At 39.8% G+C, this 61202-nt stretch overlaps 6 non-coding genes across 6 annotated transcripts; 1 reads left to right on the top strand and 5 right to left on the bottom strand.

Annotated features, from left to right (window-relative positions):
- Nucleotides 1-3132: 3132 nt before the first annotated feature.
- Nucleotides 3133-3214, bottom strand: trnas-gcu (transfer RNA serine (anticodon GCU)). The gene has a single exon. It is a non-coding gene; the product is annotated as a tRNA-Ser (tRNA).
- A 10166-nt stretch (nucleotides 3215-13380) lies between these two features.
- On the bottom strand, nucleotides 13381-13462 carry trnal-uaa (transfer RNA leucine (anticodon UAA)). Its single transcript has one exon. It is a non-coding gene; the product is annotated as a tRNA-Leu (tRNA).
- Nucleotides 13463-29217: 15755 nt separating this feature from the next.
- Nucleotides 29218-29291, top strand: trnat-agu (transfer RNA threonine (anticodon AGU)). Its single transcript has one exon. It is a non-coding gene; the product is annotated as a tRNA-Thr (tRNA).
- Nucleotides 29292-32936: 3645 nt separating this feature from the next.
- trnal-caa (transfer RNA leucine (anticodon CAA)) lies at nucleotides 32937-33047 on the bottom strand. The gene is made up of 2 exons: nucleotides 33010-33047; nucleotides 32937-32982 (listed from the first exon to the last, which is right to left on the bottom strand). It is a non-coding gene; the product is annotated as a tRNA-Leu (tRNA).
- Nucleotides 33048-49493: 16446 nt separating this feature from the next.
- trnaa-cgc (transfer RNA alanine (anticodon CGC)) lies at nucleotides 49494-49565 on the bottom strand. Its single transcript has one exon. It is a non-coding gene; the product is annotated as a tRNA-Ala (tRNA).
- Nucleotides 49566-59072: 9507 nt separating this feature from the next.
- Nucleotides 59073-59165, bottom strand: trnar-ucu (transfer RNA arginine (anticodon UCU)). Its single transcript has 2 exons — nucleotides 59129-59165; nucleotides 59073-59108 (listed from the first exon to the last, which is right to left on the bottom strand). It is a non-coding gene; the product is annotated as a tRNA-Arg (tRNA).
- Nucleotides 59166-61202: the final 2037 nt, after the last annotated feature.

Raw genomic sequence — 61202 nt, 5'->3', positions numbered from 1 at the left:
GAGCTGGAACTGCCTTAGGTTTCCCAAGGCGCTTCCCAGTTGTAGAAACCGGATCACACCCGCGCCGATGAGTGTGGGAATCGCTGGTCGGCTCCGGCAGGGAGGGTATCTTCTCTCTGGGGTATCTGCTGGCCAGGAGTAGCAGCCAGTTGCCCCAATTCTACCGGCAGAACCACTACTAAGTAGCCCTGGTACTGTGGGCTGTGGCCACCTGTCGCACCCAGGAGTTGCTCAGGCTCCTTATGTGCGTTGCCGGTGGGTTCTGTCTCTTTTAGAGTCAGCCAGCGCTTGACAGAATCGGTTAATGTCTGCCACGGTTTGTCCATCCTGCCCGCTTCTGACACCAATGTAGCATTTACAGGTTCTTCTCAGGACAAAGGACCAATGGAGATGAGATAAATGAACCAAACGATAGCTTTATTCTTTAGCAACCACACAAAACCAAACACAGAATATACACACACATGAGGAGACTGACTGAGCATGTAAACATCTTTAGGGTGGTAATTACTTAACAACAAGCTATACACTTATAAGACTACACAGGACACTAGAACTACTATGACATTATTTACACAGGTAGGGTCAGCTGCTGGTCATCGTGCTGACCCTCAGACTCTCCCCGGCTACAACTCCCAGCCTGCCCAGCGGTACTATGAGCGCCTAGGGGCGCTTCCTCTTCACAACCGGGAGAGGGCGTTACAATACGTATATTTGACGAATCACTGCCCACTGGCGTTGCTTTCCAGACACCACAACTATTCACGATGAATCTTATGAAAACACATCTTTATGAATAATAGTATTATTTATTAATAGTTAACTTTAATGTATATCTTTATTAGTAGCTGTATTAGAGGTAATGCATGTACAGCCTTTATTATGTGATAGTGAATTTGCAGGTATACTGGGGAGGGAAGAGAACTGAAATTAAGGAAATACATATTTAAAGGGGGTGTAAGTCTTACATCCGTTCTGTCACATCTGGTTGTTAACTGAATAGATTTGTGGTATTATTTATTGTGTTTGAACTCTATACTTGTGTTTCTCAGGAGACAGCAGAAATATTGGCGATCTGTGGCTACAGAAAATAGTGTGAACTTTATAGGCAAATGTAAGGTTACGTTAAAGAAAAAAAACTTATTGTCACCTTTATCAACGTGATTATTTAAGACAGTTGTTCGGAACAGTATCTCTTCTCATATCTGTGGCTGTTGTCCTACAACAACGGTGGTGAAACAGGCAGAATGTGTGGAAAGAACTGGAGATGGAACAGGAGACTCATCCAGTCAATAGTAAGGTTGTGTAGGACCGCACACACTAGGGGACAGTGTTGAGTAGCGTGGTTTAAAAGCTTCAGGAGCCAGACAGGAATCGACCCTGCAATCTTCTGATCCGAAGTCAGACGCGTTATCCATTGCGCCACTAACCCTACTGTCGCTTTAGTCAACTGCACTACAGTGAGCTCAGAGCCGCTACTAGTAATGCATTGCCCCGTCCACATTTTCTCAATTAGATTCACGTGTTTTTTACGTGTGTCTAATTACTACGTCTTTCGTTTTGTCTGGTTTTAAAAAAAATGTCTCTTTAAAACAGACAAAGGGTTTATGTGTCTCCCTGAAATTCACACACGAGGGAAGTCACACGAGGAAGGAAAGATATCGCGTTTAAAAAGAATCGGGAGTGGAGACGCCAGCGATTGAAAACGAAGCTTCATAGAGTACGTGCGCGCTACCACTGAACTAAACTCCCGATACCGAGTTTTTTCCGCAGGTCCTTAATTGTGTTAGGAAGAGTGAACCGTCAACAGTGCACATTTTAAAGGTCAAAGCAAGACAATCAGACGTGAGGATAGATCAGAACAGGAGCCTCTGCTTCTCTGTTTGCTGAGCGTTTGGTGAACGTAAAAGTGAAAGACAAATTCGCTGTTTTCACTTTTTAATTAAGGAGCAAGAAAACACCATCCTTCGAGCCGGATTCAAAACAGCGACATAATCGCCCGCTGCTTTTTTTAAACAGTTTTACGCTCTAGCAACTGAGCTATGGAAAGGTCAACTTAAAACGCCCACGTTTTGTCATACGCGTAGCCCAATGTAGTGTACTGTTTCTGTTTATTTAAATCCCAGTTCGACATCAAAATACTCAGTCCCATAGTCTCTTTTAGTAGAAGAAATAGACCAGGATTCTACTGTATATTCTACCAGAGATCTTACAATTCGTTTGAAGGGATATCAGTGCAGGCAGAAATTGACTCTTTTTCTAGTGGAATCAGGATCATACAAAACCTTTCTTTTGAAATGAGAAGAGGATCATGTTGACACTCAAAACATCCCTGCCTTTGTTTCTTTCGAGGACTAATGGATTATTGAGGTGCAAACATCGGTTCAAATCAAAACTCCGCTACTGCAGTTGCTTCTTGGAGAGTTTCTTCAAATCTTTCAACTGAACGTCGATATCTTGGGATATTAACGATGATATACAGAGTGGTTTTCTTTTGATCGAAAATTTTATTAAAATATGAGCCTCTTTTACCTTTGTCTTGGATGTTTCGCAAGGTATAATACTTTCCCTTGCATCCTCAGATAAACATTCTAAATACCACAAAGTTACAATATATGGAATAGCATTTACTTTTACATATATTTTAAAATTTACTCTTATTTAAAGCTACATTTAGTGCTAGGTAAAGATAACGTTGCTAATACTGATGTAGTAGAAATGTAAGATGAATTGATAGCTTTATCTGAGGTAAAAAAAAGTCCTAAAAAGCCTCCTGTAACAGGTAAGGACTCATATCTAGATTCAACTCCAAACGTTGCTATTGCATTGCATATTATTTAAACACGACCTGTTTCAGCTTCTGGGGAGAGCAGTTTTTCCTAATTGAAATTAACAAGAACATTTTTCAAGATGCACCATGTCCCAAAACCGTTCATCAGGACTACTATTAATATCAGGTGAAAGCAGTACAAAACATAAGTGTAACCTAAATATTAAGAGACTATTGTCTGTCAGCTACTGTTGTAAGCCATGTTCAGCCAACGCTAGAAATATTACTGCTCTACTACAGTAGCGAAAGTGCACAAACCCGACTTAGAAATGGATCACAAGTTTGTCATTTCAAACTCAAGACGACGAGGAGGGGATTCGAACCCACGCGTGCAAAGCACAATGGATTAGCAGTCCATCGCCTTAACCACTCGGCCACCTCGTCGAGAAAGTCAGCCCCTTCGGACATGAGTTGGCGCGCTCAAGATCATCTTTCTTCATTCTTGATGGTCATTTTCCTCTTCCACCTGCCATTTCACTATTTTGCTTGAGTGATGTCAATCCACCAGGCGTGTCCTGTGCTTCAGTGGCGAGTATAGAGGACACCCTGTTGTACACGGAAAGCACATTGATCTCCTTGGATATGAAAAGTGCCAGATAAAAGCCATTTCTCATCCTGTCTCTTAGTATCAAGGCTGCTAGTGCATGAAAAGGAGGCAACTTGCTCGGCGAGCAGGCTCAGCGCACACCGAACGCAGATGTCTCAGAGCGGTATGTCCACGTGGCTGTAAGCATAGTGCTCTGCCGGCGCCGTGGTTTAGCTGGTTAAAGCACCTGTTTAATAAAGAAGAAATTCTGTGTTCAAATTCTAGCGTAACCTTTCTTCCTGTCTTGTTTTACAGAACAGATCATTTGGGACACTCACAGAGGGCTTGATTTGGTTTAATGCATGTATTCATTTCCTTTGTGGAACTTTTTTAAATCATATATCTTATGAAAGATGAAATGTGAGCGAATTTTGTGTTCACCAAAAGTATGTAAATGCCAAAAAGCGGCGGGTAAGCGTTTCTGTGGTGCATTTGGTTGGCGTGTTCGGCTCTTAACCCAACGTTGGGTGTTTTAAGCCCACCCAGGGACGCACTTCCTCCCATAGTAAACATCATCACCACAGATATTTAATTTGTCCGCAAAACCTTAACTATTTTGATATTTGCAGTAGTAAACAATTGAGGGTTGGTCAGAGGTAAAGACTGCGATAGAGTCAACATTACCGGGAATTTCCAATAATTACCGACAAGGGCAACTTCCAAGCAGATAGTATTCACCCATGGAAATTTATGTTCCAATGTGTGGCGGGAGAATTCACTTATACTCCTGTTGCATCCTCAGCTAAAATAATTAAAAATACAGTGCAAAATTATCTGAGAACTTGACAAGCAAAAACGACAGATCGCCGGAGTTATATTTTAATATTTTCGTATATTTACCTTAATTTGAATTCTAAATGTTAACCTAGTGCTGTTCAATATAATGTAATTTTGTTGTACTTTTAAAATATTTTAGCTGAGGATGCGAGGGAGGATATTACACCTTGCCAAACATCTAAAATAACTGTAAAAGAGGCTGGCATTTTAATAAAACAGGCGATCAAAAGAAAGCTACAAATAGTATGGTATTATGCTCAATATCCCTCGATATTAAAAGTCAGATGAGGAATTTGAAGAAACTATCAAAGAAGCAACGGCAATAGCAGAGGATGTTGATTTTGAACCAATGTTTGCACGTCAATAATCCAGCAGTCTTCGCTTGCCAGACTTCCTCAAGATATTCGGTGTTCTATACAGAAAATCGAAAATAAAGCGCAAATGTGGCAAGAGGGGTGGTCCGAAGCAAAGACTGCGGTAGTGGAGGAAAAAACTCCGCACGATGACTCGTGTCTAATATTCGGCCCCTGAAAGGCATCATATTCGTTGAATTGCTTGTCAGCGTGTGATTTCGCAATGCCTGTGTACGGGCTTATAATTCCGGAATATCAATGGTCAGACGCTTACGATGAGTGATTGTGTTTTGTATTATTTAGATAATTGAAAATAAAACATTTTCAAATTTACAGCTCGAATGAAATAAAAAAGTTCATTTATCTCTTTTTTTAACAACATTGCCATAACTATTCAGATACATCAGAATAGTAACTGAACGTGACAGGACTTTATTGGATTTTAGGAAATTTATTTTTGCGCATCTTCGCCTACGATCAGGAATACCTTCCTGTTTTCAGCGTGTTTATTGTTTCTGCCTGTGATCTCGGAAAGAAAGACCCAGTAAATGTTCACCGAGTTTGCTGTGGTTTGAGAGGAGTGTATGAAGGTAATAAAGGAGGGAGGACGCGCGCATTCCGCATGGGGAGCGCAGAGTAATGAGCCGCACCTGCAGCTCGCTGAGTCTTTTCTCATATAACCGCTCAGCCTGGACACACAGCGCCTCCAGCCTGTGTTGGAGATTTGCAGTTCAGAAAACAGCTGTGTCGAGCAGAAACTGATCTTCCTGCTTTAGTTAAGGTTATTGGACGGTTACTGTGGGGGTATAGCGCTTGTATCTCTCTTCTCTGGCTAAACACTATCTACTGTAAAGTATAGAAATAGACAGAAGCTGAAATACAGCTACAAATACTTCAGTAAGGCCAGGCACATAGGAAAGTTTAATACACATGTTCTATGAATCACTTTGCCTAGATTTTCGAACTCTGTTCGAGCTCTGATATACTGTAATCGTCTCGGCTCCTGCCGCTGTCACTGGGAGAGTGACTGCATTCCGTAGGGCTACAGGTTGATTTCACAATGCCACATTTAGTGAAATACAGGAGAAACCGCAAGGAAAACAATGTTTTAATAAATCTTCTTCTGTTTTTTTTTTATTGCGGTCTTTCACATTTGAATGCATACCTTGCAGTAAATCTTTCCAGATTACAGGCAGCCCAAACAGTTCTTAAGGCAGAATTCGAAGCCTATTTGACTTTCTGCTGATCACATTGAAGAGTTCACGAAGCATTTCCCTGCCTATCATGTGTCCGCAAACTGGTTTCTCCATTTTTCCGTGTTAGCGAGCACAACAGTCGGGAAACATGTAAGATAGTAGCTGTAAGGAGTGGGATATGAACCCACCCGTCTATTCAGAGGACCGGGACACCCAAGCAAGGAAAGACAAGAGTTCTTGAGTTTGGCGCCTGAGACCACTCGGCCATCCTGACGAGCTAGATAAAACGGTCTGTTAAAAGCACCAGTAAAGTAAATGCTTTGCAGGAGACGCGCCAAGTTCCCTGTTGGAGCCTAAACGGTTCGCGGAAATCAAATTTTCGGATCGATTCAGAGTGTGCTTTACAGCCTTTGTGTAATATTTTGATCTGCTAGGGTGCAGTCGTCTTCACAATCTGGATTATCTCATAAAGAGCGACGTCAGTGTAAAACAGCTATCATTTTTAAGAACAGACGTTGTTTTGCATTATTCTAATTGGTTTATTTTCCTGATTGCAATGTATTGTGAAGCATAAAAGCCAGCTGCATAAATCTCTAATTCGCGTCTTTGATGAAGGCGTTTCAAATAGCAGCCAGTGCAGGATTAACGCTTTTAGAGCATGTATTACATTGTAAATAGTAATACATAAGCTTAAATTCGCACACTGTTATTTAGACAGTGCCAACCAGTCTGACCTCCTACAACTTTCTGTGCCGGCTGACTAGGTCTTACAGCAGCTGCAGCCAGAGTAGCCGTAATGGCAACACAGTGCTTGGAGTTCGGCTATTCTTCTGCAGAACCAGCGGTATCGGAATATATTGATCCGCATAAGAAGCGCTTTCGGTTTCTGATCGTTTTTATTGAGCGCTGCTCTAAACTTTACATTTGCTCGTACTAGTTTTCCCTATGAACAAAACACATTTCCCTAATTACATGATTTCACTTTTTTCTTTTCAACAAGTAGAAATAAATAAAATATAATTCCATATAAAAGCCCCAGGCAGGATGGTTGGTGGTCTAAGGCGTTGCATTCAGGTTGCAGTTTCTCCTTGAGGCGTTTGTTGAAATTCCACTTCTGACAAAGAAGTTAGAGTAGAAACGATAAAATCCCTAGGTAGAAAACATCTCTCATTTCACGTGTTTAATGTTAATTGTCTCAGTGGTTGCCTCGGTGATTGATGGATCTTCTCTCTTGCAGGGTAACGGCAAACGTCTTCAGAGAGGGAGTTTCACACGCACGGCTTTTCTTCATCAAGAGCGGAGACAACAGAAACAGACTTCAAACTGAAATGAATTACTTCTTGAGCGTTTATGACCGTCTATAAAAAGCTGAGAGCAGGTGAAAACGTCTTTTGAAATGAGGAAATGTCTGCTGACAGTAAACAGAGCTCACGCTGAGCTCCGGACAAGTGCTCCTCGTTAGTACAGTGCTGAGTACCCCCGCTTGTTGCGCGGGAGACCGGGGTACGTTTCTGTGACAGGGCGCTGGTTTAATTTTTTAACAACCTGACTTCACTTAGAAAGTGTGTACTGTGTTCTAAGTTTCGGACTAGTTAGTGTGGTAGAATATGGAGATCATCCCCAGCTCTGAGCTCAAATGCAACAACATGTCATGCTGAACAAAGTCAGAGCCCAGCTGAACTCAGTGTAGTGCTCAGGACTCAGGAGCATTGTTGAGTTCTAATTAGTACGAACTGCAGGGGTTCTGAATCAGAACATTTCAATTTATCTGATCAGTAAATTAAAATGCAGGACACTGTAAAATAGGATTATTACTGTGTCTCTGTCTCGTTTGTCCCTCACAGTTTAAAATATACCAGAAAGGACACACAACTACTAATGTGATACTTATTGGAAATAGTCCCAAAACAAGCACGTCTGGCAGCTGGTAGACTCCTGTAATTTTGCAGTGACAGAACACTTAGATTTGCAATCTATTTAAATATGAATTTACTAAATTTCAGTTCTCTTCACTCCCCGGCATAACTTAACTCTCACTGTCGCATACTAAAGGCTTATATGCATTAGCTGTGATAAAGCTTCTAATAAACACATACTGAAACTTAGTTTTGTTCCTCATGATCCTCTTCTCGATCCAAATGAAATGTTTAATATGATCCCCCGAGAAAAAAAATGAGTCCATTTCTGCCTGGCTGGAATGATTGATGCCTCATCAAACATTTTGTAATATCCCCGGAAGTTTATACAGTAGAATCCTGGTTCGTCGGTTAAATTCAAGGTAAAAAAGACTAAGGAAACGAGTGGGAAACGATGTCGATCTGTGATTTAAATCATCCGGAACATTGCACAACATTGGGCAGTATGTGACAGAGAGCAGCACCTGACATCCCTTCGATAGCTCAGCTGGTAGAGTGAAGGACTGTAGTGGGAACAGCTGGGAATCCTTAAATTGCTAGTTTGACTCCGGCTCGAAGGAAGGTACTTTAATCAAATAGTTAAAATAGCGAATCTGTTTCATTCAGACATTGATCAAAAGCTCAATAAATGAAGCAGAGGCTCCTGTTCTGAATTCAGCTCACGTCTGATTGTCTTGTTTTGGCCAAGATCTGATCTTTCAATTAAGGGACTACTCTGTCTGCTTTGTAATTCAAAAATACATACAAATGTCAAGTTTTTTGTAGATATAAAGGTTTTCTCTGTTTTCAAAGGATAGCTACTTAATTGGCTTTATGATTTGGTATTGATTTTGTATCGTTGTATTATTAAGTTTGTGCTTTCTGTGTTTTTATCGTATTGTGAACTTATTTTTTAAACAAATGCTTACAAAGGCAGACAAGGCACACATCTGTTTATACCAGCGGTGAATTGTACATTTTTATTAAGTACAATCTACTGTGCACTTTTGGGAGTATAACAGGTTCGATATAAAGTGGCAAAAATATAAAAGGGAAAAATACCCCAGACTGCGTGTAAGGGCGTCGTTGTGACTGTTTTATTTTTAGATAAAGATGGCGTACTGTGCACAAAATGTTGCAGAAACACAATCTGATATTTTAATAACTATTATTTTAATAATTTGACAAGTATGAGGCCCCGGATCCAAATCTTCAGTCCTGATATTTTTAAAAATGATATCTTCCCTTCCTCTCGTGGAAGTCACACGATGTGAACAATTGTTTTTTTTTCACGTTGCGATCCAAAGAGCCTCAGACGCACAGTCAACAGTAACCAAACCAGGATGGATTCTGCTGGGAGCCGGACTGAGCTCATCCTCACTCCCTGTGTTGAAAACAGAATTATCTCTTCCCCGAACATCGTCTACAGCTGCTAGATATTGCTCTGCGTCCTACTGCTCCAGCAATTCCTTTGACCAAAGACAGATCACTTGTGCGCTTTTAACCTTCTTGCAGCTACAGGCGAGACTGAAGCTGGAGATGTGAAGGCACCCGCTGGTGCATGTTCTCCAAATTTCACAATCGCGACAGACTTCTCTTTTTTAAAAAAAAGTAGATATAGCCCTGAAAAAAGCATTAGCTTTATCAGTTTTTACATTCATCAAACATGATATTTTTATTACATTTGTTTAAACATATAGAGCGCTTTTCTGGACACTCCACTCAAAGCGCTTTAGAGGTAATGGGGACTCCCCTAGTGCGCCAGAACACTCACCACACATCAGCTATTAGTGGGGAGGAGAGCAGAGTGATGAAGCCAGTTCAGAGATGGGGATTATTAGGAGGCCATGACTGGTAAGGGTCAATGGGAAATTTGGCCAGGATGCCGGTGTTACACCCCTACTCTTTCGAGAGACGACCTGGGATTTTTAATGACCACAGAGTCAGGACCTCGGTTTTACGTCTCAGCCAAAGGACGGCGCCTGTTCACAGTCCAGTGTCCCCCTCATAATACTGGGGCATTAGAACCCACACAGACCCGCCCAGCGACAGAAACCAGACGGTACCGTGTGTCGGGCTCGGCTGCGAGCAGGACAATGACGTTACGGGGACAAAGTAGAGAAAATCAAAACGGTTCTATAAAAGACCTGTGTCAGCTGTCAGTTCACAGTCTGGACTCTAAATCCACTGATCCAATTTCAAATATCTCTAACACCTGAGATGCGGCTTCTTTCGAGTATTTATTCAGGAGAACATTATGTTAATCATATAGATGACACGTTTAATATATTCAGGTGGGTAGCTACGTCAGCATTCGAATCTGCAAAGGAACAAGTAATACTGTAGGTTTATTCCATGCTGAAAATAGAAGAGAGAAAACAAACCTGAAGAAGGTTTCACAGCTGAAACGTTATGTTTTCTCTCTTCTCTTTTCAGCATGGAATAAACCTATTCCCAGTGGGCGGTGATTCGTCGAATATACGTATATTCACAGCGAAACTACGGCTATACGTATATATACGTCGTTGCGACGTATAATCAACGTCGAATTGCAACCGTAAAATTGACGACATTAATAAACGCATATATAACGTCGAAAACACATCTAACACAGTGCCTGAGGCTTTTTACTGTATATATCGTGTGTGCCGCAACTAGGAGTATACGGCACTCTGCATAGTGTACGAAGTAAATTTATTTTATTATTTTATTAATAAATATAATAAATAAATTAATTACTGCGAAAATAATTTACTTCGTACACTGTGCAGAGTGCCATATACTCCTAGTTTTAAAACTGACAAAAATGTAGAAAACACGTTTCTCACTTAGAATTTAAGATGGGGGTGGGGTATTACTAGTAGCGGCGCAGAACTCACCATGGTGCAATTCATTTACGTGACGGGCTAGTGGTTTAATGGATAACGCGTCTGATTTCGTTTTATAAGATTGTCGATTCGACTTCTCCCGGGGTTTTGTGATTTAAATCAGGCTTTTTGTGCAGTGTGCCTTTTCTCTTGTCGTGGTCAAGATGATTCGCTGCATAAGCTCCTGACTGGGTGTTTTGTACTGCTCTGTTATTTCATTCAGATTACTTAAGTGGTGTACAGATAAAACCCAACTGCGTGGTGTAATTTCCGGGTTCGGCAAACACATGCAACACAGCACCTGCAAACACATCAGCTGATCTCGACGTGAGTTGAACACACAACTTTCTGATCTGGAGTCAGACACGCCACCGTTGCACCACTAGGTCACTCGCCACAAGTGCTTTTAACTCCCCCAAAGAGAAAAATCAGCGTCCCTGAAAAAGATTTTTTTCATTCTCTCCTGTGAGGAGCGCCGCTCTTCCAACGAGGGTCTCTTCTTCCCAGACCACAGATTATTCTTCCCGCCAGTCTCTCTCACAGAGAGCAGACACACCGTCTCCACTAATGTGTTTACTACATCTATATATCTGACCCCCTACAGCCCCGATATACAGCCCGGATATTCGATATTCCCCAATAAAGAACAAAAAATATTCCTGGATAGGATATTTACCACCAGCCTCGTGAACATCTCATCTTGACCTCTTCAAGGAGGAGCACAATTAACACAGAATCCTCTCTCCATTTAGCAAATAACACAAAACACTGTTTACATGTCAAGACAGAAAACCAGGCTGCTCCAGGTGAGGCTTAAACTCACAACCTCGGCATGACCACTAATGATGTCATTTTACATGGCTTGAACCAGGAAAGAGTTTGGAAGTTATGTCAAGAAGTTATGGTGTTGTTTTAATACTTGCCTACTCTTATAATTTTTCGGTCAAATCTTTTATTTGGGAGTACTTTCAATTGATGTTAATCCTTGTCCCGATGCACGATTCTGGGCCATGGTGCATCTTGAATAATGTTCTTATAGGCTTCAGTTTGGAAAAGTGCGCTCTTCAGAAGCTACCGAAACCGCTAATGGTTACATAACACTTAATGCAAAAGCAACGGTCGGGTTTGAAAAAGAATATTACTTGCTATGAATACAAACACTGTTACAGGAGGGGTGTTAGGGCTATTTTAGCTTAGATCATCCATTCATCTTACATTTCTTCTCCATCTATATCAACAGCGAAATCGCTACTGAGCGCTAAAGGCAGGTCCTGGCAATACAATCTTCTTAAGAAAACATTTTTCAAACTATTTCTACTACCATACGTCAAGTAAAAGATACCGATTGCACGCAACTAATAAAATCTCTTTTCCAGGGACGTTGTAGCTAGATGCAAATTACAATCGAAAATGTATCAGCTTTAAAATTTTCTTTTGGATCCACAGGATGATCAGCATGAACCATCAAAGAGCCTGTAGCTGCAAGAAGGTTAAAAGCGCACAAGTGATCTGTCTTTGGTCAAAGGAATTGCTGGAGCAGTAGGACGCAGAGCAATATCTAGCAGCTGTAGACGATGTTCGGGGAAGAGATCATTCTGTTTTCAGCACAGGGAGTGAGAATGAGCTCAGTCCGGCTCCCAGCAGAATCCATTCTGGTTTGGTTACTGTCAGACTGTGCGTCTGAGGCTCTTTGGATCGCAACATGAAAAAAAAAGAACAAAAAACATTTGCTCACATCTTGTGATTTCCACGAGAGGAAGAGAAGATATCACAAAAAAAAAAATCAGAACTGAAGATTTGGATCCGGGACCTCGTACTTGTCAAATGATTAAAATAATAATTATGAAAATATCAGGTTGTGTTTCTGCAACATATCGTGCACAGTACGCCATTTTTTTCTAAAAATACAGTAGATTGTACTTAATAAAAATGTACAATTCATCGCTGGTATAAACAGATGTGTGCTGTGTTTGCCTTTGTAAGCATTTGTTTAAAAAAGAAGTTCACAATATGATAAAAAACACAGAAAGCACAAACTTAATAATATAACGATACAAAATCAATACCAAATCATAAAGCCAATTAAGTACCTATCCTTTGAAAACAGTGACATTTGTATCTACTTTTGAATTACAAATCAGACAGAGTAGTCTCTTAATTCAAAGATCAGATCTTGGCCAAAACAAGACAATTAGATGTTAGCTGAATTCGGAACAAGAGCCTCTGCTTCATCGTTTATTGAGCTTTTGATCAACGTCTGAGTGAAAAAGATTAGCTATTTTAACTCTTTGATTAAAGTTCACAAAAGCACCTTCCTTCGAGCTGGAGTGAAAACAGCGACTTAAGGATTCCTAACTGTTTCTAATATAGTCCGCCACGCTACCAACTGAGCTATCGAAGGGATCTAAAGTACTCCTCTCTGGCACATATTGCCCAATGTAGTGAAATATTCCGGGTGATTAAATTCCAGTTCGACATCAAGTTTCCAACTCGTTTCCTTAGTCTTGTTTACCTTGAATTTAAGCCACAAACCAGGATTCTACTGTATAAACTTCCGGGGATGTTACAAAATGTTTGATGGCATCAATCATTACAGGCGGAAATTCACTCCTTTTTTTTTCTCGAGGCATCATATTAAACATTTCATTTGGATCGAGAAGAGGATCACCATGAGAGACAGAACAAACTGTTTGATTCCGTCTTTATTGGGAGCTGTATCACAGCTAATGGATGTAAAGCCTTCAGTATGCGATAGTGAGAGTTCAGTTATGCCAGGGAGTGGGAGTGAAGAGAACTGAACTGAAATTTAGTGAATTTATATTTAAATAGAGTGTAAATCATCAAAATGTTTTGTCACTTCAAACTTAGTACAACACTACCAGGAGTGGGGATCGAACCCACGTGGACTTCGTCCATTGGATCTTAAGTCTAACGCCTTAACCATTCGGCCATCCTGGTCTACAGCAATATGCTGCTCAGTTGTTTAACATTTGAATATGATTCATCTATTAAAAAAAAAGCGTCCTGTCACAGAAACGTACCCCGATCTCCCGCGGTCTCCCGCGCAACAAGCAGGGGTACTCAGCACTGTACTAACGAGGAGCGCTTGTCCGCAGCTCAGCGTGAGCTCTGTTTACTGTCAGCAGACATTTCCTCATTTCAAAAGACGTTTTCGCCTGCTCTCAGTAATTAATGTCGGTTTGAAGTCTGTTCCTGTTGTCTCCACTCTTGACGAAGAGCAGCCTTACGTAGGAGACTCCCTCTCTCAAGAATTTTGCCATCACCCTGCAAGAGAGAAGAGCCATAAACCACCAAGACACTTAACATTAAACACATGAAATGTGAGATGTTTTTTACTTAAGGATGTTACCGTTTCCACTCTAACTTCTTTGTCAGAAGTGGGATATGAACAAACATCTCTAGGGGAAACTACAACCTGAACGCAACGCCTTGGACCACCAGCCATCCTGCCTGTGGCTCTTAAATGGAATGATATGTTTTATTTCTACTTGATGATAAGGGAAAAAAAAAGTTAAATGTAATTAGGGAAATGTCTTTTTTCATGGGGAAAACAAGTCTAAGCAAATGTAAAGTTTAGAGCAGCACTCAATAAAAACTATCTGAAACCGGTAGCGCTTCTTATGCGGGTCAGTATATTCCGATACCAGTGGTTCCGCAGAAGAAATAAGAAAAGCTGAACTCCAAGCACTGTGTTGCCATTACTGCTACTCTGGCTGTAGCTGCTTTAAGATCTACTCAGCGGGCACAGAATGTTGTATGAGGTCAGACTGGTTTGCGATGTCTAAATAACAGCATGCGAATTTAAGCTTATTTAAGTAAGAGTATTTAGAATATAATACATGCTCCAAAAGCGTTAATCCTTCACTGGCTGCTATTTGAAACGCCTTCATAAATGACACGTAATAGAGATTTATGCAGCTAGATTTTATGCTTCACCATACATTGCAGTCAGGAAAATAAATCAATTTTCTTTAACACCTCTGGATAAAGTTCTTGGATAAAGTGGAGCAGGTTTCAGACCTCTGCGTACAGCGCCCTTGATGTCATTTTATTTTTACAGCAGCAAGCATCCTGAAAGTTTTTTTTATATTTTTTTATTTGAACAACAAAAATACATATAATACAAAAAAGATCACATATGACGTATCAACAACATCGTCAGGGGCACGTGCTATAATCCAATTACACTTTCTGAAAAATCTACTGTCCATGCAAATGTACATGCTGATCTACAGGGTTCTTTTCTGCACTGAGCTGCTCATTTGAAATCCAGAAGGCAACACAGACGCGCTCCTATACCAAGAGTCTTATCTGGACCACCTGGGTAAAAAACAGGAAACCTAAGCACTATTCTATACTGACAGCTTTTGAAAAGGAGCTCTGTAATATGCACAAATACAAAGTCAAGGTATAAATACTCCATAGGTTTAAAATTCAGCAATATGAATGGTCAGTTGTTTACAATTGGAGTTTTTATGTTTCGTATGATTTAGCGACTTTTTTTCAACATGTAAAAAAAAAAACAGCACACCTAAATGACAAAGCCTTAGAGCTACAGAGAAAAAACAAATTGCGTTTAAAGTAATTTTAAAGGCTCGAGAAAACATTGCACTATGAACGCAAATGTTTGTCTTCTTTGTCGCACTTACGTTTTGTTGCTTTAGCAAATTTCATGCAGTTTATTTCTGACACAAGACATAACAAGCTTGTGTATTTATGACAAAAAATCAGGGCAACAATTTTCATTGACCTTGAAACTAAAATTGTTAAAAAGTAAGTTAAATGCACATATAGTAAATATATTTTCTCATATAATGGTGTGTTTTTCTGTCTAAGAATCCTTCATGAATGGTTTAACAGACACTTTGCATGATTAAAACAAATATTTACGAATTTTAACGTTTTATACAATAAAGTTTTATTGTGAACATGAGCCCTGTTTATCGATATCACCAATACAGTTCTGGATTTTATTCTGCCTTCCTACGCACATATGAATTTTCTTTCACACAACAGCTCGCATGTGTGGTAGGGTATTAGCGCCAGGGATAAAAAGAATGATGTTGGCTTTTAAATGATAAACCATTTGCGTTTATACAAAATCACAATGCGTTGTCGCAGACATTGGGACATACTCTGTTTAAACACCTGTCGTTTTCTCTTATATTGGCTCCTGTGCTTCGGTCCATTTGAGAGAGAAGACACTGAAAAAGTCGTGTGAAAGTGGATTTTGCACCTGCGCCAGTGCTGTAGTGGTATCATACAGACGCTCATACAAATCCATCACACGCTGAAAGCTCCGGAAGGCAACATAAAATATTGCTCTGTCTGTTGGTGGATTAGGTATGCACGCTTTTTCCAATGTAAAATACAATGTAAAAAGATCAAATTTGATTCAAAATCGATTAATGTAAAAACCAATAAAGCTCATGTTTTTTATCTAGTTTTATCTTTATCTATATCTATATCTAGTTTTTCAAAGGTCTTTTAAAAAAAAAGTTTATCGCGATTGTGAAAGTTAGAGAAGGTGTACCAGCGCGTGCCTTCATATCGCCAGCTTCAGTCTCGCCTGTAGCTGCGAGAAGGTTAAAAGCGCACAAGTAATCTGTCTTTCGTCAAAATAATTGCTGGAGCAGCAGGACGCAGAGTACCATCCAGCAGCTGTAGATGGTACTCTCAGTCCGGCTCCCAGCAGAATCCATTCTGGTTTGGTTACTGTCAGACTGGGCGTCTGAGGCTCTTTGGATCACAACGTGAAAAAAAAAAGAACAAAAAACAATTGCTCACATCGTGTGATTTCCACGAGAGGAAGGGAAGATATCACTTAAAAAAAACAGAACTGAATATTTGGATCCGGGGCCTCATACTTATCAAATTATTAAAATAATGATTATTAAAATATCAGATTGTGTTTCTGCAACATTTCGTGCACAGTACGCCGTATTTAACAATAAAACAACAGTCACAACGAGGGCTTTACACGCAGTCTGGGGTATTTTCCCTTTTTATATTTTTGCCACTTTATATCGAACCTGTTATACTCCCAAAAGTGCACAGTAGCTTGTAAATAAAAATGTACAATTCACCGCTGGTATAAACAGATGTGTGCCTTGTTTGCCTTTGTACGTTAAAAACACAAAAAACACAAACTTAATAATATAACGATACAAAATCAAAACCAAATCATAAAGCCAATTGAGTACATATCCTTTCCTTTGAAAACAGAGAACACCTTTATATCTACAAAAAAAACGTGACATTTGTATATTCTTTTAAATTACAAAGCAGACAGAGTAGTCCCTTAATTCAAAGATCAGATTTTGGCCAAAACAAAACATTCAGACGGGAGTTTAATTCGGAACAAGAGCCTCTGCTTCGTGGTTTATTGAGCTTTTGATCAACGTCTGAGTGAAAAAGATTTGCTATTTTAACTGTTTGATTAAAGTTCACAAAAAGCACCTTTCTTCGAGCTGGAGTCAAACCAGCAACCTAAGGATGCTTCACGATTTCCAATACAGTCCTCCGCTCTATCAACTGAGCTATCGAAGGGAAGTGGGGAATACTGTTTACCTTGAATTTAAGCCACGAATCAGGTTTCTACAGTATGAACTTCCGGGGATATTACAAAATGTTTGATGGGGCATCAATCGTTCCAGGCGGATATTGACACCTTTTTTTCTCGAGGGATCATATTAAACATTTCATTCGTATCGAGAGGAGGATCACCATGAGACACAGAACAGTTTCATTCTGTCTTTATTAGAAAGTAGTGTTTGTGCTACATTAATAATATTTTCGTGGAAATATAGAAGTTGTAATTTTTAAAACTTATACTTGAATCGAAATGTGGTTTTGAGTTAAATATTAGCATGTTAATGTAATTAGTTTGTGTTTGTCATTACTATATATATTCCCATGTTACTATAATTTGTAGCTGAAGTTTACTAGTTGTGTTTTTATGATGATTATCATGTTTATTACAATATTGTATAAAATGCATAATTTGAACTACATATTTTTCAGGTGTGAATAATTGTATATTTTCAGAATAAATTTCTAAACCAAATAATTTGCTTGATTTACTAGTTTCTACACCTATAAGACCTATCTTTGATATATAATAGACCTTTAACTACATAGGTATAACAGTCCTCTAAATGTATCCGTATAATAGAACTCCAACCATTTATGTATAATGGACATACTGTATAATCAGAGATGTCTAATTGACGTATAATGATATACGTATATTAGAATTTCATTCTAGACCCATTACAGACCACATTTATATGTCTAAGGTATGCGTTTAATCAACGTATATTCTACAGTACATCTTTTGCCCACTGGGGAGACACTACAACAGGTAATCATGAGCATCTGTAAAAGCTCTCTACCTGCCCACTCTTAACAGAGACGTGACGAGGGTCTAAAGGGAAATTTTGAGCCGTAGAAACATTTTATCATTCTGTACTTTCCTGTGCAGTCAGGCCAATTCCACTTCAACTGCGCCCGACAACAGAGGTCGTTTTGAAAACAATGAGAGTAAAGGGACACTGCATATCTGCAGAACATCACCTCCGAGTTTCAGGACAGTAACATCAGAGATTGGAAGCTAGGGAGTTTCAGGTCTGTTTTTTTATTATAGGTTCATGAAAGTCATACCTTTGCAATAAATATTTCAGAATCCCAGTCAAATCCAGTACAATTGCTGCACAGATCTGCATTCTACAATAAGAAAACTGTCCGTTTAATCAAACACGCCGCATAAAGCATTTTTAAAACAGGAGATATCGTTTTGGAATGCATCTTTCTATAAAAATAAAATGATTTGAAGGGCGCTATAAGCAGAGGTGTGAAAGCCTGCTCTACAGAAGAACTATATCCAGAGGTGCCAAATAAGTCGAGGTTTCACCTCGTGAGAGAAAGCATCTCAGAAAACGAAGTTGCAGTCGCTTCCATGCCTCATAACACCACTAGGTCAGACAACAAGAGCTGAAGAGCCGCTGTCGAGAGTAACGCAGCCGAGCTCTCTAAGGAGCTGGATTAAAGCTCCAGTCTCTTGTCAGGCCCCCCGGGTGATTCAGGGGCACGATCCGGCACACTCGCTCCCCGGCTTGCAGGCCCGGTCCGTTCCGGTGACTGCCACCGCCACTGCCTCTTTTTCCCCCGGCTCCGGCAAGCCCGCGTCCCTCGGCCTTCGCCGGGCCTGCCCTCCACCAGGTGAAGTCGCTCTCCCTGCCACACCAACTCCTGCCAGCCCAAGTACAAATTGGCCCCTGCCTGCTGCAGCAGGTCCAGCCCCAGGATGCAGTCCTCCTGGATGGGTGCGAGGTAGCAGGGGTGGCGCACCGTCACTGTACCCAGACGGAAGGCAAGCACCTGTTTCCCCTGGACTGCAGCAAGCTGTCCCATCACGGTCTTCAGCTGCAGGCCGGAGGCCTCCCATCCTGGGGGGTTGGTGCCCTCGGTGTCGGGGAGGACGCCAGGCCGGAGTAGGGTTACCGATGAACCGGTGTCGAGCAGGGCCAGGCAGGGTTGGTCCTCGATTCGGCAGTGGAGGTACAGGCCCTGGCTACAGCTGACTCGCCCCACAGTGGCGTGCAGGGCGCCGGTCTTCACAGCGCTCTCCGGAGCTGGGGTTGAGGTGTTCCAATGGCGGCCGTCCCCGCGCTGAGCCGCCCCGTTCCCGTTTCCCGATGCCGATGTAATTGTGCGAGGCTTTGGGGCCCGGCAGTCCCGGGCTCGGTGTCCCCTCTTCCCACAGCCTTGGTAAAACCAAAACCGTTGGTCAGCCGGCAGGGCGCACTGCATCTGCTGGTGCTTCCAGCCACCCCAAATACGGCCTCAGCCCATGTAGCAAGGGCCAAGGCCTGCCCCAGCGAGGCTGGCGCGGCCAGCTGTACGTGGTGCCGCAGCTCCTCAGGTGAGAGGGCCTTGAGAAAGGCCTGGAGAGCCATCTCCCGCTGCGCCTCCTGGGGGAAAGCTGGGTATCCTTGGCGGGGAGGAACATGACATCAGCGGCGACCGAGCCCAGTCGCTCTCCTGGTCGGCGCCGCCGTAGGGCCGGACTCTCCCACATCAGGTCAGGCGCCTCCTCCACCTCCAGCCGGAGAGCTGCTGCCAGTGCTGCATATTCTCCTCTGTCCTCCTCCGGGACATCCAGGAGCAGCTGGCAGGCTGCTCCTTCCAGCGCCACAGCCAGGTGGCTGGCCATCTCTGCCCGGTTCCAGCCATTCGTTCGGGCCGCGAGCTGGAACTGCCTTAGGTTTCCCAAGGTGCTTCCCAGTCGTAGAAACCGGATCGCACCCGCGCCGATGAGTGTGGGAATCGCTGGTCGGCTCCGGCAGGGAGGATATCTTCTCTCTGGGGTATCCGCTGGCCAGGAGTAGCAGCCAGTTGCCCCAATTCTACCGGCAGAACCACTACTGAGTAGCCCTGGTAAGGGCTGTGGCCACCTGTCGCACCCAGGAGTTGCTCAGGCTCCATATGTGCGCTGCCGGTGGGTTCTGTCTCTTTTAGAGTCAGCCAGCGCTTGACAGAATCGGTTAATGTCTGCCACGGTTTGTTCATCCTGCCCGCTTCTGACACCAATGTAGCATTTACAGGTTCTTCTCAGGACAAAGGACCAATGGAGATGAGATAAATGAACCAAACGATAGCTTTATTCTTTATCAACCACACAAAACCAAACACAGAATATACACACACATGAGGAGACTGACGGAGCACGTAAACATCTTCAGGGTGGTAATTACTTAACAACAAGCTACAGATGCAGCCATTCAAAATGCACGGGCGATACCGCATTATTTTCCGGTACGCTGTACGCAGTCTACCTCAAGTTACCGGTAAATACCGCGAGTTACCGGTAAATACCGCTAGTTACCGTAAATTCTCCTATAATACGACAAGCTAAATAATAGTATCCGGAATTTCTGCAAGGTGGAGCTAATAAAGCTCAACCTCTCATGTTTGAGCTGTGGCCATCAAAGTCTTTAACGGAGATATTACTAATAGTATTAATAATGAATGACCTTGGACAAGCTGTAAGTGTAAACTCAAAGTATTGCCCTGGTCAACATTCTTTCTTTCATTGACCGTCTTTGTAAAAATAACACCACAGCATTTCACAATCACGCATTTGTTTCCAATCATGCAAAGTACAGTAATTTTTGAGAATCGATTCACCATGCCTTTCACATGCTCATAAAAGAGATTGATTTAGGAACATTAACATATTACCGTATAAAAACTGTACTGTATACTGTACAGTATGTATATGTATATTTAATGTCTTAACTGTGCCCGTTTAAGTATTGAATATTCATATCTAATTTTACCACTGAAGGGAAATCTTAGTAGCTGAGCATAAAAAGAATAGGAGCATACTGCAACGCGTGTGAAGGCCATAAACGATATTAATTTTGGAACATAAACATACAGTATATGGCTGGTCTCGGTACTTTAAAGAAAACATACACGAAACATGGTTTCATTATGACCAGAATCGGTCTTGAGATATTTTTAACTTGATTTACAGTATTTGAGAGGTATGTCTTAACACCGATACTACAGTACGTAAATACTGCTCACGTATATGTTTCTAGGTTTATATTATGCATTTCATACGGTCAAATTACTTTTGAGCAACTAATAAGAAGCGCGAAACGATATGCCCAGGGCGTTTTAGTTTCGTTTTGTGCTGGGACTCTGCTTTAACAATGTCGCCGTGGATTGATTAGAGATATCAAGTACATACAAGTCATTTTTTAAATGTTGTAGTTCGTCTTGTAAAAATGTTACGAGTACATCATCTATCAACAATTACACAGGTTCTGTTTCCATATTGCGGATTTTGGTTACATAATATTATTTTCTAAATTTCACGATGAGAATATATGATTTGGGCAAACAGAGCCGCAAAGAAGTACATTATGGGTTGTTGTTTTTTTTTTGCAGTTTTATCTAGAACAAGCGATGCTTAAACCTTTGTCTGATTCTTGTGAAACTATCCACACGACAGTTACAGTACCTAGGAGTTGACTTCAGTGATGTCACTGATGGGATGTTTCTAAAAATCCATCCTCTGTAAAACACCTTCTCTAGTTGTTCTGCATATGTATTCGCTAATGAAGCTGTGTGTTCTGAGCCTGGATCTCTACGTTTCTGTATGAACCAGCTTAGAGGGCTAAAGACAACTTGTGTTTAAATTGAGTGTAAGGTAATTTATGCTTCTAAAGTCATGGTCAGCATTTATTATTGTACTGTGCTGTAAACTTGTTCTGTGCCTAGTCACATTATTTTATACCGTTTTTATAGCGTTATCAAATCTGGTGGCGCTGTGTATTAGTTTCTTGACTCCCATGTCACATGGTCTGTGATTGAATCCCATGGAACTATGACTATTTTTTAACAAACATTTCTTTGAAAAAATGAAACGTTTCTCTTGGTCAGAGATTAAATAAAACCTCACTCGCACCAAACAAATTTATATTTCTAAATATCACAACATGATTGAATTTAAGTCTTTTTAATAACAATGAATAGTCACCTATGCGTTACAAAATAAACATTTATATTGATTTGAATCGCGTTTTGATTTAAATCGTAAACGCGTGTTTAAATATATGTGTTTAAAGGCGATATACTGTATAAAAGCGCTGATTCTTATGGAGTGTGTTCCGCCGGGGATTCAAAAAATGTATTTTTTTTAATCGCGTATCTAAGGAAAATTGCAGTATAACTTTGTTCATGCACAAACAGTGGCATGTTACATTATAATTTGGGTGTCTCCTCTTGCCAGAAAGCTCTAAATTGCATTTTGAGTGCGGTTTTTGACTTTTTCTAAATTGCAACCCATAAATAAAGCTGATAAAGCTTAGACTAACTGTATTCTAAACTGTATTACAACGTAAATTGCAAAAATGCACTTGGAATCTGTCCAAGCCCTCCTACGAAAATTATTTAAACTGCGACACTGATCATTCATCTCTATATAAACTTTATTTTATATAGCGTTTTAGGCGAATAGGTAATTAGATTGCTCATAAACCTAATCGCTTTTTCTACATAAACACAGCGTGATTGCTCTCTGAAAATGCTTTTCCTTTATATTTAGGCTCAGATTTCAACTATAGATAGCATTATTATAAACTTTCTTGGAAAAATGTATTTTATGTAAACCATGTTTGCTATTAATTCATTTAGGGCTAAAATATGTTCATTGTCTTCCAATCGAGTCGAGTTGACATTAGAAGCTTGCCACTCCCGGACTGTTACACCAACGCATTAGCATGTTAAAGCGATTTCATTGAGGAGCCCAGCTACCAGTTAACACTGTACTTCCTACTTTGAAAATACCTGTGAAACCGGTTTAATTCGTCACAGCCAGCACTCCTGCAGAGAGGGGGTTGTACTCGTAAAGTAGAAGCAGGCGAGATTTCTAGCGAAAGACACCTCCCCCCCCCCACTCAAAAACCCAGTAAGCAGTAATGCTTTATGTTGAAAATTGAGGTGGATTTTGTTTATGATAAAGAGGAGAAACTGGGATGGGAGGAGTGTTTGGTTTTGCATAAGGGGCGGGACTATGATAATTGGAGGAATTTGCGAGAGTATAATGGTTTGATATATTTGATTTTGTATTGTGGTCGTTATCTATGTTTTTGGTTGGTATTATGTTTATATGGTTGTTTTTGTTGGTTGGTTGTTATTATGGTTATTAATAATACGATCTATAGTTGAAATCTGAGCCTAAATAAAAAGAGAAAGCAAGTGATTAGGTTTATGAGCAATCTAACTACTTATTCGTTTCAAAAGCTATATAAAATAAAGTTTATTATTAATTTGCTGGACAGAGCGGTGAACATTATTATGCAAGACAAAGATAACGATCCTGATCAGTTTAGAAATCTGTGTCAGGTTTTTACTTCTTAAACTTTTAAAATACACGTTTCGAATAGAAAGAAATCCTCTTCCTGGTACAGTCGCATGAAGAGAGAGGCAAAACAGCCCTACACAGCCCTGTCGCAGTACACGAATATAATCATATCGTTATTAAATTCTTTAGATACGCGATTCCATATTATATTAGCAGAAAAGCTTAAACTACCACTTTTTCACATGCTATTTCACATGTTAGTTAAATTTAATTTATTTATATATTATATATTTATATCTCTGACAAAGGGAAACATCTCATTTTTCCAAAGAAATGTTTGTTCACAACGGCGACTGTCAGAAGATAGGACACAGCGGCTCAGGCACCCGCTGAATGGAAAAGGGGCACTTTAATGTTCTGTATGGCTAATACTAAAGCCAATACTAATATTCAATACTTTAATATCCTTTTCTGTATGTTTAACAATAGTGGGTACTGGCCTAATTCGTCCCTGCTCCCGTTGTTAGGTGTTAATGTGTTGTTAAGTGTGAATTTGTAGCTGTTTCCCTGGGGTCTGGCTTTTTTTCTGGAAAACCATAACTGGTCTTGTCCAGATTGACTGTCGGCGCCCAGGTCTGATCTTTGTCTTCTAAGATCTCTGTGTACAGTGGAACCTCCTGTCCAGCCAGCACATGTCCACAGACATTCACAACAGCGACATATCATAAAACGTTTGCACATATAGTGTGCAAAAATGCACTTTATTTACTAAAAATAAGACAGAGATACTGTATCAATTTATGTTGCATTAGCCTGATTATGATTAAAAAAACACATATAATTAAACACGCGTTTGCGATTTAAATCAAAACACGATTTAAATCAATATAAATGTTTATATTGTATCGCATACTGTCCAGCCTCCATTTCTCTATACAAATTTACTCTATTACACACACACACAATAGAAGCAGGAAGCAGAAGCAGGGACCGTTGTCAGAAGGGAAGAAGGTGACTATTCATTGTTATCAAAAATGACTTAGAATTGATCATGTTGCGATATTTTGAAATATAAAAGTCAATTGATTGTCCATAATATCGCTATTCTATTTTTTCGAAGAAATGTTTATTAAAAGAAAAGTCCAGCACCAGCTGGAATTGAACACACAGTCTGAAAATTGCTAATCAGGCACGTAGACTAGTAGGCTACAACACAACTCGCATGATAGGGAGGCGAAACAGCCCTACATAGCCCTGTCGCAGTACACGAATATAATCATATCGTTATTAAATTCTTTAGATACGCGATTCCATATTATATTAGCAGAAAAGCTTAAAACTACCACTTTTTCACACGCTATTTCACATGCTAGTTAAATACTTCGATGCTTGAAATGTTTAGGGAGAAATGGAATACCGGTGTGTATTTTTCTTTTAAAGTACCGATTCCTGGAATCTGACTGGCTGACATCCTTCTGAAGTGGTTCCATAAAATCTGGTATACGGAAAAGAAAGCGTTGATTAAAAAAGCCTGGATTCTCATGTATCTCATACAAGTATCTTTTAATACAGTCTTTGCTGTGCTCTTGAGGATCCTTGTGATATTTTGAGCTCTAGTTGAATGATAAGTGTCACATTTTAAATCATTTTCGTAGTTAGAAATTATGAAATGCCCTGTTAAAAGCAAGGGAGTTTTTATGCCCGTTAAAGTAAAACAAAATGCCTGACAAAATATGGCTTGGACAGATTTCAAGTGCTTGTACAAATGTGCTAAAGAAATTATACTTTGAGTATACAGCTTGTCCAAAGTCATTCATTATTAATACTATTAGTAATATCTTCAGTAAAGGCTTTGATGCATAAATATTTCTGATAAAGGTAGGTTGTGTACTTTTGTCCAGCTGAGCAATCTTGCTTTCATAAAATATATACGCGATTCAAAATTATATTCCCTTTTAATCAAATTCTAAAAGTATGCCTGTTGACTCCGGTATCTCTTTAGTTAAAGACTTCGATGCTTAAAATGTTTAGGGAGAAATGAAATACTGGTGTGTATTTTTTCTTTAAAGTACCAAGACCAGCCATATACTGTATGTTTATGTTCCAAAATTAATATCGTTTATGGCCTTCACATGCGTTACAGTATGCTCCTATTCTTTTTATGCTCAGCTACTAAGATTTCCTTTCAGTGGTAAAATTCAATATCTACAACGGGCACAGCAAAGACGTTTACTGTAAGTCTTTCTACGACAGACCAACGGACCACGAGTGCCCCTGTCGGTCAACCAATCACGTACTGCGGTGCCTCGCATCATCTTGCGTCACAATGCGCGATGCCACCTGCAGTACGTGTCTATAACACGCACTTTGAATGGCTGCGTCTGTATGTGATCAGCTGATATTAAATAGGACTAATACGAATCAATACAATTGATGTCTGGCAAAGGCAAATAACCTTTGTACATGATCTGGAATGTGACTGGTTAAATTTCAGCACAGTTGCTACCCCCTTTATAAAGGGTGTGCACACGTATACAACCAAGACATTGAAGGTTTTTTTTTATTATTGTTCCAAAAAATGTTCCATTTGTTTTCTTTCTTAAATGTTGTTGATTAAAGGATCTTATTAAATGTGAAAAAATCTGATTGTGAAAAGGTCAAATTCTTTGTGAAAAAATCAGTAATGTGAGGAAAGATGAATTGTGGGAGTCCCTTGACTCCTCGTGTCGTACTGTATTTCTCTCTCATTCTACTGGGAGTGGCGCCGTCACTTCTGGATAAAGTCCGTCAGTGGTCATTCCAGACGGGTCAGGTACGACTGCGCTTCGGAACAAGAAGAGACGTGACTTGCAAGAATCCCGACAGTATCGCTTTTCTTGTGGGGCCTGGATAGCTCAGTTGGTAGAGCATCCGACTTTTAATCTGAGGGTCCAGGGTTCAAGTCCCTGTTTGAGTGGTTGTGCTTTTCTTCAATCTATTGTGAATGTCATTCTAAACCATCTTTTCTCTTTCCCTCTACTAGCTGTACTGTGGTTATTTTAAATGTTCATCACTTGTATTTTCTTTAGTGTTTCCTTTCACAAACCGAAAATGTTCAAGGTGATCTTCTCACCACACTCCACGTAGATAAATTAAAAGAAATCATAGTAGAGTAAAGGACACGCAGTGAGGAGCTCCCGCAGTGAGTACTCCTGAATACGACAAGAGGAAAGGCACACTGCACATCTGCGGAACATCGCAAAGTATTTTTTTTTTATTAAAGGTTCAAGGAAACCTGAATATGTTTGCTAGAAGTATTTCAGAATCACAGTCAAATCGAGTACGATTGCTGCACAGATCTGCCGTGTTGAAATTAGAATACTGTTTGTGCGCTGTTCAAAGCTTTTCTAAAACTACAGAGATACGTTTCGGAATGCGTCTTCCTGTAAAAATAAAATCTCTACACGGGCGCTATAAGCAGAGTCTGAAGCTTGCTTAACAGAAGAACTATATTCAGAGGGCCAAAGAAGTGAATATTTCACCAAGTGAGAGAAAGCATCTCGAAAAAAGGAGGTGCAGTCTCTTCCATGGAGCATAACACCACAAAGTCAGACTACAAGTGCTGAAAAGCTGCTATCAAGCGTAACCCTGGTCGAGCGCTCTAAGGAGCTGGATTAAAGCTCCATCTTTTCGAGGGCGTCAGCTGGAATCCCACTGCTGCCCAGTATCTCCTTGTTAAGAATCATGGTTTTGTTGTTGTAGATTCTGCGCGATTAAATCAGTTTCAATAGAATTCATTTGAACAGTCATATTTGTTTTATTCCTCCTACCATGGCAATTTGTGCTCAAAGATTGAACTTTTTTGTTTTTTAAAAAACGTGCTAGCCTTGATGGGAAAGTAAGTGGAACTGCAGGCGTGGTGGCCAAGTGGTAAGACATCGGTATCAATTAGGTCAATAATCTGTTAAATATTTTATGCCATTTTTCCATAGATGTTCACATTGGAACAGTGAGAAAGGTGTGCCTGGATGCACTTGAACCATCACCTTACTATAATTTTAGTCCCAACCTGGCCGCACTAAGCAATTGTACCACAGAGACTCCAAAGAGTCTGTTTTCTCCATTTGCAGTTTTGCGTAAAAAATAATCTGCACTTTTAAGCAAGTATTGTATTTCAAATTTTGCAAATTTCTTGAAAAACGTTGTTTCAGAGAGAAACTGAGTAGACAGGAATAGCCCAGTCAGTAGAATATCGAACTTTTTATCTCTAGGTCACTAGTCAGGCGACTGGTTTTCTTGCAACTACTGTGAACCTGCAAAATAGATGGTCTTTTGTCCCTCAGTTTTCAAGTTGTTCTATGAATGTTTAAAATGTTCAATATTTTTTATGCTCTTAAGCACTTTCCGTCACAAAGTTTATGGTGTTCTTGGTGCTGTGCTGCACATCGATAATGCAGACGAGAGCACAGGTAATAATACAGGACAAGCAGTGAGGAGCTACTGTAGCTTTCAACTCAGTGCAGAGTCCAGAGGGAGGCCTAGGTCGCTAAACGATCAACAGATATCTAATAATGACGTTCACAAAGGTGACAATACATTTTTTTCAACATATCCTTACATTTACCTGTACAGCACAACATATTTTCTATACCCTCAAACCCCCAATGTAACGACTTTCTCCTGAGAAACACAAGTATAGAGTGAAATCACAATAACTTATACAACAAATCTATTCAAACGCCCAGATATGACAGAACACACCCCTTTAAATATGTATTTCCTTCATTTCAGTTTTCTTCCCTCCCCAGGATACCTGAAAATTCACTATCACATATTAAAGGCTGTACATGTAATACATCTACTAATAAAGATGGACATTAAAGTTAATTATTAAAAAATTACACTTTTCATTAAGACATGTATTGATAAAATTATTGTGAATAGTTGTGGTGTCTGGAAAGCAATTTTTGTTAAATATAACAATTTTCAAGCGAGAGGTGCATAAGCTTGTTATTTAGTGACTAAATTATTTCCACTGCATTCACAACAGCTCGAAATGTGTTCACTTGTTCTGCATAGCCTGCTACTGAGTTGTTTTCGGAACTGAAATCTATAAGAACATTATTTAAGATGCACCATGGCCCAGAATCGTTCATTGGGACTAGGATTAATATCAATTGAAAGTACTCCCAAATAAAAGATTAAACCTGAATATTAAAAGAGCAGGAAAGTATTAAAACAACACCATAACGTCTTGACTTCCAATCTTCTTCCTGGTTCAGGCCATGTACAGTAAAATGACATAATCAGTGGAGTTATGCCGAGGTTGAAAGTTTAAGCCTCACCTGGAGCAGCCTGGTTTTCTGTCTTGACAAAAAAAGCGTTTTGTTCCACAACGGTGTGAAATGATCACGTCTTTACTCTACTTCTCTCTTGTAGCAAAGCAGCTCTTGCTAGGTGAGCATTTGCTCTGGTAAATTAGGTCACTTTTCATGTTAACTCACTTCTTCTAAACACAACATTTCCTGGTGCACGTTTTCTCTATGAAAAAATACATTGTCCCTTACATGATTGCTCGTTTTTTTTCATCAAAGAGTACAGAAAGAATAAAGAAAGGAAAAGTGTCGTAAATGAACTCTGCCGCCCGTGGGAGATGTCAAGCGCATTGGACATGAAAAGTGCCCGATAAAAGCCATTTCTGTACCTTTCTCTTAGTGTCGGGGCTCCTATTGAAAGTAAAGGAGGCAACGTGCTCAGCCAGCCGACTCAGCGCTTACTGAACGCAGGTGTCTCAGAGCGGTGTGTCCAAGTGGAAGTAAAAGAGGCGAATTCTGCCGGCGTCGTGGCTTAGTTGGTTAAAGCGCCTGTCTAGTAAACAGGAGATCCTGGGTTCAAATCCCAGCGGTGCCTGTCTTCCTGTCTTCGCGCACCGTTTATTGTTACAGACAATATTCTTCAGCATTATGTTTAAATGAAATGTTCATTTCGTTTTTGGCACGACTTGTTTTTCAAGAAATCCACACATTGCGAAAGATAAATTGCTCATCTTTCTTATCAGTGCAAAAGAATTACTGCCAGCTGGCAAGAAAATGACAACGATTTTTTTTTTACTTTAGCCAAAAATCTGTGAATGTAGAAAAAATACGACGTGTGTCAGTTTCTATGGCACACTCAGTCAGGGTGTCCTTCAGTTAAACACAACGTTGGTAGATCAAACGCACCCAGAGACACACTTCGAATTAATCCGATCTAAACATTACCTTATCTAAATGTGATTGAGTTTCTTTTCACGTCCTTAGCCATCTTGATGTTTGCAGAGATTTTCAACTTTTGACACGAGTCAAACTGCAAGTAAATAGTTGAGTACCTAAGTCAATATCACCGGGAATGTGAATATAAATGTAAACATCAATATTTCTGCTGTCTCCTGAGAAACACAAGTATAGAGTCAAAACACAATAAATAATGCTAAAAAAACTGTTCAGTTAACACCCAGATGTGACAAAACACATTTAAGACTTACATCCCCTTTAAATATGTATTTCCTTAATATCAATTCTCTTCCCTCCCCAGGATACCTGCAAATTCACTATCGCACATTAAAGGCTGAGTGTAAGTCTTACATGTGTTCTGTCACATCTGGGTGTTAAATTAATAGATGTGTTGTGTTATTTAATATGATTTGACTCCACGCTTGTGTTTCTCGGGAGACAGCAGAAATATTGGGGATTTGCGGCTACAGAAAAGAATGTGAACTTTACAGGCAAAAGTAAGGTTACCTTAAAGAAACAAAAAAAAACGTATTGTCACCCTTTTCAACGTGATTTTTTAAGACATTTGTTCGGAATAGTGTATCTTCTCGTGTCTGTGGCTGTTATCCTACAATAACGGTGGTGAAATAGCAGGAATGTGCGGAAAGAATCGGGATGGAACAGAAGACTCATCTAGTTGATAGTAAGGTTGTGTAGGACCGCACACACTACGATGTCAGTGTTGAGTAGCGTGGTTTAAAAGCTTCTTCACGAACCGGGAAGGAGTAGAAACCTAAAGTCTTCTGATCCGTAATCAGACACGTTATCCATTGTGCCACTGGCGTTTGCATCGCATTCCCATACAGCACCACATTGAGTTCAGAGCAGCTAGTAATACTGTACATCGCCACGGTCAACATTTTCTCAATTAGATTCATGTGTTTTGTACGTGTGTCTAATTACTCCGTCTTTCATTATGTCTGGTTTAAAATAATGTATCTTTAAAACAGACAAAGGGTTTATGAGTCTCCCTGAAATTCACACACGAAGAATAAAAGATATCGCGTTTAAAAAGAATACAAAGATGCCGGCGATAGAAAACGGAGAGTCTTAAGTGCGCGCTATCACTGAACTAAACTCCCGATCGGTAACTTGTCGGCGGGTTTTTAATTGTGTTAGGAAGCGCAAACAGTCAACAGTGTACATTTTAAAGGTCTAAGCAAAACAATCAGACTTGAGGATTAATCAGAACAGGAGCCTCTACTTCTTTGTATACTGAGGTTTCGGGTGAACATCAAAGTGAAAGACAAATTCGCAATTTTCACTTTTTGATTAAGGAACAAGAAAACACCATCATTTGAACTCGATTCAAACCAGGGACATAAGAAACGCCTGCTGTTGTTGTCTACAGTCTTAAGAGCTAGCAACTGAGCTATCGAGAGGTCGGAAAGTAAATGTTTTGTCACACGCGTAGCCCAATGCAGTGTAGTGTTCCTCTTTATTTAAATCCCAGTTCGATATCAACATACTCACTCCCATAGTCTCGTTTAGTAGAAGAAATGGACCAGGCTTCTACTCTATAAACGTCCATAGTTCTTATAAAACATTTGAAGGGACATCGGTGCAGGCAGAAATCGACTCTTTTTCTAGTGGGATCAGGATCACATAAAACCTCTCTTTTGAATTGAGAAGAGGATCATGGTGACACTCAAAACATACTTGCCTTTGCTTCTTTCGAGGACGAATGGATTATTGAACTGCAAACATCGGAACATCGGATCAAATCTCTCCACTACTGCAGTTGCTTCTTTGAGAGTTTCTTCAAATATTTCAACTGAACGTCAAATTCAATCTTACGGATTTTGGTTTTCTTTTGATCGAAATTGTATTAAAATCCGAGCCTCTTTCACAGTTGTATAATACTTTCCCCTGCATCCTCAGATAAAAATTCTAAATACCACAAAGTTACAATATATGGAATAGCATTTATTTGTAAATGTATTTTAAAATTTGCATTTATTTAGAGCTACATTTAGTGCTAGGTAAAGATAACATTGCTAATATTGATGGAGTACAAATGGAAGATGGATTTATGAGCTAAAAGTCCTAAAAGGCCTCTTGTAACAACTAAGGACTCGTAGCAAGATTTATTTTCAAATCCAAACTTTGCTATTGCATTGCGTATTATGTAAACACGACCAGTTCCGGTTTCTGGTGCGTGCATTTTTTTCAAACTGAAATTCACAAGAACATTTTTCAAGATGCGCCATGTCCCAAAACCGTTTATCAGGACTACTATTAATATCAGGTGAAAGCAGAAACAGAACACAAAGGCTCAAACCGACGGGAGTGGCATTCGAGCCCACGCGTGCAGAGCCCAATAGATTAGCATTGCAAATTCGTGCCAAAACTATTGAGATACATCAGAATCGTACCTGTATTTCTTTGGATTTTAGGAAATGTATTTCAGCGTGTTTATTTTTTCTGCCTGTGATCTCGGAAAGAAAGACCCACTACCTGTTCACCGAAATATTCCGGGAGTTTGCTGTGGTTTAAGAGGAGTGTATGAAGGTAATAAAGGAGGGAGGACACGTGAATTGTATAGCTGCTGAACCCGGACACACACCGTCTCCAGCTACTGTTGGAGATTTACAGTTCAGAAAACTGCTGTCTCGAGCAGAAACTGATCTTCCTGCTTTAGTCAAGGTTATTGGAATCGGAGGTTACCGTGGGGGTATAGCGCTTATATCTCTCTTCTCTGGCTAAACGGACAAGTTTAAGTTTACAACTGTAAAGTATAGAAATAGACAAAAAAAAGCTAAAATACTTCAGTAAGGCCGAGCAGATAGGAAAGTTTAATAAAATGTTCTGTAAATCAATTTCCCTCGATTTCCGAACTCTCTGTTCGAGCTCTGATATAATCTCTCTGCTCCTGCCGCTGTCACTGGGAGAGTGACTACATTCGGTAGGGCTACAGGTTGATTTCACAATGCCACATTTAATTAAATAAAGGATAAACCACAAGGAAAACAGATATGTTTTAATAAATCTTCTTCTGGCTTTATATTTCGGTCTTTCACATTGGAATACATACTTTGCAGTAAATCTTTACTCGATTACAGGCAGCCCGAACGTAAGGGAGAATCGAAGCCTATTTGACTTTCTGCTAATCACATTGAAGTGTTCACGAAGCATTTCCCTGCCCATCATGTGCCCGCAAACCGGTTTATCCGTTTTCTTCTTCCTGTCATTGTCAGCGAGCGCAACAAGAAGGGAAAATGCAGGACAGAGAAAATGTATTATTTGTCAGGAGTGGGATTTGAACCCACGCCTCTATTCAGAGACCAGAACACCCAAGCAATGGAAAGACAGGAGCCCTTGAGTCTGGCGCCTTAGACCGCTCGGCCATCCTGACGAACTACGTTCAGATCTCTTAAAAGCACCAGTAGTTCACTAAACTGAGAAATGCTTTGCTGGATAAACGTAAAATTGCCTGTTGTAGCCTAAACGGACCGGGAAATTAAATATTCGGATCGATTCAGAGTGTGCTTTACAGCCTTCTTGTAATATTTTGATCTGCTAGGGCGCAGTCGTTTTTACAATCTGGATTATTTCAAAAAGACCGACATCAGTGTAATACAGCTTTCACGTTTGGGAACAGACCTTGTATTGTACATTTCTTATAGGTTTATTTTCCTGATTGCAACATACTGTGAAGCATAGAAGCCCGCTGCATAAATCTCTATTACACGTCATTTATGAAGGCGTTTCAAATAGCAGCCACTGCAGGATTAACGCTTTTGGAGCATGTATTATATTGTAAATAATCTTATTTAAATAAGCTTAAATTCGCATACTGTTTTTCAGACAGCGCAAACCAGTCTGACCTCCTACAACTTTCTGTGCCGCTGAGTAGATCTTAAAACAGCTGCAGCCAGAGTAGCCGTAATGGCAACACACTGCTTTGAGATCGGCTTTTCTTATTCTGCAGAACCACCGGCATCGGAATATACTGATCCGCATAAGAAGCGCTTTCGGTTTCTGATCGTTTTTATTGAGCGCTGCTCTAACTTTACATTTGCTCGTACTAGTTTTTCCCATGAAAAAAGACATTTCCCTCATTACATGATTTCACTTTTTTATTTTCAACAAGTAGAAAGAAATAAAATATAATTCCATATAAGAGACACAGGTTGGATGGTTGGTGGTCTAAGGTGTTGCGTTTAGGTTGCAGCTTTTCCTGGAGACCTTTGTTTAAATCCTACTTCTGACAAAGTAGAAACGATAAAATCCCTAAGTAGAAAGCATCTCGCATTTCACGTGTTTAATGTTAATTGTCTCAGCGGTTGCCTCGGTGATTGATGGATCTTCTCTCTTGCAGGGTGACGGCAAACTTCTTCAGAGAGGGGATCTCCCACGCACGGCTTTTCTTCATCAAAAGCGGAGACAAAAGAAACAGACTTCAAACTGAAATTAATTACTTCTTGATCGTTTATGACCGTCTTTAAAAAGCTGAGAGAAGGCGAAAACGTCTTTCGAAATGAGGAAATGTCTGCTGACAGTAAACACAGCTCCTCTTTAGTACTGTGCTAAGTACCCGTTTGTTGCGCGGCAGAACGGGGTACGTTTCTGTGACAGGGCCCTGGTTTATTTTTTTTAAATAGTTGAATCATATTGAAATGTTAAACAACGGAGATAAAGTCGCTGTTGACCAGGATGGCTGAGTGGTTAAGGCGTTGGATTTAAGACTTAATGGACAAATGTCCATGTGGGTGCAAACCCCACTCCTGGTAGAGTCTTGTAAATATTTTGAAGTGAGAGGTTACTTTTAAGACTTACACTCTATTTAAATGTCATTTTACTTAATTTCAGTTCTCTTCACTCCCTGGGATAACTGAACTCACAATCGCATACTGAAAGCTTTATATGCATTATCTGTGATACAGCTTCTAATAAAGACGGAATGAAACTGTATTAATAATAAATGACATTGTTTTAAATAAACGTGTATTGATAAACTTCATAATTAATAAAAGTGGTGTGACAGGAAAGCAAATTAAATATTACAATGATATTCCAAGCAACTGATGCGTAAATTCATTATGTCGTGACAGTTTTATTCCCACTATAAAGGGTAATATTCTAATGTGATCCAGTGTTCCGCTTAGTCTGCTTCTGAATTTCTTCATTTCAATCAGTCCTCTATTTCAGTAACCTCTAGAGGGCTCAGGATTGGGTTCCTTGAAGTTAAGAACAGGTTAATTAAGGAGCTGCAGGCTGAGTTCGTTGTAGTCTTAAATTCAAGAATTCTTCGATTTTAAGAAAAAAGACAGGTATGTTTTGTGTCTCATGGTGATCCTCTTCTCGATCCAAATGAAAGGTTTAATATGATCCCTCTAGAAAAAAAATAAGTCAATTTCCGCCTGGAGTGATTGATGCCCCATCAAACATTGTGTAATATTCCTGGACGTTTATACAGTAGAATCCTGGTTCGTGTCTTAAATTCAAGGTAAACAAGACTAAGGAAACGAGTTGGAAACTTGATGTTAAACTGGGATTTAAATCACCCGGAACATGACACTACATTGGGCAGTATGTGTGAAGAAACAACTCCTGTCATCCCTTCGATAGCTCAGTTGATAAAGCGGAGGACTGTTGTGGAAACAGCGTTGAATCCTTAGGTCGCTGGTTTGACTCCGGCTCGTAGGAAGGTCCCTTTTGTGTACTTTAATCAAAGACAATAAATAATTTTCACTCAGACGTTGATCAGAAGCTCAATAAACGACGAAGCAGAGGCTCCTGTTCCGAATTCCCCTCACGTCTGATGGTCTTGTTCTAACCGAGATCAATCTAAAGTGGTACAAGGGATTTTAACAAATCTGTTCTTTGAATTCAGGGACTGCTCTGTCTGCTTTGTGCTGACCACATTTATATGTCTAAGGTATGTGTTTAATAGAAGTATATTCTACATCTTTTGCCCACTGGGCCAATTGCTGTTCACGAGCTCCTAGCCCCACTTGTTCCCAGTGGAACCAGCCTGAAGCAGCAGAACAGAGGTTTTGTTTCATTATATTGTCTGCTGTTGTAAAACAAGTCATCCCTTAGGGATAAAAACTTTCCCTCGAGTAACGCGTCTCCCGTATTTGCCCCATACGCCCAGGGCTCATCTCTCAGCTGAGTGATCAAAAGCTGAGCTCCAAGATACTGAATTTCAAGTTGGGGTACAACAGACCCTGCTGTGAGATTGGGCAGGGGAGAGCTGGTTGTGCTCCTGAACTAGTCCCTCCTCTCTTAGTTATTACTGTATTTGCATCACAGTCTATAAACTCCAGCAGTGCCCTATTGCTTTTCTTCCAGTTCCCATATTTTGTTATAAAAACAGCTCTGGTGAGTTAGGTATCTAACTCAAATTTCACAAACCTATCCAAAACGAGTTCTGGTACAATTCCTTTTTTACTTGAAGGTCTTTAGCTTAGTTGGCAAGACCTGGGTTCGAGCCTATACAGTGAGGCATGAACTAGGGCGGGAGCGACAAGGACAGAAACCCTAGAACCCGTTACAATAACAAAAGGACAGAAATATATGGGGATAATTTCGAAATCGCAAATATGAGATACCATAGCGCGGTTTTTTCTCACTCCCTGGCAGAAATGGGCTTCATTATTATGTGTATTCTTGATACATCACAAGGAGGTACTGTTCTCTTTATCGTAGCCCCGAACACCTCGTATGGAGTTTGCGTGAGTGAGGTCAGTAACGAGCTCGATCAGACCCAATCTACTGCTTTCATCCAAAACAGCCCTTTATTTGGCTTTAAACTGCACCTGTTACCCCTCACACTCAATGTTTCAGAAAAAGGTTTTAATTTAAGCTTTGCCCAGCAGAGTATTTGAGCAGAGAAAATGAATAGAAGCGCTATTCGCGCCAGTCTAGCACAGTAACCACTAACTCCAATAATAAAATAATAATAATAATAATAATAATAATAGCAGCGAAAAAATCCCGGCTTCTGCTTAAAAAAACTTTTTAACTTTTAAAAGTTTTTATTGATACACAAGCAATAACAAGTTACACTATTAAGTTCTTACATAAAATTAAATAAAATACAAAAGCGAAGAATAAAAACACTAGACAGATTTTGTGCAAGGCAAGAGGCATCACAAAAAAAAGTTTCCAACATGACCTGCTGAAACATGACCTGTGATCCATCACCACTTGATTGCAACATGCTTGGGCCATAATGTCAACTTCCAGACCCTCTCAGTCTCTTTCTCCCCAAATCTTCTCCGGTGGATCAAAATGTAGTCTCTCAAATAAGACACAGCCTTCTGTATCACTGACAGAGGCAGGATTTTTTCCATTCTATATACCAATGTAGTTCTAGTCTTCCATAAAGCTTCCCTTAGGCAACAGATGACCTGCCAGGCTTTGCTTTCTTCCGATTTTGATAGCTTCTCAAGTCCATGTCCATAGAGCACTACCTGGGGGTCACTTATACCGCAAGCCAGAAAACACCTTATCCAGCTGTTAGCCAATGTCCACACCTCTTTTGCGATGCCACAGTCCCACAGGACGTGCCGGATGGATTCTTCTTGTCCGCATCCTTCCACTGGACACCTTGATGTCTTCCCCATGCCTCTCGAATGCATCACAGCCCTTGTTGGTAAAACTTCATGTGCAATCAACCAGCACATATCTCTGTGTCTATTCAACAAAACTGTGTGGCCAACCCTTTTCCAAACATGGCTGGGATCCCCAGCCACGAGGCCACGAATGTGACATACTGCACCTCTACCCTGCACAACAAGTTCCAACCTTCTTGCGCTTGTCAACACATCCAGTGCCTCATTCTCCAAATTCTGTTCCCTTAAAAATTTCTTTATGATAAAATAAGAATACGGGAGGTTAAAAGCAACGGGTGCTGTTAAAGGGATCTCTAAAACTTTCAATGTCCTTAAATAAAAACCACACAAAAAGCGAGACATAAAGGATACTTTCCCCCTGTTCCCTACCGCTAAAGACAAATGTAATGATACATATTTGTACATTAGGAAAGTGAACAGTTCAGGCATGCCTTTTCCACCCATTTCCACCTTTTTTTCTACAACCACCCTCTTTACTCTCTCCCATTTTGACCTCCAGAAAAAATAAAAAATAGCCCTCTTTAAAACCAGTAAAACAGACCTTGATGGCATAAAAACAGCGCTGACAAACAACAGTAGTGGTAAAATTACAGTCTTGACAACTAAAACCTTGCCTTCCATTGTTAATTCCCGTAAACTCCACAGCCCGATCTTGCTTTTGACTTTCCCTACCACCCTCTCCCAATTCCTACTCCCCATCCCATTTCTGTCAAAGTTTATTCCCAAAATCTTTATTTCATCTCTACGAATTGTGATTCCCACATTTTCCTCTTCACTCCAGTTTCCATATTGCATCAGCACACATTTGTTTTTATTCAGCTTGGCCCCTGATGCTCCGCAAAACTGGGTTGTCACCTCCAAGCTATTTCTGACTCCCTTATAATCTGTACAAAAAACATTTACATCGTCCATGTATAGTACAGTTCTCACCTCTTGGGCCCCACTCCCAGGGATTTTAATGCCTTCAATCCCATTCTCCATTCTCAAGGCTTGTGCCAGTGGTTCTATACAGCAAACAAAAAGGAGTGGGGATAACGGACAGCCTTGGCGAACACCGCAACTCACATTAACCACATTTGACATGCTGCCATTAATCATTATTCTACTTCCTATACCCTTATATAATAACCTTACCCAAGTGAGGAACCTGGTTGAAAGCCCCATCTTTTGTAGTACTCTAAACATATACTCATAAGAGATACGATCATAAGCTTTCTCAAAATCCAAGTTTAAAACCGCCAATCCAATATTCCTCTCTCTCGCATAACCTATGGTATCTCTAATCAGTATCAGGCTGTCCGTGATCCTCCTCCCTGCCACTCCACAAGCTTGATCTGGATGAATGACTTCACTCAGGACAGATTTTAATCGAAGCGTTAAACACTTGGAAAGCAGTTTAAGATCACAATTCAATAAAGTTATCGGTCGCCAATTTGCCAGGTCTGTGCGATCATTCTTTTTGAATAGTAAGATCACAACTCCCGTCTTAAAGCTGTCCGGCAGTTCTTCTAAAAACTCAAATTCTTTAAAAATGGTTAAAAGATCCAATGCTAAAATATCCCAAAAGGCCCTGTAAAACTCAATGGGTAGACCATCCAACCCTGGAGTCTTACCCGTTTTGAAGGTCTTCAAACTTTCCATTAACTCTTCTACAGAAAGGCCTTTTGATAACACAGTATCATCTTTTACACTTCTTGGAATGACTTGCACAAATTTTTCTAACAAATCCTTAGACACTTGTTTCTTTCCAAACAACTCCCCATAGAAATCCTCAGCTACAGTCAACATGTCTTCCATACTAGTTTGCAAAACCCCCTCTCGTCCCTTCAATGCAGACATTAGTCCCCTCCCTACAACCCTTTTCTTGAAAAAGAATCTTGTACATTTTTCACCTTCTTCAAGCTCTTTCACTTTGCTTTGAAACAATTTAAAAGCTCATTCTTTAATTCTTTGATTTCCTCACTGAAGTCCCACCCCTCTTCTAATAACTTAACATACCTCTGCAATCTCTTTTGTAATCCGTTTTCAACCCTTCGTATCCTAGCCTGTTTTCTCCTCCCCATCTCTATGAAAAATGCTTTTGTACGCTCCTTTACCTCCTCCCACCACTGTGCTCTTGTGCCAAACAGGTCGTACAAAGTCTGCCATTCCTTATATCTTTCCCTGAACCTGCTCCTCACTTCCTCATCCTCCAGAAGTGAAATATTCAGCTTCCACACACCCTTCCCCACAGTAACAACTGTTGGAATAGCAAGTGTACATGACAGTAAACAATGGTCAGAGAAAAAAACGGGGGTTAAGCCTGCAGTTGTGCAAGTAAAATCACGTATCAAAATAAAATCTATACGTGAGGCTTGGGTCCCATTAGACTTGTGCCATGTGAAACCTGCCCTCCCCTGACTATGAAGTTTGAGGGCATCTTTCAGTTTAAAATCTTTACATACAGTTTGCAATAATATTGATGATTTATCAAATTGGACCCGTCTCTCACCCCTCATTCTGCCTTCTCTTTCTAAAAGGCAATTAAAATCCCCAGCTAAAACCAGTGGTTCCCATCCCAATAAATATTCTCTCAATTCCTGAATTAGGACATATCTGTCGTGTGGGCAACTCGGACAATACACATTTAAAAGTTTAAATTTGACATTCATGAAACCCAGATACACCACCAGTGCTCTCCCTGGTTTCACTACAAGGTACTGATGTACCTCTACCATCTTATTTTTAATTAAAACAGCTATACCATCAGATTTATTCTCATTGGACCCACTCCAAATTGATGGGCCCAATGTCCACAGTTCTTCCATATCCTTATAGCTGTTTTTAAAAGGTAATCCACACTCCTGTAACAACATAATATCAGCATTTACCTTACTCACAAATGATAATATAGTCCTTGCCCTTAACTTGGATCGAATGCTTCTCACATTTATGGACACAATGTTCAGAGCCATACTTGATGTTAGACCAGGGAAGACTAAAAACTCTGGCTAGAATCATTCAGTCTGTGACACCTACTATACAGGCCTTTTTCTTTTTCCATTTGCTCTCCTTGCCTCCTCCTCCACCACCCCCACCATCAATAGGATGGTTCTCCACCTGCCCTCCTTGAGTCTCTAGTTCTAAAGCTGGATCAGTAGGATTGGAGAGAACTAATCCCATGGGAGAACCTGCCATCTGAGGACTCTGAAAATGATCTTCCCTCACTTTTCCACTCGGAGTTAGATCACTTTCTATATCAGATGTCTCAGCAGACCTTTTAGCCTGCACCCTTTGTTCTATACATTCCATTTGAGCGCTTTCAGTCTCCACAGGTGGCAGACGATCAGGAGAGATGCTACCACTCAATTCAGAGTCCACCTCACTTTCCACATTATCATCATTCTCTTCTACCTCAGCCTCATCTCCTTCACTCCATTCTGAACCCTCGCTCTCTTTTCCACTACTTTCTTCAACGTCAACCACATCCAGTTCCTGATCCAGAACCACTGCTCCAGCCCTAAATGCCTCTTCAAACTCTTCCTGCTTTTGCATCGGTCTTCCCAGTTTTGTTCTATTTGCAAAAGAATTTGGACAGTCTTTAAACACATGACCTTCACACTCACATAGATTGCATTTCCTCACGCTTGTACATTCAGTATATGCATGTCCAATTTCCTTGCACTTACCACACACCACCTTTGTACAGGCATCCACAAAGTGACCCAGCTCCCCACATCTCCTGCACAGTTTTGGCTGCCCTTGGTAGAACACAAGGCCTCTATTTTCACCTAATCCAATCAAGGAAGGAATGTGTTTAAATCCACCATAACCATTTTTGTCTTCATGCAACGAAATAGGTACTCTCCATGCACAGTTCCAGATGCCATCATCATCCAAGACTTTCTGAGGCTCACCTTTCACTAAACAATACTTAGACAACCATGTCACAATATCTTCCTTCATCACCATCTCATTAAACATGCGAACAATCACAGTTCTATTAGAAAGATCCGTCAGCTTCTGCCATTCAAACATTCTAATCAGGCCCACATCTTTTTTCTCCTCTATTTTTCTCCCAAATTCTTCCAATAACTTTGCCGATTTGAAACTAATGTCAAAACCAATTCCCTTCGGCAAAGTAATTAAGCAATTGACATCTAATGCCTTAACCTTTAACTCTTTCTGTAACACCTTCCTTGAAAAGTCCAACCGTGAAATATCACCCGAGTGAGCCGAGCCCTCACCACTCTTGTACACCAAACGCGCGCAAAAGTAACGGCGCATGCCGACCCTACAGGCCGCCATGGCCGTTACAAATGTGTCAAAACTAAACAAAAACCAAACCTAAGCCTCTTCTGTGCACCAAACCCTATCCCCTTAATCTTATAATCGTACACAAACTCTACTCTCAACTTCTGGGCTTTAACCCTGTAAATCTCCAACACTGGCTGGAGACTTTGTGTACCCGGGCTCAGCGGTTATATAGGACAGGACTCGGCGAGCTGCAGGTGAAACTCATTGCTCTGCGCTCTCCGTGCGGAATGTGCGTCTCCTCCCTCCAGACTCGTCACACCGCCTTCATACTCTACAGCGGGGAAAAATAAACTCCCCTTTACTGTCTTCATACATCCCTCTTAAATCCCAGAAACACCGAAACTCCGGGGCGTTTCTGTGATTCAGTACTGGGTTTTTCTGTTCGAGGTTACAAGCAGAAACAATAAAAGCGCTGAAAGCAGGAAGTTATTTCTGCTCTTAGGCATAAACGTGTAAAAATACATTTTCTGATTCCTAAAACCTAATAAAATCCAAGTAAGTTTCCCTTTTGTTCCCAATGCACATAACTGAATATAAACCAGTCACTAGTTCTGGCGCAGTTCTTACAACAAAGATACTTACATTACGAACTTTTTTTTCATACGAGCTCTTGCCGTTTTTAAATTGAATATTTTGTTTCAATTCGCTAAATCACACGAAACACCAGCAACACTCATCGTAAGCATCTGACCAATCACATTCCTGAATTTTAAAAGTATTAAGTATTTATTTTTAACTTTTTTTTAATTTTATACACCTGTTTTACATATTCTTGCCATTTTTGGCATATTGTAAGTGGATTGTAACTTCAAATTGATCATTCATGAGCTTTATAACTGTGTATCATTTCTTTTAACCTTATTTTAATATTTTTTAATTATTTTTGCATTTTACAGAACATTTTAAATATATTGTGAGCATTTTAGCATAATTTTAAAATAGGACTATCAATGCTCCTGACTTTTAAACCTGTATTTCTTCTGACATTAATCTCTCCACCTGCAGATGAGGAGGGAGGTATTTGATTTTAAATTGGTTGATTTGGGGGGGGAATGTACATGAATTTCCTTGTGTGTATCACCAGTGGGAAACTTGGCATTTTTGGATGAATTGCAATCTATACTGCAAGGCCTTAAGACTGATATAGTAATGACTGGAGATTTAAATAACACATTTGATACATCACACAGGAACAGCATAACATCTAAAATGGCAGAACCCTCTAAATCACTGAAAAAATTCAGGCACATTCATAATCTATAAGATGTTTGGTGGTTACTGTGTCCTGCTACCCTTTCATATTTTTTAGTGTGCACAAATCTGTCCCTCTTCTTTTACTAGTTTTTAAGGAATATTCTGAAATCTCTGATTACAAGATCAAGCCAGAAAAAAATGATGACAATTAGTAGGAAGAAAGATTCAGTACAATGTATTGAAAATGTATCAGGATGGTCAGGAGGCGCGCTGCGAGAATGTCCTGCCCTTGGGAGCCTTTCTGCTCCTGGGCCGTCCTTCCCTGGAATTCTTTAGAATAGTCTTGCACCCCTGGAATTCTCCTTAGAAATTCTCCTTCTGGGAGCTCTGTGTTGCCTGTTTTTACCTGGAGGAACTTCAGCTCGTTCATTGGCTGAAAGTTCCATGGGCATCAGAATTCCACGTAGGTTACTCGGCCCTACCAGTCCCTGATTGGTTGATCAAGGTGAGATATGAGTCACTTACTCCTGACACTTAGGAATGCAGTCCAGATGTCCTTCTGGCACTCCCTAGACAGATAGGCGCCAATGGATGACCATTGATCATGATAGCCAGGCTTAGCTAAATGCATCCCCATTTGGGAGCTGTCCCTTATCAAAAGAAAACATCTTTAAATCAGCCTGCATGAATAGTTTCTCTGTGGCTGCACCACAGAGATGAAGAGAGAGATGGGGCCTTATTTGGGAAAGCACAGCAACACTTAATTCTATCTTATTAACAAGCATTGCCGCTACAATTAGTAGGAAGAAAGATACAATGTATTGAAAATGTAATATGTTTTAAAGGATTAAAGGGAAAAGAAATACTTTATCTACGCAAACTAATTCAACTGAGCTCCTCTAAACAATATAGCCTGAAGAATTGCCAAAGCACAATGTATCAATTTGGGTGACACTGGGGGAAAAGGATCACAACATTGAGAACCACAAGGCTTATTTTCAACAGCAAACTTTGTGCTTGAAAATATTTGACAAAAAAAGGAATATTACACGCACGGAAACCAATATTTACCACTAGGGTAGAATGCAGCATAGAACAGTTGAGGTTGACTTGTTCACAGTGAACTGTCCTCCAGCGATAGTCAGCTGTAATCACCGACGCAGACATGATGTTAATACTCTGACAGCACCTTGGCTGATTTGGTTAAAGTGTTTTCCCCCTGGTTATAAAAACGTCTCAAAATTGTGACACTGAGGTGTGAGACACAATGTAACAGGCTCTCATAATCCCGAAGTACAAGAAATTTTACTGTATTGTTTTTTAAATTTGATCCTGTGAACATTGCATGTCCCTCCTTCCTCATTACCAAAACATCTCAATGTCACCAACAGTATGTACATTTGTTATTACAACACTTCACTGTTGCATTTCTGAGTTGTGACGTTGTGAACATGGCATGTTAAAGTATATAGAATATCTAGATCAGAACAGGCTAAATGCAATTCATAGTGATTTATCATTTTCTTATTTTCTAAATGAAAAAAAATATTTTTTCAGTGATTATGACACTTTGGTATGATATAAAATATGCTTCAATGACAGAATAAATAATTATGGAAAAAATACCCACAGTGGTATTCATATTTGTGATTATAGGAATGTTAAATATCAGGTGAGTAGCTGTGTCAGCAAGCGTAGGCTGCAAAGGAACAAGTAAAGGACTATTCCTGCTGAAAAGAGAAGAAAAGAATCACAACGTTTCGGCTGTGGAGCCTTCTTCAGGTGTGAGAAAGACAGGGCAGTAAGCAAAGATAATTTTCTTTTTATCTTTGCTGACTACAGTTTATCTTTGATGACAACATCAAAGACATTAAGTAATTTTTACTGCTAACAGCTCCACATCAACTTCCTTTTATATCTAACCTCATCAGATCTCTCAACTCCCAACTCTTCCAGTTTCTCACTTCAGAGAAGGATAAAACATTCAATCATCCTCTACAGAGAGAAACCATCAACACCCCTACCACCTCCACAAATCCTAACCTTGTTGTTACTATACCCTCTGACCTTTCCCTTTCAACCCTTTACATCCTCAGCTGACATATTTTAAAATTACAATAGACTGTATAGTATTTATGTTTAAATTTAAGGTAAATATGTCAAAATATCAAAATCCAACTGCACAGTGCTATCGTAACAATGCTTGTCAAGTTCTCAAACAAACCTGCATTGTATTTTTAATATATTTCAGCAGAGGATTCAACTGGAGTATAAATGACGATTCGACGATCATTTTTCTTGGGTGAATATGGTTTTCTGGGGAGTTACGATGTTGGGCATTATTGGACATTTCCTGGTGATCCTGACACGTGTAAAACACTCGCATTTGTTGCAAATATTAAAATGGCTATGGTTTCGCTGAGAAATCCAATCGAACGAAGACAATATTTACATCGCCAAAGAAACTCGTCCCTGGGTGGAATCGAACCACCAACTTTTTGGTTAACAGCCGAACGCGCTAACCGATTGCGCCACAGAAACTGACATGTAGGTTTTTCTCTCGAATCACAAATTCCCGATTAAAAAAAAAAAAATCTCTAACCGTTTATTTTGCCAGCCGGTAATATTTCTTCTGCACTGATAACCAAGAATTGGATTTCATTTTCCGCAAGCTGTGTGAATTTAATCAAAAATAAGTTTTCCAGAAAGGAAATGAACACATGCATTTAACGAAAACAAGCCCTTTGTGAGTGCCCAAAATGGTACGTTCTGTACTACAAGAAAGGAAGAAAGACACGGCTAGGATTTGAATTTGGTTTTTTTGTTTCATAAAGAGGCGCTTTAACCAACCAAGCTACGGTGACAGGACAACCGTCACCTTTTACAGCCACTTGGACACACCGCTCTGAGACATCTGCGTTTAGTAAGCGCTGAACCTGCTCTTCGAGCAAATTGCCTCTTTTACATAGCAGCCCCGACACTGAGAAACGAAGAGAACTGGCTTTAATCTGGCATTTTTCATGTCCAATGCGTTTGACATCTCCCAAGGGCGACAGAGTTCTTTTGCGACACTATTTCTTCTTCTTTTTTCTTTCTGTACGCTTTGATAAAAACGAAAAATCGTGAAAAGGGAAAAATGTACTTTTTTTCATAGAGAAAACGTGCACCAGGAAATGTGTTGAGAAGAAATGATTTAACATGATACGTGACCTAATTTATCGGAGCAATTGCTCACCCAGCAAGGTCTGGAGAGGTTGGAGAGTCTGGTGGATGTGATAATTATACGGTGTTGTGGAAGAAAACAGTCTTTCTCTGAATTCTCAATCAATCGGAATTTCAGTGCGAAACATAAAACCCTTGTCATATTTAAAGAGATTATATTTTAAAACTCATAAAAATCAGAAAACACATGTTTTTCACTTTGAAATTTTAGACGGAGCGGTGCATTACTAGTAGCGGCGCTGAGCACACTATGGGGGAATTCAGGTTATGTGAAATGTCAGCGGTTTAATAAATAACGCGTCTGATTTCGGATCATAAGATTGTAGGTTCGACTTCTACCTGGCTCGTGTAAATTATATTCAAGCTCCTCAGTAATAGATGTCTATTATGTAATGAACCGCACCTGAAAGCAAACGTTGGGTCTGTTTCCTTTGTTTTCCAGCATGAAATAGCAAATCGTTACAAAAAGCACCTGCAAATGTACAATAGCGTTTTTTTTTTTCAAATTACATTTTCAGGCTTCAGACACTTTTTTAATAAAACAAAAATGTCCGGAAACTCATTAACTTTCAGGTTTGATTGAACCTGAATTAAAAGAAGTTATCTGAAACTTCCGGGATTCCATTCTCTGATGCAGCTGTCTCTAAAGTTGGACGTGATGTTTAGCAGATGTGAACGGTGCCTTTTCTCTTGTGTTCAAGGCTATTCGCTGTGTGAGCTCCACACTGCGTGTCCTGTACTGCTCTATTTTGTTTAGATTATCTATGTGGTGTACAGATAGAACTCAACTGCATGGTGTGAATTCCGTGTTCAGGACCAGCAGAACCTGAAAAACCAATAGCTGACACGCAGCTTTCTGATCCGGAATCAGACGCGCTACCGTTGCGCCACGAGTTCACATCTGTCAGCGCCTTTGAATTCCCCAAAGGAGACAAAAAAAAAATCCGTTAAGAGCGCCGCTCTTCCGAAGAGAGTCTCTTCTTCCCAGACCACATTTTATTCTTCCTGCGCAGCTCTTGTGCAGGTGTTGTTCTCAATTACAGATCCAGGAACACTGATTTTTTTTCCTATTTTTTTAAATTAAGTACCCCATGGTGCAACGGTAGCACGTCTGACTCTAAATCCCCAAGTTCATTTTCAAAGTATATCGGAGTCAACTGATACTGATCAGGTTCTGCTGCTACTGAACCCGCAGTCTTCACCTTAAAGTTCAATTCCCCAAGCCTTTTGACCTTATATGTCCATCCCTTCTCGTCAAAACTCGTATTTCCACAGGGTACCCTCCAGAAATCGCAGTATAGAATGAAAAAACTCCAGTAGATCTCGGCCGCTGTTGGTGATTTTCATTTAAAAATAAATGAATCTCTGGAAATTTTACGGAGTGTATCACTTTCACCGAGACCGAGAAGTGTTAGCTGTACATGAGTCTTTGTGGTTCGGTTGTTAACCAAAAGGGTGGTGGGTTGAGCCCTCCCAGGGACGCTATGAGCCTTTTAATGTACACACCCGTCTCACTTTAACTCCACGGCCGGTCTTGTACCGCAATCAAATACAGAGCCCGTAGGAGGCAGTAAGCCCGCGTATATAGCTCACTGTGTGTATAATGAAGAAGCAGAGGTTAGTTTCTCATCTGCGCGTAACAGAGCCTTACGCAACTCGTACTGTACGAACAGCTAGAGTTTGATCCCCGCACGGGCTATTAGTTGAAAGGCCATTGTAAATGACGTGTAAGAGATTTATAGATAGATACTTTATTGATCCCGTGAGGGAAATTAATAAAGCTTATCCAGCTGGCGTTTATGTTTCACACTAAATTGCGATCTTGAAACCAAAATAATTAGAAATATGGAACACAACCGTTGTTCCCCAAGAAGGAAAGCTGTTTAACACTGTCGTCACTCCTTTTTATTTAACCCAGATTGTGAAGACAACTCTGCCCTATCAAAGGAAAATGTTGCACAAAAGTTGGAAAGCACACTCTGAATCCATCTGTACTGTATACTTGATTTCCGCGATCCGTTCAAGGCTGCTTGGTGCTTCGCTAGCGAGTCATTTCAGGGAAGAAACTCAGTTTAGAGAACTACTGGTGCATTTTCACTCATTGAATTTGATCTTTGTACTCTCTTTTCATTCTCAGCTATAATATTTCAAAATTACAGTTCGGATTTGTTGGAAAACTTCACAGGCATTATTAAGTTAGAACTGTACAATTGTATTTTAATATCTTGGTATATTTACCTTCATTTTAATATGGATGTAACCATAAATGTTGTACTTTTGTCGTACTTTTTAAAACATTTTAACTGAGGACGCACGACGACTATTATACCATGTGATACATGCAAGACATCTGTAAACGAAGATGTAATTACAGTCAAATTGGCAATTAACAGAAAACCACAAGTTGTATAATATTATTTCTCTATGTCGATGATTAGTTGAAGGATTTGAAGAAACTATATATTATTCCTCGATATCGATGATCAGTTGAAGGATTTGAAGAAACAGCAGCGATAGCAGCTGATTTTGGTTTTGAACCCATCTTTACACCTCAATAATCCATTTGTCCTCGAAAAAAGAAAAGACAGGCATGTTTTGAGTCTCATAATGATCATATTCTCGATCCAAAGAAACGTATAAATTTGATTCCTTCCGTAGTATTTTGGATTTTCTTACAATGATCTCACGAAGTATTGCCAGGATCTATATCTAGCGTTCGGTACCGATAAAACTGCTGATATTGATTGAGTAGAAATCTATGATGTATTGACAACTTTATCTGAAGCGAGAAGTCCTAGAACACTGCCTATGATGTGTTAGGATTCATACCAAGATATACTTTTTGTTTTCAACCCAAAATGCTGCTATTGCATTACACATTATATGAACATTACCAGGTTTGGTAGCTTCTCTGCGCGATTTTTCAAAACTGAAACTAATTACAAAATTACTTAAGATCAACCATGACAAAAACATATAAATCAGGACTAATATTAATATCAACTGATGTTACTACAGAAAAAAACTACAGTTAAAATTTAACTGAAATATTAATAAGACTATGCAAGCCTAAAAAGTAGAACAATTAAATTTATATAACTTTTTTTTGAGAAATGGGCTCACACACCGGAAGACACTAACGTTTCTCTTCGTTAGAGTATGTGAATAACAGTTTAACTAAAAATGTTTGGAGTCCAGAGGGAGGACTCGCTCGCTGAATGATCTCTCAAGAAATCCCTGGTAAGATTCAACAGGTGTTATCTCAACAGCCACTAAAAGTCTGATGACCTTCTCTGGATTTTCTGAATATGACGTTAAATTAGTTCAAATCATTTGGTAGTTAACAGAACGAAATGCTTTGGAGGTACATTTAAAACAGCAGAGCAACACTGTAGCACTTCGTGTGTGACTGAAATTAATTGTGTAAACCTGGCTCTCTATGAACACGAGCAAAGAGTTCTCACTCACCAGAAGATTGCGATGTGAGCACAGTAACATAAGACACCTGGAGAAGCCGGGGATTAAACCCGGGACCTCATACATGCGAAGGATGCGCTCTACCACTGAGCTACATCCCCTAGCCTACCGATGGTGGAACTGACGTAAAGATGTTCATATGTTTACTGAACACAATCCACCCTTCACGAAGAATGCTTGCAGTTTCCCACTTTCGCGTTTCTTCTACTACAAAGTAAATTAATGGGAATGAAGAAATAAGGAAGGGAAAATAATCGCATCGAAGCTTCCAGAGACTGGGCAAAATGAATAATTTATTTTTATATCCAGTCACATGGGCGACGGTGGTTGATTCTTCAACGGGGGGGGGGGGGGTGCGTTTTTCTACCTCCTTACTCGATTGTCTTTCAATTATGTTTTCCTTGAAACCTTTTTGCATCTTTTAAGTGCTTGCGATTAAATTACGCATAGAAAAACACCAGTACAGTTGATGTTCATGGACCGATGCACACAACTCCAGTGATAAAGCCCTGTCTGTAAATATTGTAGAAGAACGTTAAAGGGCGAAACAACGCTCCAACCACGTGAATGGTAACAAGAAGGATCGTGTTCTTATTTAATATGTGCTTTTGAATTGCCTTGTCAATACACACAGGCTTTAGAGATGGACAAATAATTTACAGTGGTGTTTGTAAACAAAGATGGAACATGTTATTTCTATACCAGGAAGAAAGGAGCAGACTCTTAAACTTTAAGAGGCGGAAACAACACCTCATCACAGCTAACACTAATTAAAACGACATCACAACAGAAGAGTGAAGCCTTGAGTGAATCAAATCAGTTGTTGTTGGTCGTCTGTGTCTTCATAACTTTGTAGGTGAGAGAGAGGATTGCGAAAATGTGCAGGTGCTTCTCAGAAGTGCGTTGGTGGTATAGGTTCCTTCAAATAACTGAGCCAGTGCATCCCAAATCTTTTCAAGATGATCTGTGATCTGGTAACACATCTCCTGAAACAAACATTCGAGGTAGGAAGCATGCTCTTAAACACCAAAACACTCAAAAAGGAAGAAGCAGATCTCTGTACACAAGACGGCAGTGCGATATTAGAATTTCTGAGTTCTTGATGGATTCAGGCTCCTTCTCAGAGGTCCTTGCTCGCCAAATAACTTTGCATCTGAGGAAGAGCACCACGGAATAAAACCCAACTCAACAAGCGAGCGCGTTGGTTGCTCTTGCTCTTAATGCAAGGAGCTGTTTTTTTTTTCCTCGCAATAATCATTATTAACCAGAAACAGCAGCACAGGTAGGTCGCATTTGTGATTATGTCACTTCTCTGCTTCAGCAAGGTCAATAAAAGACTCTGAAAGTAGTAAAGCAAAACTGAACTCAAAATCATATTAGGAATTCTGAGCGATATCTCCATACAGGTAATCCAATAAGAACGTTGAAATATTTGAATATCATCTCTCTGTATATTGCGCTGCTTTTTACCCAGAGTAAAACTATTGGATTGAAGGAATGCTAACTGCTGGGTTAAAATGTATAGTTGTTATTTGGAGAAATCTATAAACTCGTGATCTTTTATGTTTTAAAAGACAGCACAGGAAAAAACGACAGTGCTTATTATTTTCCGGAGATGGAGCACTGATGACCTATCCGAGCTAATTGATAAAGCCCACCCAGTGGATACTCTAGCAGAACGTCAAAGAACATTCACCTTTGTATCCAAAGAAACCACAGGAACAACATCAGGAAGCACAATCAATTCCCCTTTTAAATCTTTCCTGTAAGTTATGCTATGTGAATTCATGAAGTTAATCCTCTGATCTCTTTTGATCATGAACAAAGTATTTCTGATGGAGCGCTTTGTTAAAAGGTTTAATAAGCTTTTCCCCTGCCAACGATTCGGCGCTAAGAATTAAAAGTTTCACAGACAAAAGCAGCTCACCGCCACAGCCAATATTAAATGTGCTTGCCGGAACACTATCATGTGCACTGCCTCAAAAGTGATCTCGGCAGACGTTGTTCCCTACATAAAGCTGAACATGCCAAAGAGAATTTCTGTTGAGAAAACAAAATATTTCTTCTGCCTTGATGTTAAGCTGACAGCCTGTCTTTTAGAAAGTCTATCTCTAAGCACCTCCCGCAGCCTAACAAAAAGCGCTTTTACTGATCGTATTGCAGGTCTTAAAATACTAACATTTGGCAGCAGTGGGATTCAAACCCACACCCCAAGAGAGACTGGAACCTAAAATCCAGCACCTTAGACCACTCGGCCACACTACTGTCCTCCATCCTCATCTTTCTCACATTGCTGGCTTGGACTGGGGGGCATCAGCTCTTGTCGTCCGATCTAATGATATCATGACATGTGGAAGTGACTGCACCTTCATCTTCCGAAATGCTTTCAATAGCACAAACGCTACTTTCACCGGCACAAACGTAGCAATAACAAAGGAGGTGGGATTCATCCTTTGTGCTGTTTGTAGGGGTGCAACTCTACGGTGATGCAAGAACAAAAATCAAAATCCTTTGCTACTACTGTTGCTTTTTTCATAGTTTCTTCAAATCCTTCATTTGAACGTCGATTTTGAAGGATATTGATGATAATACCACATAAATTGTGGTTTTCTTGTGATCGCCAATTTTATTCAAATACCAGCCTTTTTTACAGTTCCTTCTGTGTTTCACAAGGTGTAATAGCCCCCCTCGCATCCTCAGCTAACATATTTTAAAATTACATTAGATTATACAGCATGCATGTTTACATTTATATTAAAATTAAAGTTAATAAACCAGAATACATACAGTGCTATCCCAATAATTCTTGTCAGGTTCTCCAACAAATCTGCTGAGGGTGCAACAGGAGTATAAATGAATTTTCCCACCAGCCATTCAAAGACCAAATTCCATGAGTGAACATTATTTTCTCAGACGTTGCCGGCATTGGACTTTGCCGGTGGTATTGAATTATGTCCACAACTGTTGTAGTAGTTCCTTCTTGAAGTTCGACATGTGCAAAGCACTCGTAATATCATAGGTGTTAAAGTTTCGCTGAGTCTAATCGACGTAATTGAAGCCGTTTTGTTATTCTGTTGTAAAACCCGAAACCCGAAACAATAGTAGTGTTAAGAGGAAATGCCTCCTAACAGCTGACAAGCGCTCCTAGTTAGTGTCATGGTGTGTATCCCTGCCTATCATTGGGAGACGGGTAGCTTTTTTACACTCAAGATTCCAATCTTCAATGCTTTGTGTGAGAGCTTACATAACTTTCCTTTTCTCACATTTTCTGACGACTATTCCAAAGGTGCACCCTGTCAATTCCGAATACTTTTCAAAAATCTGCCTGCATGTTTGATTATTGTCATTTCATTTCGAAAAAGTTCAATATTGATCATAACTAAAGAATATAATGATCACGAACAAAAAAGGGATAAAGATGCGAGTCGATCTTGAATCACAGCTGGGTGACACGGGCTTCTGTTCTGATATGGTTGTACGAGAAACAGGAGGAATCGCCAATCTCCTATAGAACATGAGTTGAATCAGGAGTGAGCCATTTCGTATACTCGTGCATATGTCAACGCCTGACCTACATCGTAAAACTAACATTAAGTTGTCAGAGACATTCATTTATATACAAACAAGAGACAGACCAAGTAATAATTCTACATTAGTTCAGGTGGGTAAACCTGAACTAACTAATAAACGTATTAATAATTCTACATTAACGTGTCCTACACTGATCAGACTAATTGACATGGTCTGATTCAGAGCCTGTGCAGCTCGTGCTAATTACAGCAATGACAGTTCTGAACCCTCATCACCGAACTGAGCACAAGTTCAGCTGTTCTCCAGTTTTGTTACACATGTTTTTTTCATTGCAATTGAGTTCAGAGCTGGAGCTGATCTCCAGACAGTACAGTGTTTTGGGTAAGTTGTCGAAATTCGCATGAGACTGCAGACAACTTACCCAAAGTGTTTTCTATAGCTTTCAGGTGCAGTTCATTTATATAAAAGAATGTAAGTGGTATAAACTCAACAAGCCAGACGGCAGTCCAACCTATAATTTTCTGACGCGAGGCCTGACGCGTTATTCATTACACCACTGACCCTGCAATTGTAGTACTAAAAAAAACACGTTTTCTACATTTATGTCTGTTTAAAAATCACTCTAAAAAAGACAAAGGGTTTGTGTGTCGCGCTAAAATTCCGCTTCATTTCGAATGCAAATAAAAACCGTTTTGTTTCAAGAAATCATAAATTTGTCACATCCTTCATACTATACTTCTCTCTTGTATTAGTAAAGCATTTTGATTTAAACTGAACAATATATGAAAGGTTTCATCTATACACTTACACATAATAAGTATACGAATAAATACTCGAAAGAAGCCGCAGCTCAGGTATTAGAGAGATTTAAAATCGGATCGGAGGATTTAGAGTCCAGACTGCAAACCAACAGCTGACACAGGTCTTTTATAGAACCGTTTTGATTTCCTCTACTTTGTCCCCGTGACGTCATTGTCCTGCTCGCAGCCGAGCCCGACACACGTCTGGTTTCTGTCGCTGGGCGCACACCCTGCGGTCCATGCGGGTCCTGATACGCCAGTACAATGACGGGAACACTAAACTGTAAACAGGTGCCGTCCTTCGGCTGAGACGTAAAACCGAGGTCCTGACTCTCTGCGATCATTCAGGAGAATGGTGGAGGGGAGTCCCCATTACCTGTAAAGCGCATTGAGTGGAGTATCCAGAACAGCGCTATATAAGTGTAAGCAATAATAATAATAATTATTATTATTATGTAAAATGCAATAAAAAATAAAAAAAAATATCAAACTTTGATTCAAAATAGATTAATGTAAAAACTGATAAAGCTAATGCTTTTTTCAGGGCTATATCTACTTTTTTTTTAAAAAAGCGAAGACTGTCGCGATTGTGAAAGTTAGAGAATGTGTACCAGCGCCTTCATATCGCGAGCGTCAATCTCGCCCGTAGCTGCGAGAAGGTTAAAAGCGCCCGAGTGAGCTGTCTTTCGTCAAAGTAATTGCCGGAGCAGTAGGACGCAGAGCACCATCCAGCAGCTGTAGACGGTGTTCGGGGAAAAGCTAATTCTGTTTTTAGCACAGGGAGTGAGAATGAGCTCAGTCCGGCTCCCAGCACAATCCATCCTGGTTTGGTTACAGTGCGTCTGAGGCTCTTTGGATCGTAACGTAAAAAAACAATTGCTCACATCTTGTGACTTCCACGACAGGAAGGAAAGATATCACTTAAAAAAATCAGAACTGAAGATTTGGATCCTGGGCCTCAATTTGATCAAATTATTAAAATAATAATTATCAAAATATCAGATTGTGTTTCTGCAACATTTCGTGCACAGTACGCCATTTTTATCTAAAACAGTCACAACGAGGGTTTACACGCAGTGTGGGGTATTTTCCCCTTTTATATTTTTGCCACTTTATATCGAACCTGTTATACTCCCAGAAGTGCACAGTAGCTTGTACTTAATAAAAATGTACAATTCACCGCTGGTATAAACAGATGTGTGCCGTGTTTGCTTTTGTAAGCATTTGTTTAAAAAATAAGTTCACAATACGATAAAAACACAGAAAGCACAAACTTTATAATACAACGATACAAAATCAATACCAAATCATTATGCCAATTAAGTAACTATCCTTTGAAAACAGAGAACACCTTTATATCTACAAAAAAACTTGACATTTGTATGAATTTTTGAATTACAACGCATGCAGTGTAGTCCCTTAATTCAAAGATCAGATCTTGGCCAAAACAAAACAATCAAACGTGGGCTGAATTCGGAACAGGAGCCTCTGCTTCGTCGTTTATTGAGCTTTTGATCAATGTCTGAATGAAACAGATTCACTTTTTTATCTCTTTGGTTAAGGTACAGAAAAGCACCTTCCTTCGCACCAGAATCGAACCAGCAACCTAAGGGTTGCCACTGATTCTACTACACTCTTCTGCTATACCAACTGAGCTATCGAAGGAATGTCAGATATTGCTCTCTGGCACATGCTGCCGAATGTAGTGAAATGTTCCGGGTGATTTAAATCCCACTCCGACATCAAGTTTCCAACTCGTTTCCTTAGTCTTGTTTACCTTGAATTTAAGCCACGAACCAGGATTCTACTGTATAAACTACCAGGGATATTACAAAATGTTTGATGGGGCATCAATCATTCCAGGCGGAAATTGACTCCTTTTTTTCTCGAGAGATCATATTAAACATTTCATTAGTATCGAGAGGAGGATCACCATGAGCCACAAAACAAACAGTTTCTTTCTGTCTTTATTATAAAGTAGCGTTTGTGCTACATTAATAATATTTTTGTGGAAATAAAGAAGTTGTAAATTTTAAAATTTATATTTGAATCGAAATGTGGTTTTGAGTTAAATATTAGCGTGTTCATGTAATTAGTTTGTGTTTGTCATTACTATATATATATTGCCATGTTACTAGAATTTGTAACTGAAGTTTACTAGTTGTGTTTTTTATGATGATTAGACATTTGTTGATTACAATATTGTATATAATCTATAATTTGAACTACATATTTTTCAGGTGTGAATAATTGTATATTTTAAGAATACATTTCTAAAATAAATCATTGGCTTTATTTTACTAGTTTCTACACCTATAAAAATCTTTCTTTGATGTATAATAGACCTTTAACTATATATGTATTATAGTCTTCTAAATTTATCCGTATAATAGAACTCCAACCATTTATGTATAATAAACATATAATCATAGATGTCTAATTGACGTATAACGATATACGTATATTAGAATTTCATTCTAGACCAGTTACGGAGCACATTTACACGTCTAAGGTAAGCGTTTAATAGTCGTATATTCTACATCTTTTGCCCACTGGGATGTGCCGATTTTAACTTAGCAAACCAAGATACACATTTTCTAATGAAGCCTTAATTAAAAGACAGTTTGTTTCTCGAAAGCGTGTTATGTAAAAAAAGAGAAAAACGAAAATATATGGATGACAATCTTTCAAAGCTGAAGATTTTACTTTTGAAAAATTGACATTTTATGTATGCAGATGCATTCGCTGGTTTTAGTACTTTGCTGTACTTCCTGAATCATTTTCAGTATTATAAAGTGGGTGTAGATTTTTCTTTCAGGTTAGGACGCGAGTGTGTACATGTGATTGATTTTCGTTTCACTGATTCTCATTGAAGATTTGGGAATTAACGACGAAAGAATCAGTTGCCTCGGAAAGCAGAAGGTTTGGTTCTCAACGATATTGAAGACACGCCCATGTAGAGCAGCGGGTGATGTTTTGTACTATAAAAGACCAAGTGCTCAAAGTGACGTCTGCGTTTACCGTTTAGACTTTTCATCTTGGGCGCACTTTTAGAAAGCAAAGATAGAGCAGTTGTGTTGAATCACCCCATAACAGCTGTCAGCAGAGTGGCGCAGCGGAAGCGTGCTGGGCCCATCACCCAGAGGTCGATGGATCGAAACCATCCTCTGCTATGTACACTTTATGCACGATTGATAAGGACACCATCAATTTAATGAAGTGCATTAAAACTGTTTTTTTCTCTTGTGTGTATGCAAGCTTTACACTTAAGGTACTCTTTCATCTTTACCAATAGCAGATGCCCAAGTGTATCTTTGGTTGTTCTGCGATCTTTCATAGCTTCCTCAATTCCTTCAAATGAACATCCATATCAAAGCAATTATGTATATATATTACAATTAAGGTACATATTAAAAATATCAACACACATTTGTATAATGCTCATTTAATAATGATTGTCAAGGATTGTCAGGTTCTCCAACAAATCTGTGTTCTAATTTTAAAATATTTTTGCTAAGGATACAACGGGTGTATAAATGAATTCTCCCAACAGCCAGTTAAATTCCACACGTGAAGATGGTTTTCTTGGACATTGACTTAGGTACTTAATTGTTTACTTGTTGTAGTTGCACACGAGTAAAACATGAAGATTTCCTGCAACATTCAAGAGGGTTTGCAAAGAAATCCCTTCAATTTTTAGCGGAGATTATGTTTAAATCATCACAATCTGAAGCGCATCCCTGAGTGCGTTTGACCCACCAGCCCTTTGTTTAACAGCTGCACAAGGACACATTCCCGTTGCTTTTCACAAATCACTGGCATTTTTTTGCAGCTTTTTTTCTGTCCTGAGAAGCAAGATTTGTATTTTATCTTTCAGAAATTGTATGAATTTCTTGAAGTTCAGAAACAACTTGTTCCAGTAAAGAAATGAACACTTGCTTCAAAGTAAATCAAGACGTATGTGTCTCTTGCTGTATGTGCTCTTATCTGTCCATCTCTCTCTCCTCTTCTCTCACTCTGGCAGTCTGTGCAGAGTATCTGAAGGAGATGTAAAACCACTTGGAAAAGAAGAAAAATTCTCAGGAAAATTCTCAGGCAGAATAAAAAAATTATTTTCTTCTCAGTCAGATTCACAGCTCAGACAGGATCTCAACTCCGTACTGCTCTCTATCCTCACAATCCCAAACCAGAAGATATTCAGACAATCAGTGCTGCTATATGAACAATATCAGACAGAACAGCCTGGACTCATGTCACATTTCCCCATTTTATCCTTCCTCCCAGCCCTCTTAGAGACATAAAAGAGCTCCTGGTTCTCCTCTCTGTGAACTGGGCTCAGGGGTCACTGATTTGGCAGTTGTGGGTTCTGATCCAGGTCGAAAGCAAGATGGTTCTATTAACGCTTTCCAGAACTTCCAGCCCTTCAGTATTACTTTCTTTACTGTATGTCAGCCTCCCAAAATGTTTATAAATGTTTTATAACACATATGACTGTGGAATTATCTTATTATTTATATATAGTATTTATGTAATAAACACCAATAGTGACACTATGATCAGTATATTGATTATTTGTAGCCGATGGTCCGATGGTCGTGTCTACAATAGTGACCATTTGACCAGTCTGTAGCTCTGAGCAGTGGGACTCAGATCACACAGATGACCTGTCTGTGTGTGATTCCATACCAGTCCTGGGATTCAGCTACTCTCACAAATGTCTCATAGACCGTCTTATACATTTACAATTAGATGAAGACATGTAACAGTTTTACAGATAATTTTAATAATCAGACAGTAGTTTTGGCAGTGGATACATCTCCACATGGGAGAAAGAAACTGAAATATATGTGCTCACTGTAAAGTAGGAAGAGGTGGTCAGACAAGCAAAACAACTTTGCAGATAATGTGAAGTGACATTGTTTTGTGTCAATCTGCTCACAGATTTCACTTCATGTGCCTTAAGCTGTGCAATTTGTATGGTTGTTGAATGAGATTGATTTCTTCACAAGCCCAGTCAATTGCCAGTGGAGAGCTTGCCGACGCACACCTTCATGAAGACTTTCTTTAAGATTTCATTGTCACGTTGCCTCCTTTGCATATAATAGTAGCTCCGACACTAAGAGAAAGGATGAGAAATGGCGTTTATCATGCGATTGCAGTGTTTGTTTCTTGTGGCTGCTGTTTCATTTTCAACTGTGGACTCTTAAGAAGTCCTTTATTTGACTTGATCAACACTAATCCCTAGAGGATTTTGAAAGGTTGAATCAAAATGTTACATGACTCTGGTGGGACTCGAACCCACAACCTTTGAATGACTTCATTCTATCAAGGTCTAGAAGTCCAATGCACTCTCCATTGCGCCACAGAGCCAACCAACATGTAACTCTATAAAACAGCTACAGAAAGCTGTAACTCATGCTTATCCCGTTGTCTTTAAATTAAGCTCCATAAATATTGACAATGAGTGGCCTGTTGTCTACGAATAGATACCGCTGGGATTCGCACCCAGGGTCTCCTGGTTTTTAGTGAGGCGTCTTAACCAGCTAAGCCACGGTGCCAAACCTGCTAAATGTTATCCACAACTTCAAACACCTGTGAGAAACGGGCAACTGCAGTGTTACGCCTGCTGGCTCAACAGATAATCCTTTTCGAACTTTAAGGAGAGGATTTCTTTGTCAATTCAATTAAACATTTTAGAAATGCTGAACGATTGATGTGTTTCACGCGCAGAAATATTTTATCGTTACGTACTTTTTCTGTGCAGTTAGTTCTCCTTCAACTCCGCCCAACAACAGAGGTCGTTTTTAATACAGGAGTAAAGGCTCATTGCACATCAGCAAAATATCACGTACAGGTTTAGGGAGAGCGACATCAGTGATTGGAAGGTTGGAAGTTTCGGGTCACTTTTTTATTATAGATTCAAGCAGCCCTGAATACCTTTTCAAGAAACATTTCAGAATCCCAGTCACGTCCAGTATGATTGCTACACAGGTCTACAGTATACAATCAGAATACTGTTTGTGCATTATATAAAACACACCGCCCAAAGCATTTCTAAAACAGGAATTACATGTTCCTGAATGCGCCCTCCTTTATAAATAAAATAAAGGGTCTGAAGCCTGCTCCAAAGAAGCACTATATTCAGAGCTGACAAAGATGTGATAGGAAACATCTCGGAAAACGAAGATGCAGTCATTTCCACACGTTGCACAACAAGAGCTGAACCCACCCGACGTTCTCCAAAAGAGTAAGGTGTTGGGAGTGTGGCTGGGTGGTCTAAGTGCTGGGTTTGTGCTCCATTTTCTTCGCTGGGTTAGGTTTGAATCTTGCCGCTGCTAAGTGTTGGTGGGTTAAGACCTTCCTTCTATTGCGACTTCAATGGGTAAAAGCTTTGCTTGACAATCTGTCGAGAGACTGAACTAGGTGTTTCAAGATAGTCTTTGTCAGCTTAACATCAAGGCATAAAAAAGTCTCATTTTGTGTTCCCAACAGCAATGCTCTTTGGTCCCTTCAGCATTATGCAGGAAACAACATCTGCCGTGATCACTTTTGAGTCAGTGTGAATCGTAGTGTGCCGCAATTGTTTTTAAAATTGGTTCTGTAGGCATGGTGCATTTGTCTGTGAAACTTGAATGTTGTGCTTTTTCACGCAGAATCATCGGCAGGAGCAAAGCTTATTCAATCTTTGCGCACAGCGCTCCATCAGAAATACTTTGTCCAAGTTTTGAAGAGATTGTGGGATTCTCTGCACACGTTCACATCTCGTACCTCAGACAACTCCACCATTCGATGGGAAATTGATTCTGCTTCTTGCAGTTGTTCCTGTGGTTGCAGTAGTTACAAAGTTGCACTTTCCTCCACCTTCTGCTATAGTATTCACTGGGTGAGCTTCATCATTTGGCTCAGAAAGGTCAACTGTGCTTCGGAAAAAATCAGCTGCAGTGTCGTTATTTTGTCGGTGAGTATGGCTGTCTTTTAAAGCACATGAAAAACACGGGTTTGTGGATTTCTCGAAATAGCAATGAATTCAGTTGTGCAGTGCTTTACTGCTTTCAGAGGGTCTTTTATCGACGCTGCTATAGTAGAGAAGTGACATAATCACAAACGCAACCATTTGTGCTGGCTGTTTCACTAAGTATTAAGCTTTTTCAACTATCACATGATTTTAACTAATTTAACATCATCTCCAGGAGAGCACCTCACACTGCTCACTGAGCTGATGTACAGTATGTGCCCATTTCTCAAAAATTAAATATCATCTGAACTGATTTTTTCTATTTTAAATGCTTTCCTATTCTTTTAATATTTCAGTTAAATCTTGAAGTACTTTCCATTGATATTAATCCTAGTCCCGATGAACGATTCTGGGACATGGTGTACCTTGAATAATGTTCTTATAGGTTTCAG

The sequence above is a fragment of the Atractosteus spatula genome (genome assembly GCF_055471065.1).
Source record: "Atractosteus spatula isolate fAtrSpa1 chromosome 10 unlocalized genomic scaffold, fAtrSpa1.hap1 SUPER_10_unloc_13, whole genome shotgun sequence".
NCBI lineage: Eukaryota > Metazoa > Chordata > Actinopteri > Semionotiformes > Lepisosteidae > Atractosteus > Atractosteus spatula.
This window is presented reverse-complemented; position numbering and strand designations above follow the sequence as displayed.